At 42.9% G+C, this 70894-nt stretch overlaps 4 protein-coding genes across 4 annotated transcripts; all 4 read right to left on the reverse strand.

Annotated features, from left to right (window-relative positions):
• Positions 1-713: 713 nt before the first annotated feature.
• On the reverse strand, positions 714-5831 carry KGD4 (alpha-ketoglutarate dehydrogenase subunit 4). The gene is made up of 4 exons (XM_065661120.1): positions 5733-5831; positions 4875-4938; positions 2100-2287; positions 714-871 (listed from the first exon to the last, which is right to left on the reverse strand). The coding sequence occupies exons 1-4, from the start codon at positions 5769-5771 to the stop codon at positions 854-856; spliced, it is 309 nt and encodes a 102-aa protein (XP_065517192.1). The 5' UTR covers positions 5772-5831; the 3' UTR covers positions 714-853.
• Positions 5832-6268: 437 nt separating this feature from the next.
• Positions 6269-13183, reverse strand: CENPH (centromere protein H). Its single transcript, XM_065661119.1, has 9 exons — positions 13048-13183; positions 12891-12946; positions 12221-12269; positions 11649-11723; positions 10933-10989; positions 10017-10080; positions 9682-9733; positions 8377-8537; positions 6269-6789 (listed from the first exon to the last, which is right to left on the reverse strand). Exons 1-9 carry the CDS (start codon positions 13137-13139, stop codon positions 6706-6708), a joined length of 690 nt encoding a protein of 229 aa, XP_065517191.1. The 5' UTR covers positions 13140-13183; the 3' UTR covers positions 6269-6705.
• A 378-nt stretch (positions 13184-13561) lies between these two features.
• CCNB1 (cyclin B1) lies at positions 13562-18114 on the reverse strand. Its single transcript, XM_065663870.1, has 9 exons — positions 18101-18114; positions 17454-17877; positions 16465-16824; positions 16091-16273; positions 15553-15711; positions 14933-15169; positions 14371-14511; positions 14006-14116; positions 13562-13767 (listed from the first exon to the last, which is right to left on the reverse strand). Exons 1-9 carry the CDS (start codon positions 18112-18114, stop codon positions 13657-13659), a joined length of 1740 nt encoding a protein of 579 aa, XP_065519942.1. The 3' UTR covers positions 13562-13656.
• SLC30A5 (solute carrier family 30 member 5) lies at positions 17937-43912 on the reverse strand. The gene is made up of 16 exons (XM_065662171.1): positions 43660-43912; positions 43343-43465; positions 40527-40593; positions 39152-39237; positions 37639-37726; positions 35744-35831; positions 30925-31001; positions 29875-30045; positions 28960-29248; positions 28456-28664; positions 27206-27363; positions 26319-26448; positions 24622-24847; positions 23014-23240; positions 21200-21328; positions 17937-20626 (listed from the first exon to the last, which is right to left on the reverse strand). The coding sequence occupies exons 1-16, from the start codon at positions 43731-43733 to the stop codon at positions 20456-20458; spliced, it is 2313 nt and encodes a 770-aa protein (XP_065518243.1). The 5' UTR covers positions 43734-43912; the 3' UTR covers positions 17937-20455.
• Positions 43913-70894: the final 26982 nt, after the last annotated feature.

The following is a 70894-nucleotide window of genomic DNA, read 5'->3' on the forward strand; positions in this document are numbered from 1 at the left end:
ATGGGGCTACAGAATTGATGGACAAGGGTAAAGCAGTTGATGTCATCTACCTGGACTTGTGCAAAGCGTTTGACACTGTCCCACACCACATCCTTCTCTCTAAATTGGAGAGATATCAATTTGATGGATGGACCACTCGGTGGATAAAGAACTGGCTGGACGGCCACACACAAAGAGTTGTGGTCAATGGCTTGATGTCCAGCTGGAGACCGGTAATGAGTAGTGTCCCTCAGGGATCGGTGTTGGGACCGGTCTTGTTTAACATCTTCATCACTGACATGGACAGTGGGATTGAGTGCGCCCTCAGCAAGTTTGCCGATGACACCAAGCTGTGCGGTTCGGTTGATACGCTGGAGGGAAAGGATGCCATCCAGAGGGACCTCAACACGCTTGTAAGGTGGGCTGATACCAACCTTATGAAGTTCAACCACAACAAGTGGGTTGTGAGTGCTCCATCCCTGGCAGTGTTCAAGGCCAGGTTGGATGAAGCCTTGTGTGGGATGGTTTAGTGTGAGGTGTCCCTGCCCATGGCAGGGGGGTTGGAACCAGATGATCTTGAGGTCCTTTCCCACCCTAACTATTCTATGATTCTATGATTCTAAGTGTGCAAATGGCTGATTAGGAAACATTTTAACGGTGTGGACATCAAGTATACTCAAGGCTAGTTAGCCATCAACAGAAAGCCCTCCTCAATCACAGATTAATACCATGTATTGTGTCAGCCTTCTCGCCTGCCATATGAGAGTTTATTAAAGCTATTGGTATACAATCATTTTTAATCTTAAAGGAAATGTCTTTATTGTGAATATAACACTTCACTCTCCAACAGTGGCTTGTGAACTATCTTCCATACTTATTCTGGACCTCCACGCTGTAAAAGAAAAGCAAAAGCTCAATATATGCCACTAAAATAAAGGGAAATGGAGGTAAAATCTTTTACACTGTTACAGCTTAACACACAGTGTTCTAGTTTTAACTTCTGGTGTACACATCTCTATAAGAACACATGCAGAGTGTCAAATACCTGCGTCTACTGCTAACCGCTCATTTTTTCTCAGGGGAGGATACAAAAAGACCAGCACATGCAACCTACAGTTACAGCTGCATCCACTTCTCTGAAGAAACCTATCTTTGACTCGCTTTAGAAAGGCCTGGCTATCACAGCAGTAATAAACGTAACTTTTCAAACTATTTTACAAAGTAAAATTATTCCAAAGTAAAACCAAAGCCAAAGTCAGCCATTACAATCCTTATGAGAAATCAGAAAGGTATTCCATTCATATTTTCAAAAAGAAATTATTTTATGATCTATCTCACTGTTAGAAAATTTATGCTAGAGGTCAAGGAGTGTATTACTATGGGAAGCAACTAATTTCTAATTATCATACTCTACCCACAAACACATAGGAAAACTGATTTAACCTACTACCATGATTACACTGAAGGCGTCTTTACCATTTAACAAAGCTATGGCAAGCTGCTTCTCACATCAAACTCACAACCATCTCACAATTTTTTCATATTTTGTGCATGCTCCCTTTTTAAGCATCAATGTTTGCAGTTACAGAACTGTTACAGAGCAGGTTTTCTTGCCTTTCATGTACGATACCTTATTTGCAAATATTGCAGAAAATATCCACATCAAGTTTAATGAAATGCTTCCACTACTAGAAATACAAGAGTTAACTAACAAATAACTTATAAAAAATAGTTTGAGAAGTATTCTGGACTTAAAGCCTTCACTGGCTGAAGTATGGACTCCTGTCCTCCCATTCAGCACATTCAAATTACACACAAAACAGCTGCCACAAAAAAGCTGCAGTGAGGGTGATTAATGCAGGCTGCTACTATCACCAGGTATCTGCATGTCTGTTTTATATCTGTATTCCTCTACTCAGCAATATACAAGCTAGTGACTAGTGAAAATCGGGTACCTTCAGTACTAAGAATTTGCAGGTTGGGTATTGTGCATCAAAGCCATGAAACCTCAGAGCACACACACAAAGAATTATGAGGTAGTAAAATATCTGAAACTTTGAGAAAGGTGCAGAAGGAACCTACATACATACAGACAACACACACTAATAAATGAAACTTACTTGAATATAGCCAATCTCTTCATCTGTCATAAGTTTCCTTCTGTATTTCTGAGGTAAGGTTCTTACTAATTCATAAGTGTCTGGTGTACCTTGTACTCTACTAACAGACGGTGGTGCTCTGCCCCCTAGAGACTCCTGTGCTTTTGACGCATGAACAGATGGCACACTTGCTGGTGAGGATTCCTGTACTGAAACCCAGATTGCAAAACCATTTACAAAAATGTAACAACACTGTAAAATTAATTAATGGGCAGCAAATAACCAGTTATTAACAGTTACCTTCATTGTAACAAATACTTAAAAGATTTAGACATTCTGCTTCTCACAGCATGTTTTTATTTTTGTTATATGTATCAAGAGCATAGTGAAAAAATTCTGACAGTAGGAGAAAGCATATTCAAGTGGCAGAAATACTGATTCAGGAATAGAAGATAAATCAGCATATATCCTAACATGCTTCTTCACTGGGAAGCTGTACTTAGAAAAAAACCCAAAGTGTGTGGAGGCAATTAGGTAGAAAGATAACCAAGATCCACTGAGATGATGCTTTTTGTTTACTGCGACTGTAAAGTCAGATGACTGAAATAGAGAGTTATGAACTTTATCTTTCTGTAAAAAAGATGAAGCTCACAACTACAACATGCAATGCAGTGTTGTACCCATTTCTAACATTATAAAATGGCATCCTATCAAATTTTGTTAATGATGTGCAGAATGACCACCAAATACCAGGTATCGACAATCAGTGTTAATGAATGCAGAGACCAAGGAGTACATAAAGTACTGCACAGGTGAGGGCTAGGAGCCAGGCTTAGGGAATTCACATTAAAGTTGTCCTAATTTTGAGGATAGGAGAAGAGATAATAAAGGGGCAGCACTATCCAAGTCAGCACCAGAAACCTTACGTCTGTCCCACCATGGTTGATTGTAACACAGAAATATACCCCACCTCACAGGATGGAGTCTCACAGCAGTATGCTCACTTCGTAAACACCCAGAGCACTATATGTAAGGTTAAAAGACCCGATAAAGTAGAAAGCTTCCGTGGAAGTTCCTCTCAGTACTCCTGAAAAATGAGCCAGACAAATGCAACATCTAAACAGCTGGGAGGGTGGGCCTATATAACTATATGCAGCATCAAAACTAGGTGAGTCAGAGAATGCAAGGAGTTAAAATACCACAGTGCTGCCTGCCTCAGTCCTTCCTATCTCTAACAAGGCCAGTGAGGACACAAGAAAGAAGACAGTTTTAGCCATAGTGGGTTCGAGTCAAGGGCAGGACTGGGGCATCAAACACCTGTGGCTATGTGATTGAACCACTACTGGTTTAAAATAAAGATAAAAATAAAAAAAAGTCACCCCTGAGAGGCATATTCAGAAGTTCTCTGTCAGAGGACTGTATCTGAAAGTCCCAAGTTGATCAGGTGGCTGAGGAACAACGGAAGGTCCCAGAAAGCATGGCGGATGAGAGCCCATCAAGAGCATACTTTGAACAGGGGCAAAACATTTTTGTTTCAAGAAATAATACACCTTATATAAGAAAAAAACCCAAGAAACAGTTTCTCCAAATTTTTTCCACACACCACAAAAATGTCTAGAGATTTGCCAAGGATTTTCCTCTATTGTATGTTTCAGTGAAGTGCAGCTGGAGTACATGCATTAGCCAATTAAAAACAGAGGACAAGTCTCAAAAGTACCAGACATAACACTGCTGTTGTTTTAGCTCAGACACAGTCACTACTACATCTTCCCCTTCTCTGTTTGAGGTCATCTTGTTGCAGGAGTAACACAGTAACAATTTGGTTGGCCTTTCAAGCACCCAGGCCCTAAAAGTTCGTTCTCTATCTGCAAAGCTCTGTTTGGCTATGTAGAAGCAACAGCCTGGTACACTGAAATGCAGTTATCGTTACAGCATTCAAGCAAAATGAGGTAGACTGCAATTTACCAGTGAGATGACAGAACATGGTTAAGGTAGAAAAGTCTAACGTACTTAAAAGACATAGCCACAAAACTCTTCTGATGCAGACATAAACAGGAGGTAAGCAACGCATTGTCAAGCCCCTTGAGACAGCAGTTCATTGGCATGAAAGGTGATGTATTTGGCTGAACTGTACACAACATACAGAATTCTGACAAAGCTATTGCAGAAAACAGTTCCTGGAGCGTATTGATGCGCACTGTAGGTATTTTGGAATGTTAATGAATAAACTAAAGCTAAGTCACAAATGTGATAATGCTGTGGCAAGTATTGTGGTGTGGTACCATTTATACAGAAGTGAGAATATTGAAACAGAGCTCCTTCAGATGTCTCCTATTTTAGTTTAAAATGCTTTGCTGACTGAAAAGGAGTATTAAACCAAATTATCACTCATGTAACTTTGATGTTTAAATATAACAGTAATTAGAATCCTGTAAGTATCAACACACACGTAGGTATAAAAAATAATGTCAAAGATTGCAATTATTTTTTTTTTCCTCAGCATTAATTAATAGCACAAGGAAATACTTTTTAAAATGTATGGCTATAATCACAGTTTTAAATACTGCAGACAGCATGCACCCCAACTAGAAAAGATGAGGAAATGCAACATAATTTCTGCAAATACAAACTGACTTAGGCATAATCATTTCAGGCAAATACTAGTATTTGGAAAAATGGGATTCTTCCTGAATCTGCCTTAATCAATTGTTTGCCAATTCTTAAATAAAACAGTTAATGGGAAAAAAAAAGAAAAAAAAAAGTGGTGCAGATCAGATCTACAGTTGAAATACTTACTTTTAGGTCTGGGACCACTCAATCTGTCAGGGAACTTAATTAATGGAGTATGTGGCTTTACTACCTAGAACAAGGCAAGGTATGGGAGAAACAACAAGAGTAAAATATATTTCTAGACACACATTACCTCCACAATAGTAAACTGGCACATACAATGTATTAAACAACCCCTTCTATCCTGCTGCTTTCTGCACCACCACTGATACACTTACTACCTATTTAAATTCTGCATTTACCCCAGGAGAAGTGTCAATTTTAAAGGTATTCCTCCACCTTAATATCCAGAGCAGGAACAACCGTTCTCTTCCTTTTCCCACTGCAGCCTGTATGTGTGTGTGTGCGTGCAAAAACTGATACCGCGGCCACACAAATTCGAACTTTTAAGCACATGGTCTAACTAGCTGAGCTCTGCCTGTATGTTTGTTCAGATGGCTGGACGAAACTGTCTTATCTCCATAAAAAAAACACCAACCACCTATAAATTGTAAAGCTTGTAGCCGAAGCCACACTGCTCATTCTTAAAACGTCTTCTCAAGAACACTCTACGTCTCACCTTCACCTTGAAGAAGGATGGGTTAGAAAGGAGCTGCCGGCTAGCCCCCTCGCCTCCCGCACACCGCAGCAGGCGGGGCCGGCCGCTCCACAGCAGCCTTCGGTAACGCAACCCAGCACCCACAGCTAGCGGGCCCGGCCGCGCGTCTCTCCCGCCGCCCCAAGGACACCAGCCTCCCTGAGACTCCTCAGGCGCCGGCCGCCCCAGGCCTCGGGACAACACACGAAACGAGACCCGCCGCAGAGCGGAGCCGGGCTCCCGCTCCCAACCACCCCTGCACGGACCCCGTTAGCGAGCGCGGCTACCTGAACGACCCTGGCGGCGGCCGCCATCTTACTGCCCATGACGACCCCTCGCCACCGCGCCGCGCCCCGCCTCCGGCGTCTGAAGAGCAGAGCCGGGCCCCGCCCACAGCGGCTGAGGCTCCGCCCACAGTCGGCCTGTGCCCAGGCGTACGCGGGTGCGCGGGCGCAGGCCTGTGCCCGAGTATAAATCAAAACTGATTTCACAGCGTTGACAAAACCAGCATGTTTTCTGCGTTGGATGAGAACACGTTCCGCCCATCCTCCGAAAACTTAAAAATATACTTACAAAGTTAAAAGCGACAGTCTTTTAGCACTACATGCTATGATGTGCTCAGTTTGTCAAGCATAAAACAAAGATGTGGGTTATTCAGTGAAAAAGTCAATTTAAAATAGCGCTCAGCACGAAGTCATCCCTTTGCCTGCAGTTTGCCTAGCATTCACATGTTTTGCTGTGTGGGATGGCAGGCACGGATTGTGTCCAACGCTGGAAACTGGGCTGTAACTAAGCAGCACATAGCACAGTCACAAGTGGTTGCTGCGAGCAGAAAATGTTCATTGTAAAATTGAGCATACATAAAAATTTAAACACATACATTGAAACTTTAATAATGAAAAAAGGAAAATAAACCCCGAAGATCTGACTTCATCTTCCAGTTTGGACTTTACACAGGGCTTCTGTTAAGCTGAATTTTACCTAAAACCTTGAAACGTATCAATTCTTCTTTTTAACTTGGGAGAGTATAGCTATGAATGGTCTTTTCAGATAGTTTCCTCAGCCATGGTTCCTGGTCAAACATTTGCTGTATACCAGGAACTAAATTTCACTTCAAGGAGTTGTGTGACTACATTCTCAGTCCCTTCAGTGAACAGACAACTCCGGAAAGGCTAAATTGTGTTTTCATAATGTGTAATTATCAAATCTGGCAGATTGAGTATGAAATATATGAAAAAATTAAAGACCACCTCTCCCAACTCAGACTTTTTTTTCAAGCTGTAGAACAACTGCCTTTAAAGATGGATCTTCGGCCCAGTTAACTCTGCTTCCAATTATGATGCACTGTAAGAAAGGAAGATTGGTTAAAAAAAAAAAAAAAATAAAAGCCACGAAAAATGATTATTCCCACTATATTCTCTCAAAATCTATTTGGTTTATAATTTTTAATTTGGAAGCCCTTTAAGTTCACAATAGTATTTGAAGTAGGTGGGATGGGGCAAAGAGGACAAGTAATTTAGGTCCTATTGCCAATGCATAGGTAAAAAAATACGTGGTGCTTTGAACTCCCCAGAGGCGCTTGCGCACTAGCCCTAATTTAAACATAGGAATTTAGAGGATTTGTTTTTTAACACATAAAGTTTGCCTCAAACATAAGATACCACAGCTGACATTCTCGCCCTGCCATTCTGGACTGAAAAAGGGAATTATTAAAGTTAACCAATAAAAGATTTGCTCTACTTATGGTTCGGAAGACCTCAGGAATACAAAACCAGGAGATCTAATCTAAACCCCACTAAAATGTTTAATTTCTTGTTCTCAGTATGAGATGTAGCCTTGTTATCAATGCAAGCTAGTAGTAGACAGCATGCAACACAAAACCATGAGACTTGCTTTTCTGTCTTTGAAATTCTTCTGATCATCCAAGTTCACAGCATGATTACATCCTGTCTTTACCTGCAGCCCCCAACTATGTCCTCTCTCTTCCCCATTTTAAATTTTTTAAATAAACTTTGCGCATGCTTAACTGGGATTTCATAATCTGTTTGCAGATAAACTCAGTTGCATCGCAGTTACGATTTACTGTGTAAATTCAGTGTGCCTCCCATCTTTGTACTTAGGTCACTAATCCATGTGGCTAGGCAAAGGAAGTCAGGACAAGTCACACAGTGAGAGGCAGAGTTCCTGACTGCAGCACAGCATACGTGACCTTTAGTAAAGTGCCCCTCTGAGCACAGGATGCTCCAGGAGGCCCCTCCACCCTATACCAAACTATGAGCTTTTCTTCCTCACTTTGTATGTTTTCACAGTCCAGATGACCTGCCAGCCAGCTATATGGATTCAGGCTAGTCTGCAGCATCTGATACCAAAAGGGTAACCAAAAAACACCACAGAAAGCTATGGGAAATGGGCCATGGGTGCAGGCTAAGGCTTTCACAAGGCTGCAGTGGGCAACACAGAGAAAGCACATGTGGTCAGAAGGGCAGAGTGCGGAGCAGCAGCCTGTCTCAGTGGTATCATGGGATTAAGACCTACTACTTATTTTTCCTAACCATGAGATAGGGGAACTGATTTGGGGGGGGTGTAGGGGTAACTTTTGACTTTCAGTATAAGGAAATACAGCCACTGCTTTAACAGCCATTCTTTGAGAAAATGCATTGTTTTTATACCTTTAAGGGAATAAAAGAGTAAGACAGCCTGATAGCCTGTCTTGAAATTCCATAATTATAAAAAAAAAAAAAAATCTTGACAATTTCATGCTTGCAACCTTTAAAGCAATAAAGTTTTCCTTTCATATAGCAGTTTCTCCATTACTATTGTTAAAATCATTAGAAAACAGAATGTTGCCCAAAGTTACATTTACTGGACACTATATTATTGTAACTGTAATGCAAAACTGCACTCTGGCTTTTAAAAGCTGAAATACCTTACCTGCAATACATTTTGAATTACTGAAGTTATCTTTCTCTCTTTCTGGTAGGCAGTATGCATCTCCTCCAGCATTTTTACCTCCCCAGTTGTCTGTTTCTCCTTTAGTTTGTTCATCATGTCACGGATTTGCATTAGTTTCTGTGTTCCGACTTTTTTTAGAACTTTTTCCGTTATGAGGAAAATGAAGTGTTAAAGAGTAGTAAGGTGATCCGCAGAAGTACAGATCTACTTTTTATCTCACGAGACATCTAAGGCACTCCCACTGCAATAATACCCTTAACTTCATGCTCCATCCCTTCCCCCAGTATATATCAAGATATTCCTTTCACACAAGAGGCAACATGCCCTGTGGGTACCTGGTATCAAAGTAGATCAATTGTTTCCCTGGCTGCTAGCAAACCAGAAAGTACTTTGTACACTGTCTCTTATTTTCATCAGATGCGGACTGTAATTTGAATATCTGTTCTACATCTCACCTCCAGTTGTCACAATTTTCATAGTCAGATGTTTAAGATCTTTCCCCCTTTTTCATATTTGACTGAAAACAAATTCTAGAGTTGTACAAGAGGTACGTGTACCACATCAGTGAATATTACTAGTGTTCTGTAGGAAGCCAGGCTAAAACGTAAGACTGAATAAAGCTATTTAGAGGCAGTTCATACATTGAAAGAATGCTGACACAGCGTTCCTCCCCTTATTTCTGAAGATATTAGGCATGTTCACTTTTTCTAAGAAGACGGACACCTCCATTATTTTCATTACTGTCAACATACACACCACTTTGCATGCATGAAACACAATACCTGTTAAAACTGTTGGCAAACCTGGTCATATGACAGTAGGTATAGTCAAGAAAACAGATTCCAAAGATTGACTGCATCTAAATTTGACCCACTCTAACAAGCCTACTGAATACCAACTTATGTACAAAGGTTCTTTGCAAGTAAATCCCACATCCCCTATTCTGCAAACATTTCATAAAGGTGCAATCTGCCAAAAAAAGGTACTTTAGATACTGCTTTAAATTACTCAATGATGTGCAATTTTCTGGGGAGCTTACACTAATAATAAAACACCACCACATTCTTTGAGAATCTTTTTGTGTCTCCCATTCTAATGGTCAGTCTCATGCTCAAGTAGACAACACAGCAGCTCATTTTTGCAGTACTTCCTACTCTTTTCAGAAGTTTTATAACCGTGTTGAGAGTCTGGCAGTTACTTTAGATGTAAATTAATACTGATACAAGAACCTTAAAACATGAACTGTACATTCAAACATAAAGTCAGTATAGCTAACATGCTTACAAAGTCTTTGCTTTTGAATGTCAGCCACTTTCTGTTCCTTTTCACGTGCTTGCTGGAAAAAGAGGAAAAAAAAGTATTTCTTAGACTCCTGGTTCCAAAATATTTTGAAAAATGCTAACTCCAATTACAAAAGCAGTTAAGGGCAGCTCTAGAAACAGACTTTCTTACATACTCTCAAGTAATAATTTCAGTAATTTTAACACCAGTAGGCACTGCAACTTTTGGGCCACGCATTTAGCTTCAAAGGACTTGTGAAATCTTAATACTTTCAAATTGTGTTTGTGCCCATCATGTTCACCTGAACAACTGCAATAGCAGCTATGACTGCCACTTACCTGCTGATATGCAGCTACTGCCTGGCTGAGCCTTACTATGTCTTGCACAGTTTCCAGCATCAGTCTAAGGAAGGAACACAGTTGCATACATTAAGAGTATTAATGAGTCAACAGCATACATGTTTTAATCAAGGCTATTTGGATTAAACAAAAAAAATCCCCAACCTCTCCCTCCCCCAAACTGCATTTTTTTTAACAGTAATTATACTAAGTGTTGTTGTAAGAGCCAAACAGCCTCCTTATTTTCCCTCAGTTTCTCAGTTTCAGTTAAGTCTGTCTAACATTTCAAAACACAGAGCTTGAAAGGCATCACAGAAGCCTAGCCACTTGAGAATGGCTAATTGAAGCTCCTGAATTCTGGCATGGGGCAGGGACATCATGACAAGGCAATGTTTTCAGCTGCATTTCTGACAGAAGTTAAATTTCTCATATTACGCTTCAGATGTGTGCACCTGTTAATATTGGGCAGGAAATTAAAAGCTGATTCTAAACATGTTCAAAATTTTCTGCCCTTTTTCAAGGACATTAAACTTCTACACAACAAATGAATGAAGGCAGGAAAGCAGCACCAAGGCCCTGTTATGAGCTTGTAATATGTGCTCAGCTATTATAAATGCAGGTAACTCATGTATTAAAGGCAAAAAACTCTTAACTACAAACAGTTCTCACTAGTGAATAAAAAATTATGATCTCTGTAATCAAAGATTGGTTAGCTCAGATGTAAATCCACCCTGGGTATAACAGTTCTGATCATGCAGATTCCAGCCAGAAGGTGGACGGTATATCATTCAGTCAGAACTAGAAGAAAGAAGCTTGCTTTTTAAAAAAGGTACAATGCAGTAATGTAGAAATGTGTCAGAGAAAACTGTGTAAAGACCATTCCTTTCCAGCCATCCTTTTCCCAAGAACACCTTACTGTGAGTCATTATCATTTTGCTTCATTTTGTCTCTCAGGGCAGCCATAACCTGTATCCTGCACAGCATGGGGAAAAAACAAAGCTGATGAGAACTGACATGAAACTGGGAGAAACAGACTGAGACAAGTTACAAAATATATTTCCTAGGTTCCATTTATAGCTACTTTAATATTGGAATTACACATATAAAATTCTCAGTACCTTTTAAATATTATGCCTCTTAAATAAAGGGGCTTAACCCTCAGGACAAAAAAAGGTGAGTCTATGATTACTTGTGAGTGGCAACTCCCTTCTCTCTTGCAAACACACCAAGAAACCATTAATCCCAGAATCTGTGGAAGGTAAACTGGGCAAAGGTGGGAATTGAAATGAACAGCCATGCAACACAGGAGATACGTAACATTTATCCTATCAACTACCTTTTCATAAGCATTTGTAAAATGCAGCCAAGAAATATATTTACTGATTCATACAGTCAGACTTTCACAGTTTTGCAGAAACCTTTGAGTTTACACATTTCAACTTGATTCTTCCTTCCTCCCCTCTCCCCCCAGTATCTCCAATTGCATTCCTACTGGTTCAATGTTATTAAAATCACTCATGTTTGTACCACACCCTATATCACTTTGAAATCATTTTAATCAGAATTACATATATGTGCCTGTGGTGTATGCACAAACAGAAAACTTCCAAACAAACAGGAAGAAAATTCTACCTTTGCAAGGCTAATGTCTTGCTCCAGAAAGAGGCCTTTTCATTCTCAATGTCTTTTTTATAATCTTCTATAACACTGAAGGAGAAAAAAAAAAAAAAAACAACAAAACAAACCACAACCCAAAACTAAACACACACACACACACATCCCAAGAAAACAGAATCCTAAATACTGTGAAGATATAAAAAAAAAAAAAAAATTTAAAATCAGTGTCACAACTTTAACTTGCTCTCTAAGTGTCTAAGAATCTTTTTCCTGTAAACCACAAATTATTAAGGCTAGGAGTATTTTAGCATGCTCAACTTATATTAGTGAACTCTAGCCATCTGCAAACAGCACTGCAAATTTAGAAGCCACATCAGATGCAAAACTACATCAGCAGACTGAGCAAAACATTTCTTCCCCCATACTTTCCCATAATTTCCTTTATTTCCACCAGACTTCTGCAAAGTAATGATGGTTAATCCAGAGATTTACAATACAGCAGTAGCTAGCGAGAACCTCCAAACTCAGTCTTAGCCCTTCTCTTAATTTAAAATACATCAAAAGTTTTAAGTTATCCAATGACATACATCTGCACAGACTTTTCCTTGCCAGTGTGATGAGAGTCAGCTGCTTTACCTGTAAAGAAAGAATGTCATTAACAAAAAAGGCACAACAGAGACTTTTAAATGCAATCTACAGAGCATAAAGCAGCCTGATAACTGTATTAACAAAGTATTTCTTAAATCTCCCTCCACACCTTATCATCTCTTCCACTATTAGTGAGCTGTATGGCAGAAATTACTAGGCTTTACTATATTTCCATTAGGGCTTTTTAGACATGCCAAAGCTGGCTGGCAGCACTACTCTATCTATGCAGCCTGGCTGGTTCAGTGGAAGAAGATACAGGCAACGGAAACACGATGGGAACAAGAAAAACCGCCTTAAATCAATATTGCTGCCAAGCCCTTAGGCACACTTAAATAATCATCGCTTGTCTGAGTGTCAGAGGAGCCGAAAGTGAGTGGAAACCAAAGGGGAGAAAGAGTAGTGGGCAATAACCGGACGGCAGCTTTATAAGCATTCAAACATGTCCCCAGCAGCTGTCTAGAAATTGAAGTCAGATATTCCGCCAAGAAAAACATTTTATTGTTGTAACGAACACTTTTGATAACTTCGAAACATTTACGTCTATCACAACGTTACGTCCAGGGAGGGCAGAGGGTGTTGCTGGAGGGAGCCAGCGCAGGATAAACTCACCGGCGCCAGCTGCAGCACTGCACTCCAAGAGCTGCTGCTTCATCTGGCTCTTCAGGCTGCAGCAGAAGCACAATGGTCAGGCCCCGCGCCGCGGCCCCGAGCAGCAGGCACCAAAGGGGCCCCGCAGCAGCAGCAGCACCAGGCCCCCAGCACTGACCGAAGCAAGAAGAGCACGTCCACCGCGCCTATGGCCTGCTCCCCGTCCTCCGGCGGCTGCTGCTTCTCTGCCGCCAGCTGCACCGCCGCCATGACTGCCCAGCATAAACGGCCCGCGCTCCGTTCAAGATGCGCGGGCACCCAGCAGCCCGCGCGCGGCGGGGCGGGCCGAGGGAGGGAGCGTGCTGCCCCCTGGGGGCTGCTTCGGTAGAACTGGAGCCCCGCAGCGGAGCCGCACGCAAATGGCGTGGGCGCCGGCAAAGAGCAGGTTAACAGCCTCGGTCCCGTTTTCTCCCTCGGGAAGCTACACGCAGTGAACATAAGTATACTGCAGTAAGTAAGTACTGCGGGAACAGAGCTGCGCTGCCACTCCATTACTGCAGGCGCCACGCCAGGCATGCGCCTCTGCAGCCGCGGCAGGGCTCACCCACCCCAACGCTGTTCGCAGCCTCCTCCGCAAGGCCTCAGCGGTAGGCGCGAGTTACCTGTACGACGCAAAAAAAAAAAGACTCACAGAAGGAAATGAAATGCTTTATTAAACTTCCCAAAGGATAAAAACAATACATAACAAGGGTTCATAAAAACAATGGTGGCACTGACTTTGCACGAGTTAAAGCTTTTTATTCACAGACCGGGCTAGATGCAAGATGACAGGCGAGTTCAGCTGTTCGATGGTGCTTATCTTGGCGTTTTTAATGCCAGCATATTTTTTCTTGATTGCCTGCAGAGGTAAGTTTGATTCAGTTTACCCTGTTCATAAACTTACAGTATTCCAGCTTTCCCAAGCCCTTGATGGTCAAACCAAACCCATCCTGGCACGCACACCCAGTTCACGGCTGGCTCACACCACTTTGGCAAGAGCTTCAGCTGAAGCCTGACAGCAGTAGCACAGCTAAGCCAGCCTCAGAACACCAGATATTCCCCACACATACTTCCCACCTGCACCATGAGATTCTTACCTTCTCCTTGGTGGTAGCTTTGTTCACAAGAACTACATTCTTTGCTATGTGCTGCATAACTGGAAGGAGGTCACTCTCGGTGTAAGATGTGTGGCATTGTAGAGTTTGTGTCTGAAAGGAAGGGAAATCATTAGACAACCTTACCAGAACAACCCAAGTACACTGGTTTATTTATCTTCTCTTGGGCAGTTGTGGTCTCCTGCCTGCCAGAGAATGGTTAACAATTACTACCCCTTTTTAATAAGCCACTGAGACAAGCAAATGCCAAAATACCATAAGGAAGCAGAAGGTGGGTACTTGGCTTTTTAAGCTGGTGCAGAGGCACAGCAGGTCCCAAACTAGGTGGTCTGACAAGCATAACTTACCCACTCGCATCCCTTGAGAAGTTTCAGAGACAAACAGGAAGCAGCCGCTGCAGTCTTGGATGGAGGGAAATGAACCATATCATAGTCCACAATGCACAACTCCAACAGGTATTTGGCCAGAAGACTCTGTCTTGTGTTTACCTACAGAAAGAGAGTTGAGTATTGGCTATCTCCGAGGCAAGAGCATCCTGTCAAACCTTTGTTTAATCAAGCGGGAAGAAATACTTCCTTAGCAAGCGTTTTGAGAGCTAGAGGTCTGAGTCTCAAGTGGCTTAATAGCAGAGCAGTTCTGAGCTGTATTAGGCTGCTCAGTCTAAGACCACTCCTTTCAATAGTGGTTACCTGCAGTACCAGGCAGATTTTTTAACTCTGATTTTGGGTGGGTTAGGCTCATGTGACTGAAAGCAAGCAAGACCTGTTTCTACATGGGAGACAGGCCTTAACCAGGCTTAGCTGCTAAACTTTTGGAGTACTCAAGTTCTGAGCCTTTTAAACAACCTAGCACAGTTGAGAATGGCATTTTCCAGATGCTGCTTATATCAACATGTGTTCTCAGCTCTACCTTTGCAATGTGTAAATCCGTATTTAGGAACTGTGAAGCTAGGGGACGACTCAGACGAAAGTTCAGGGCTTGCAGGATCTGAGCCTCCATCTGGATGATTTGGTTGGTTGTGTAAGCGCCATCGGTTACATAGGCAAGGTCTGCAGCACACAAGGGACGCAGCTCTTCATGTTTGCTGGCAATGAACATAGCTGTGACACCAACCAGCTGCAGCATCTTCTTAGAAACAGCATTGTCCTGTAGGAAGAAGCAGTGGAGATATGAATCACAAGCCTGAGCTCAGAACACAGCTTTTCAATGTAGCCTGTGTAAGATTTGTTCAATGGTGGGATGTTCATACTTGCCCAGAGTAACTGTACATCATCTCTTGCAGTCATCTGCAAGGGTATTGGAAGGCTTTGAGATCAAATTGGGTAGAAGAGTAAGCAGTTTTGATACATCAAATCCCTCTTCATAGCTGAGGGGGTTATGTGGTGCATACAATTAAGCATCAAAGGCCCTTTGTTGGTCAGCTGTATTTTGTTAAGGGTTACAAGTCTATGATGGTATTACAGATCAGTGCTGTCTGTGCTTTTGCTTAGGGAGGAAGGAATTTCCTGACACATGGCAGAGACACTCACCTGCAGGAAAGCATCTATGATGGCAACTGACATGTACAAGGTGTCCTGCAGGAGATTGAACTTCATCTGTACTTGCACAAGCCAGTCTATTAGTATGGCACGCATTTTCCCATTGATTTCTTGGCCAGTCAGGTATTTGGGTCTGACAGGTAGATCTTCCTGTGTGGAAGGAATAGGGTTAATAAATCCCATCACTTAGCTATAGCATTGCAATGTCTAGCCTTTGTGGCATCTTATGGCTTATCAGAGCTCAGTATAGGCACAACCTACAGGTATAGGCCACAGGGCACAAGGTTTCCTTGTTTACTAGAGATGGGCTAGAAAGAACATGGTATTAGTACTACTAGATGATTCATCTAACAACCAGTATCTGTTTATGTAATCTGCTCAGTTTAATCTTGCATTTTAAGTTGGGGGATCCCTTACTAGTGCCTCAGGAAAATTCACAGGTGAAAGTGAATACCAGCTCCAAACCACACCTACGACAGGTTCAGTGTGTCAGGAGATGTCCCCTGAGCTCTGACCTACTCCTACTAACCTCAAGCTCTCTCAGATACTGGTAGATGTCCTTTGCATAGTCATAGAAGTACTCTGGGCAATTATCATCTTCAGCAACTACATCTTCCACATGAAGCAAGTCATGAAAATAAGTTTGACACGCCGCATCATCTGATGGTGCACATGCAGGTGTTTCCATGGGGACTTGGGAATGAGGCTCCAGCTGCAAGAAAATTCGTGATCAGCCCGGGCAGGACTTCCCCCTCAGCCCAGTGCGCGCCAAGCGAAGGAAGGCTCCTGCGGGCTGAGCTGCTCACGACCTCTACGAGAGGGCACGACTGAGAGCCTCAGCTCAGCACGGCACCACCCAGGTATACCCAGGCGCGGCAGAGGGCGCACGGCCCCGGGTCGTACCTGTTGCGGCTGGGGTTCTGGCTTTGGCTCCGGGGCTGGTGACGGTACCCCCTCCGTGGGAGCGGTTCTCTGCTTCGTCTCCGGGGCTGGCGGAGGCACCCCCTTCGGGAGAGAGGCTCTCCCCTTCCTCCTGGCAGGTTGGTTCGCCTTGGGGCTCGAGTGCACGGGTCTGCCGCCCGGCTCCCGCTCGCCGCCTCCACCCACCGCCGCATTTCTGGTGGCACCCTGTGCCTTTGGCTCGGTGACGCGGTTGCCGATGTCCACCAGCACCGTGCGGGAACTCGGCCTCATACTGTTGCCGGCCGCCGCGGGTCTCCTGAGGACTGGCAGCCTTCTGCCTCTGCCTGGCTGCTTAGGGGGCTGCGGGAAGAGAGGGGGTCGGGCGGTCAGCGGCACCGAGCAGCGCGCCTCCGGCGGAAACGGGGGAAGAGGGAAGAGGGACTGCACGGCTGCACCCCCGAAGCCGGAGAGTCGGGGGAGAGGGATCGGGGGAACGCTGTCCGCGCCGCGCGGTCCGCCTGCCCCCCCCCCGAAACCGGCGTTCGGGGGAGAGGGATCGGGGGAACGCTGTCCGCGCCGCGCGGTCCGCTTGCCCCCCCCCCCCCGAAACCGGCGTGTCCGGAGAGGAGCCGCGGGAGGGCTGCGGCGGTACACGAGCTCACACCCACGAAGCAGGAGGGCTACAGAGGTGACCCCGGGGACCAGTGCGACTGGGAGCTGAAGGGGAGCCCGGGAGGGCCGAGGGAGCGCCCAAGGAGAAGCGTGCGCCCCAAACCCCCCCCCCCCCCCCCCCCGCTCGCAGGGAACCAGGGCGCGCGGGGGAGCTCAGGAGAGCTGCCCCGCTATGCCGCACCCGCCCGCGAACCCGCGGAGCTTCGGGGCGCAGGGAGGGGAGGGCGGCGGCAAGGCGCGGAGGACCGCCACCCTCGCATGAGAGCGAGCAGGCAGCAGCCGCCCCACCGCGTACCGCCGGGCGCGCCCGTCCTCACCTGAGAAACCGTCTGCGACATGGTAGGGCGGTGACGCGAAGCGGAGAGCAGGGCGCGGAACCGTAACTCGGAGCACGAAGCAGAGCTCGGATCTCCCAGCGGAGCTCGGAGCGCGGAGTCAATTGGGGACCCCCGCCGCCGCTGCCTTTTTATAGAGCCCGTCCGCCGCCGCCGCTCATTGGCCGGCCTCTGCCTCCTATTGGCTGCCGGCGATCCCGCCTCAGGGCGTTCTTGAGGCGACCGGCGCCGGACACCGGTGTCCAGCGCGTCAACGCCTGGGCAGGTGGGGGCGTCCTTGTGCCGCGGTTGGGCCCCCTCCGGCCCGGGGAGCCGCGATGGGCGCCTGGAAGCGGCTCGGAACCGTGTCACGGTGTCCCGCACCCGAGCCAGAGCGTGGCATTCCTGCCCGCGGCTCGTTGCGGTGCTGTGCACGTCCCACCCCACGTTTTAACCAGACGAGCCAAGGTGCACTGCATACACCGGTACTGAAAACTCCATTTATTCTTTCCTCATTACATGTACATAGATCACCTACTGCCAGCTTGTTGTAAATCTTTATCTTTGAAAGTGTTCTGTTGCCACTGTCTGCACACAAACAAGTGACTACCTGGAATGCTCCCCCACCACAGCATTTATTAACCATGTACATCAGCTGGCCCATACCGGTGATTTGAAAAACCTGCCCTTACAGCACAGCTCCAATACATCTCACAGGGGAAAGCCTAAGCCCTTTTTTGGAGGTTACTGCCAGATATGGGCTCTTTTAAAACAAATTTAAGATAGACAGTGTTTGTTGCGGTTGTCTTTCTGTCAGGATAGCAGAAAAACCACTGTGCATGTGCTGGGGTCACATGGGAAGAGCTACCAAGTGCAAGTGAAGATGCAGGTTTTTGCTTGCCTCTGAAGCATCCAGGCATGAGCTGATCTTCACTGTTGTAATCATCCAGTGAGGTCCCAGCCACCTTCGTTTGTGGTCCTGTTGCTAGCAGCTGAAGTGTGCAATCAGCATTTGGTCAGAGAAGTTGTGTCAAGCATTAAGGCTTTCAGTGATGTTACATTTGAAAAAGGAAGAATTTGAAAAAGGTAGGAAGAAACCACCTACCTATCCCCACAAAGCTACTGCTGGGTTTGTTGAAATGCTGCCAGCTCCAGTCCAGCCATGGCAAACACCAGTGGCACATGTAAATAGTAACTGAAGCTTTTTGTTCGAGAATGGTTTTCAAAGCAAAGGGATCACCCTGCTTACAGGCTGAGTGTAATTGCAGCACTGTTATTCAAGTGACCTGGGCCTTCTGGAGGAGGTGATGTGACAAAACCACTGCCAAAGGCAGTAAGTGGAAGAAAACAGAGTTTTGGGCACTCTGCTGGTTCTGCAGCACAACCCTGAGAAATGAGGGACTGTGATCTGTGCAGTCAATGTTCATCACTACATGCAAAAGCAATGCAACTTCCAGAAATGTTCTGAACAGTTTTTCAAGTCAGTCCTGTAGTGCAGACAGTGTTTAACACAGCACCGGAGGAAAAGAATGGATTGTAAACTTGTTTGTGTAAGAGTCACGGAAGAAACTACACTGTCTGTGTAAACAAGAGCAGCCGAATTGCTCAAGGACATTGCGAACTGCGCTGCTGGTGGGTCTGATCATGTAATTCCTACATCAGTCTATCCTTAAATTCCACTAACATGAAGTCTGGCCTTTATAACGATACTCAGGTGCTGATCAGTATATCAGTAATACAAACTCATACCAGAACAAGAAAACAGTATGACAAAGTAAGGCTGCTGTGACACATGGGTGAAAGATGTACTCATTCTCACTAACCACTGAACTGACTTGGTGAATTCCATAGGAAATATTTAAGGGCTTCAGACAAGAAGGGGGCACAGGAAGACTGTAAACAGATGTAAGGGGAACTACCTCTGAAGACACGCTACCACCCTGTTGACAGGTTTTCACTAAAGACAGAGATTTGTTTCCTTCACAGTATGAAGACCCCAACACACACTTATTTTTTCTTAAACACACTCTTTTGAGGCAAGAAGTCTGAATTTACAGTTTGTTTCTGCAACTTGTCAAGCCCCAGACTACTGTCACAGTTCACCATTCCAAACCTGAACTGCTTCCTTTGGTAATACTCAAAGGTACACCTGGCTACAGGACACCTGCAGCTCTGCTATGGTATTATAAAAAAGTCAACAACACAGTAATGTATGTTGAAGAGGTGAAGTTCAGGTGAGTGCTAGGATGGTCACTGATTAATTACTTTAAGCTTTGAGCTGTTGCATTTGCAGTTTTTCGCAGAAAAAGTACAAAAAAATTGTTTTACAGGGTTTTTTTTTGATTCTGAGTCTTTTCAGGAAACAGAAAAGTGTCTGCAACTTTCTGCCTCCCAATTTCTCACTGTTACCCTGTGGATTTCTCTCCTTAAAAAACATAATTTGCTATAAGTTTTCAATGGTAACATCTATTTGCTCACTAAAACTAAGTCTGGAAATCACATCTGTTTGCCAAAATGCAAGATAAAAACTGTGTATTTATATTATGTAACAAAGACTGCAAAACATGACTTCACGTTGTTTTTTACTCTCCATAAAAAACATGCTGTTTTTCACCCAGAGTCTTCAAGCTACGTCTGCATTCTAATATAAATTACTTCCACTTTCCACTACTAATATGAAACGATAATGATGTTCCATACTTAAGACAAAGTATGGAATATATCCCTGCTCATCCACAAGTTGCAAGACTTCTGTTTAATAAACACAAAGTACAGTATTTAAGATCTGCATTAATTTTCACATATACAGCAAATATTCAAGTCCATCTAATTTCCTTTATAAAAGCATCTTGATGCAATTTTAGTAAAGACAGTATGCTTAAAAATCTCCAATATATAGTACATTTGTTCCTGTACATGTATGTACAAGATCCCCTGGCAGAAATACGAATACAGAATCCTATGGCTTCCCCATTTACACCTCCTTTGGCAAACACAACTTTGTATCACATGATATAAGTACCATCTTTGAAGTATTTCATGGATTCTAGTTGCTGAGTCATTGCAAGGACATCCTGAAACCCTGTACTGAGTCCAGACATGTGCTGAAAATAAGCTTCCTTCTCCACTTGGACAGTTAGGTTGTTTACACCAGCATCTTTCAGAATCGCTGTAACCTGAACAGAAAACAGTATTGTTAACATTAGTATTACACTTTATATGCATCTCACAGTAACTCGCAGCACTGTGGCTCTGAAGTACTGTAGATTAAAAAAACATCATCATAAAGAACTCAGTTTTCTGGGAAGAGAAGACTAGCTCCAGAGGGTATGGCTCTGCAGCTTCTGCATATTGGGTAGTTCTCAGGGTCTTGTATTGGAAGTAAGTATCCTTTTAAGGAAAAGAGAAACCCAACGCAGACAGATACTAGTAAGCTAGTTATAAACCCATGACTAGGATTCAGCTATCCCTACTGCTTACTGCCTGTTTTGCAGCATGAAATCCACCTCACCTACTTTTCTCAGAGCAGATGTAGTACCACTTTCAACAGTGAGGAAAAGAAAAAAAAGCAAACCACCTTTTCAAATAGCTCTTCATGCAATTCCAAACTAGCAGGCAAGGGGAGTACAGCACTAGAGACCAGCTCTGAGACATTAACTAATAGCTGCAAAAATAATCACAAGCAGCAGCTTCAAACTTCAGTTTACAACTGAAATTAAAACATCAGGGTCTAAAAACCTTGCACTCACCTGCTGTACAATTCTCTGTTCCATCACATCTGATATCACTTGCACATGTATTGTACCTGCCACAACACTTGCAGAGTGACACCAAAAATGAGGATCTCTGTATGATATGACTCCCTCTATTTTTTGAATCTGCAAAGAAATTACATTAGCAGCATTTAATTTAAGAGCACATTTTAAACTTGTGTATGTACATGGATATTGGTGACAAATACTTCACAGGGAAATAAAGCTGGACAGCAAAGCAGCTTTCCAGCTAAGATATATTCAGAAATATGTAGAACTGAAAAGTCACCTTGCTACTACTGTCAAAGACTAGAAGCTAAAAGTAAAATTAAATGAAAACCCCAGAAAAGTGCATTATTAAACAGGATGAGAAAAAAACCCAACAAATAAACCTACATTTAGTGTACAGATCCCAGCCACATCAATGGACAGACTAAAGAGAAAACTGGCTGGGTATTTACCTATTTCTAGGGCATTTGTTACCTCACTATCCAGGATAAGCAGCTATTTAGTTATTATAGCTGGACTTAAGTCAGAGATACAATATTTTCCCATAATCTGTCACTTTTTAAAAACTTATTTTTGTACTTGGTCTGTCTGGGATGCATTGAACTTTTTTTCACAACAGCCAGTAAGGTGCTGTGCTTTGAATCTGTGTTCTGGTAGCAGACCAGTGTTTGTCTATAGCTGAGCAGTGCTGAGTGCTGTCAGAGCTTTCTTGCTTTTCAGCAAGGAGGCTGGGGGTGGGTAAGAACTGGGGAGAGGACAGAGCTGGCATGGCTGACCCAAGCTGGGCAGAGGGATATTGCATGCCATGCAACACTGTGCTCAGCAATAAAGACTGGGCTAGAGGAAGAAGGGGGTGCTGGGGCTTCCATGGTGGCTGTTGTTTATAGACTGCCTGGGTACCGTCTGCTCTGCAACTTGGTGCACTGCTTTACCCACCTCCCCCCCCACCCCTCACCTATTAAACTGAGTTTAAATTGCTCCCCCCCCCCCCCTTCACCTATTAAACTGAGTTTAAATTGCTCCCCAATTTTTCTTGCTTTGACTCTTCTTGTTTTCTCCCATTCCACTGGCAGCAGTGGTGGTAAAGTGGGGAGCAAGCAAGCGACTGTGTGTATGGATGCCTGACTGCTGGCTGGGGTCAACCTACAGCAATCATACTGCTTTCCTGTGATGTATTTTTCTAAATGCTTTTCCTATTATATTTTAATGACCTGCCCTTTGATTGTTTTCAGTAAGTATTTTACTTTTCCTCAGTCTCCCAGAATTGCTGTTTTCCCTCATCATAAAGTGAAAGCCCACTCCGCATCTCAGTTTTCTTTCACTACACAGGCCTCTCACAGACAATTTCCATTTATTCTTTCTTGCCCTGCAAGACCATGGAGCAGATCCTCCTGGAAGTGTTCTCATGCAGACAAGTACACATGTCCGCCTCTACTAATTAAGAGGCAATTACAGGCTCAAGATACAATTCTGTAGCCTGAACTGTACACATCAAGTTTAAAAAGACTGCAGGCTTTTGCGAATTGCTATGTTTCTTTCTCAGTACTAAGCACCTTTCCCACGCTGTTACCGTACTTATCTGAAATCACTGTACTACACATAAAAGCAAAAAACTAGTTCAAGTTCTTTTAGTTGCAAAATAACTTTTATCAGTAGAACTCCCAATCCTGTCATATCTCTGTAGAATAGACTTAAAACAACTTGAGACACGAAGTTGTCTAAAACAACAAAGGCTGTCATACTGAACTGCTCAAGTTTACCAAGTATTTGCATCTGAAAACATTTAGAACTGTAGTTCTGACCTTTTCTAAAGCAGCATGCAGATCCTTCTCCTGATCTGGAGGTATCCTCAACAAAAGCACTTGACAGGCATCTTTCAATAGAGGGATAACACTAAGAAAAATCAATGTAGCAATAAAAAGAGAGCAGAGTGGATCAGCTATGAGCCATCCAAATTGCTGAATAAATATCGTGGATACGATAACACCAATACTGCCAAGAGTATCTGCTAACACATGCAGAAACACACCTGAAAACAAAATAAACTGATTAAGTTGAACAGTTCTGTTTAAAAGGTACCTATATGCTCAATAAAGGAAACACAGTATGGATTAATAAAGATAATAAACACCCCTCAAGGAACTATTAGAGGCAACTATCAGAGGCAACTATCTTCCCAACCTGGTGCAAAACCACCCCAAAGCATTTATCTTTTCTATATTTAATTAGAAATCAACAACATTCATAATATTTAATTGGAAATCAACAATATTCAACTAGAAATCAGTATTTCAATTAGAAAAAAAACCAACCCCACCCATTTTTACTCGACAGTGCAATGATCTAAGCAGGCATTTGCAGATTAAACTGAATGTGAATAGTACTGAAATTATTAGTGTGATTTACACTACATAGCATAATCATGTAACTCTATACAGAAGGACTCACTAATTCTCAGAAGAAGATAAAAATATCACTGTAAATACACTGGCTTGCTAATGTGGTCAGATATTAATGTATCATTTGTGTTTTGTATGCCAATTCTGCTCCAACTCTGTAAGAAGATTGTCTGTCTGTTACTGCTAGGAACTTTATACAGTATACTGCTTTAATGGTGGGTGACACTCAATGGGCATAGGAAAGTTACCTCTAACCATCTGTAAGGTCAGTGCTAGTTAAGCATCAGGATTTTAAAGAATAATGAAATGGCTAAGACTATGGGCAGACTTCACAAAAAAGCCAGACAACAGAATAGCCAATTTGAATTCGGATGTAAAAAAAACAATGGAATGTGAGACTATTCACTAAAATACTTATGCTCTGACAAGCTTACACAAAAAAATCATTCCTTTCTTGCTTTTATAAGCCAGGAATTTGGTAAATAACTACTTTCTAACTGCTAGGGCAAAAATTCCAAGAAGGAGCTCTGCTGTAGTTTTATATATATTACCCTTCTTGGTTAGCTTCTGATTTTAGAGTTGAAAAAAACCAGTTTCATATTTACCACCTTATCTTCCGAGTCACAGACAGAAGCATATTCTAGATTGCTGGTATACATTTGTTCTTTTACTTCTTATCCCTTATCCCAGTGTTTTTACAGCCAGAGGTCACATGCTACCTAGAAGCATGGTAATATCTTTATAGATAGAGACCTTGTACTTTATTTTTCAAATAGAACTTAGGAACAAGGACTTCAAGCAAAGAAACATTTCAAGCTATGTTCCTTCAGCTTAAACTCATTAATGAATCAACAGTTTGAGAAATTCATATATACTACACTAAATGGCTGTCAGATCACTTCTGGAGAGAGATTTCAGGAATGATGCATAGCAATGGGTCTCATTCTGAAAATCTTCAAAAGTCTGCTGGAAATCACATATACCATTTACAGTTCAACAGTCTGTACTTGCCTCTCATGTTAGTGTTCATGCCTCCTCCAGAAGACCCGTGGGAATGTCCATGGCCATGCCCATGGTCACTGTGTGAATGGCCGTGCCCATGGCTGTGGCTGTGCCCATGGTGAGAATGGCTGTGATCGTGTGAGTGACAGCCTCCCCGAGAAGCCCCATGGGAGTGCGCGTGGCTAAAGGCACAGATACCAACAAGGTTTACGATCAGCCCTCCAACGGAGACTGGCTGTGAGAGGGAGGAAAGTTATTAACTTCACTGCCTCTTCCCAGGTATTCAAGTTTGCTTTCCAGAACATGGTAATCAAGAGTCACTGCACCTAATTAAGGAAAACTGTGAAAGCATTAACATAAGCAGAAGGATTATTCTAATATGGATTCCTCATCATATTCCATGCAGTATACAAGCTAGTTTCAAAGGAGTCTTCTTCCCCTCTCAGAAAGATCCAGCTCTTCCTAACCCTCTCAAAAAACCTGCCCAATAACCACCACCAGAATGCAAAACCTAGTACCCACAAATCAGGGCAAGACAGCAAATTTAGTTTTAAGAAAGGGTGATTGATTTTATTTATTTTCAAGAAGAGATAAAGTGGTTTGAACACAAGCTTTGCTTTGCTTTCACTGCAAAAAAGAAAAAAAAATTGTATAGTGTATCTAGGACACGCACACCCATCTGAAATTGTACTTAGCTGAAGAGTAAACCAATTATTGCTTTACTGGTTAAGTTGTATGTTTTATCTCTCTGCCCATTTTTCTACTCTTCCCTTGAAAAACTAGCAAAGTGTAAGAGTAACACCAGCTAACAAAGGAGTTAAGCAAGTCCTGCTTGGGTATCATTAGGCCTCTCGTTGGCTTTGCAAGCCTGTACTTTTGTGGAGGGGGTAACCTCTCCCATTCCCAAGAAACAAAATCAGTGGTTAAAAAGTAGCAAGCATTAAAGATTAAAAAGAAAGAAAAATCAGGCCTTGATTCTAGCATTGCACGTTTCTTATTGTGTCTACATAAAAATCTTTGTTACTGAAGACAGCAGGAGAGCACAAGTTCTTGTGTGTGTGTGGGGAGACAAAACAAGTGAAGCTGGAGATGTGATAAATGAATGCTTGGATTTGCAGACACAATCAAAAAAAAATTGAAGAAAATAAGCCATTACATTTGCAAGAAACACATGGAAGCTTGCAAATTTAAGTGGGGAGCCCCCGAAAAGAGACTGTGAAGGAGACACAGGTGTAGTTAAATTAACTACACACAGCTTCATGATTGTTCATGCCACACTAACACACTCAGCATAACATTATGAATCCTGTCTGATTTTTCAGCTTTCTCAGAGACTAATACAAAATCTTTTCTGTAATAATTAGCATTGGTATCTGTAATAGCAGAACCAAATTTAGTCTTGTACAGATTATTTCTTTAGTATCTTTCATTATAGAAAGACCACCATCTAAAAAGATTAGAGCTGTAACATCTTAGGAAAAAAAATCAATTTAGCTGTCATAATTGAATTATATTCACCCCTATGTAGTTCTGTATTTTAAAACTAGATGCAGTTTGGATTTTAAAATTAGAATATGTCAAAAAGTCAAGGCACACTTTAGATCTCGAGTATGCAATTTTAGTCTGCCTTTTTCTTTCCAAATTAAGGTGAACATAAATGAACCACTAACTGCCAAAACACATTCAATCTGGATGATGAAACTTACAGTTAGCATATTTGTATCTATGTCTGGAGGATCTACCAGTCTGGCCACTGATTCCATGAAGACAAAGAAAGCAATTACCATCAGAAAGAGTCCATTAATAAAACCAGAGAGAATTTCTACACGTCCATACCTGAAAGCAAACACATGTACTTTTGAGAGTGAAGAATGGTTACTCAACAAATTTCAAAATTATAGTATTTAAAGGTACAATACATTTAATACAGCATTAAGATGGCTTTGATTTTTTTCCCTCAAAGCCACAGGGTCAGGTGTCCTCTCTGTACTCCCTCCTGGATTCTCATGCCCCTCCTCACTGGCAAAGCATGAGGCTGAAAAGTCCTTGATCGGACTAAGCGCTCCTGAGCAACAACTAAAACATTGGTGCATTATCAGCATTGTTCTCAGGCTAAAGCTGAAAATACAGCACTGCACTAGCTACTAGGAAGGAGAAAAATAACTGTTACAGCTGAACCCAGGGCAGTATATAAAATATATAAAACTGCCCATTCAGGAATTGAAACTGCTAAACTGCTTATGCAATTTAACCATACAGATTTTGATTATGTCAGCAAAATCGAAATCCTCATATGAATGCTGACTTTCAACATGTATTTTTGTCTGGCATACATACATACATGGAGCAAGTCAATACCTAAATAATATTAACAGTGCTGAAGTTTTATTTGTAGAGATAAATGAAGATGATATTTCAGACACACTTTCACAGAGGTAAGGGATGAACAGCATGAACACAAATGGAACAGAAGAAACACAGCAAAACACTGACACATGTACCATTAAAACATTTGAAACATTACAGCAGGGTGTTTTGAAAATGAGCAAGTAGAATAATTTTCAGAGAGTCCTTAAGAACCTAATATACATACCCATAGGAAAATATACGAGTTGCTTTCCATCTTGTCATCAGAGCTGCAAAAAGCCCCATCACTAATGCAGAACAATCAAAAAGCATGTGAAATCCATCAGAAATAAGACCAAGGCTATTGGTCCATACACCGTAAAAAAGCTCCACAAAAGTGAAAGCCTGAAATAAAAAGGGGAAAAAAAAAAGCTTTATTTTTTTCCCTGAAAAAATCAAACTTGTAGTTTGATATCTTGGTAGCTAGCAGGAAACTCTTTTCATAGGACACTCCACAGTTTTGAAGGGTATTGTTCGAAGTATTTCTAGAACATTTTCTCTTCCTCCAACAAAATATAAGTGATACATTCCAAGTCTATGAAGAAACATTTCTGAACCTACCCTCTCAAAAGCCTTAGACCTAAGGAAACAACCCTCTGCAGGAGGAAATTTAAGTTTTCATTTAGAATTTTAAACTAACATTGTGCACACAAAATTTTAAGCATTTTGTCATTAAACAGTGTTAACAACTCTGATCTGATCTATTATTAGTGCAAACACAGTGCTGTCTATACATCTGTTCTGTAACAATTTTCTTGACAGTTGACTGCTTAAATCTTAGGAATTAGTTTTGAGAAGGGTACACAAGCAAACATTTTTAATACATACATTTTCCCTAAATGGTTTGCTATTATTAACTGGTATGCCTATAAACTTTCCAATCTTTCATATTCCATAATGGAATTCCTTAAAGTTATCATGAGTACTTCCCCCTGTTTTCCTGGATAATTGCCAAGGGGGAAAGAGAGATCTTTGCAAATGAGGTCCTATCAATTTTGCTTACTGAATCATTTTTTCCTACTTGAGAGAGAACCTAGAAATAAAACCAGCCTCCTCCAAAATGACACTTATTAATCCCACACTTACTATTTTATTGTCCCCATCATTGATGACCCTATCAGTTTCAGCTTATCTGCTGGTAACACTGAGAAACATCAATCTTAAATGTACCACCATACAAGTATTTACTTACTGGTGTAAGAGTTACGCAGAGAACCAGACCCGCAGTGTGACAACAAATCAAAATGACCTTCAACTTACTTAAAGATTATCGTAAGAATATTCTGTTTTAACATTTCATCTGATGAAACTCTTCTATCAAGGGTCACTTTATAGACAATTAATAATGGGAATTAAAGAGTAACTCTTCTTACTGTACAATGCATGTACTACTGTGATTCGGTTTGAAAATCAGAAAACAAAACCCCATGCACTTACCAGGTTTAGGCACAAGAAATAGAAGATCTGCCTAGAGTCATACTCCTCAAGGATTTGTTTCAGTGACTCCTTAATAAACCGAGGTAATGACTGAGAGCTCTGCTGTAATGCATCACCCATGAAGTTATAGAGAGGAGTGCCTTCAGGGGAATAGCCAATAAGGGTACCCTTTTGCCCTTTCCTGGAGGGGGAGGACAGGATATTGGCAGCTGCAAGGAAAGTATTGAAGTTTTTGTTGCTGTTTCTAAGCTTCACAGCTACTTTATAACGTGTTTTACCAGCAATCAAAGCTTACAGGAAATAGGCAAGCAGCAAAGTGACTGTCAACTTCATCTTGAGGTTTATCATTAGATTTCACTGCTATGTAAGATTAGATCATTACTTCCTCAACAGAACAGGCCTATTAGTTCTTCATCCAAACGAATTCTGCACACATTCATTTTCTGACTGGCTCCCCAGTCACATGAAAAACAGATTTATTAAAATATAAGTAGGAATACGTACATAAAATGAAGAAGACAGCACTCACTACCACCCCTCCAGAGAGAACGTGCTCTGTGCTTTCATGGTGTGGTGGCTTGTTCATAGCTCGAAGCTGGTCTGTTATTGGATGTGTCCAAAAATTGCCAAAAAGCAGTGCACTAATGAAAGTAAGAAAGGATCCATATCGAGCACATGTGGAAGCTTCCATCTTGACAGAGCATATGGATTCCACATAGAAATCCAGGATCACAACAAAAAAGATGACTGTTACAAAAGGCATGATGAGAGAAGACCAAGACTCTACTTTACTCTGCAACAAAAAAATACATTTCAAACAGGGTTTTCGTCATTAGATGTGGTTATATGTACATTAACTAGCATTAAATATAGTTCACTTTCATTACAAATGTTTTCAGCAATCCATCACAACATAAATACTTTAATACTTTCAATTTATCATATAAACCCAGAATTCCAAATATAGAGAGACACATATAACTAGTACGCACCACGGTACCTTATTTTAAATACTTCCATGTCCTTACAAGAAATGCTACATGCAACACCATGTTTGCAAGTATGCTCTCCCCTAAGCATGCAGGCATAGCAAACGTATTTAAGTTACAACTACTCCTCAGGAATAAGAAAGCCCTATATTTATACAGTCATCAATACTTGTGCAATGACAGTATATGAATCCAGGATATAGTATCTGAGCGAGAAAGATGAAATAAAGTTATCACAGAAAAAAATAAAATTAAGATTCCACACAGATACACATCAAAAAATAGAGGGAAAATTTCAAACAGAGCTTACTACAAAAATAAAGATGGCAACTTTGGTAATTTTAAAGCTATTTTAAAGGAAAGATTTAAACTGCACTTCACAAGAAGAAGCATTATAAAAAATGATCAATTTTTGTGCTTGCTATCTTACCTCTGTTGTCAGAGAGAGGACAATGACCCAAGGGGACAAAAGAAGGACGGAAACAAGATGAGACAAAGCTTGAAGACGCTTGGCTCCACCTACATCTACAGACAGTTTTCTGGAAGCCATGTGAAAACCAGCCTTACAGCACAATGCCAGTACCAGAAGCAGTACTCCTCCCTGGAAACACAGAGGGATCCTGTCAGCATTTTTTAAGAGCCAAATACCTCCTCCAAAGTGACTGAAAAAAGATTAATATGCTTTCCTTAACTTATCAGTAGAAACCAAAGGCAGGCTATTTACTGTAATTGTTACTCTAGTTAAACAGTAGCACAGCGTATGTGGTTATACCTCAGCTGTACATAGGATATATACTATTATAGGATATAGGATGTATACTATTCACAACAGCCTGGTATGACTTGAAGTTTAAAACTCTCAATCATATTAATCTGTATACAACAGTGATTTGGTGTGAAGAGCACATGAGGAAAAAGAAAAATTACATGAAATGTGGCTTTCCATCTTCCATTATTAAAAAAGTGTTGGAAGCATACATAAACCCCAAAAGTGCCATGTCACCTTAGTCTCTAAGCTTCTCTTAACCTTTTCATTCACTTACCTTTAATTGCACCATACCACATTTCTTCACGATATTTCCTTTCAAAATTGTTCTATAAATGAATCACAAGATACACACACAGCATCTCATCTCCCTTAGGTCACAGTTGCTTTACACACAGTTAACCAGTCTCTCTTCACATTTGATTTATTTTTACGTAAGTACTTTCTCAGCTGCTCCATATATATTTTTTTCCCCTGGTTTAGTCCTCAGCGCAGCCACTTTATCAACAAGACTACGCTAGAGTTTGGCTTGTGGTACTGAAGCTGCTCAGAGTCAATCAGGATGTAAAAATTACAGTGCTAGTTCAGTTCCAACATGGGGTGGGATGATGAACGTTTTGGTTTTGATTTAGGTTTGGATTAGCTCTGAGTTGGTGAAACTGTTACCTACAAAACTTAGATAGCTATTAGCCTACTAAAATACAAGCTATTTACCTTGTGATCTGCAACACCCAGGAAAGCAATTATTGTATACAGAACATGGGTAAGAGCACTGTCATGATGCCCCTCAGCTAAACAAAAGAAAGTTAAGGCAGAATTTCATTTGATGATTTTTTTTCCCTTAATCCAAAGAACAGGTAAAGGTAATAGAAGACCACAGAAAGCAGAAGTAAGCAAATTGAGCTTTAGGGTTTGTCAGATCCTTAAAATTTAGAAAATATTAAAATATTTCCACAGAAAATAAGTAGTTAAATATACGTGTGTGTGTGTGTGTGTGTGTGTGTGTACATTTTAAAACATAAGACCATAGTCACTGCTGAATACTGCACAGCAGTATCATGGTACAAGATTTAAGTTAATTTTGGCAACCAGACTTTGAAAAATATACTCAACAGCATTAAAAATTAGATCAATTTTCATAAAAAGCAGTAAAACAGTGTTGTATCTAAAGTTTCATCATTCCAGTTTCTAAATATTTAAACTTTGAAAAAAAAAAAGAGTAATTGACAAGTACAATCCATCAAATATTAAAATCATAGTAACTTTTGGGAAAATTAGAGGGCACTTTAACAATTAATTTAATTACTGAAAACTCAAGTAATTAATCAATACTATCCCTGAATATACTATTTGCATGTTTAATTCCGTGTTTTCATCCTTTCTTGACTAAGTTTACTGTCACCTTGTTTGTTTTTACTGCCCATTGTTAGATGTACCACTTTCTGCCAGTATGCTTTACCATGCTGAACTTACTTCAGAATTACTTCCAATTTACTCAGTGGCTTTGAAAGCATGTTAGCCAGCTTCCATTTTGCAGCATAATGTCCATTGTTGTTGAAGATATTGCAGGCTACTTCACATCACTTTTCAGCCCAGCAGATGAACTGAGATTACCACATCTGCAAAAGCACAGCCATTCTTTAAGGTACTCTCTGCGATATCTGAGAACTCCTGGCAGACAGGAAAAGTCTGGAGACTGGAAAAAGGGAAACACTGCATGCATTTATAAGAAGGGTAGAAAGAAAGACCCTGGGAACTACCAATCTGTCAGCCTCACCTCTCTGTCTGGAAGACCATGAAACAGATCGTCCTAGAAGCTGTGCTAAGGCACACGGAGGACAGGAAGGTGATTCAAGCACTGCTTCATCAAGGGCAAGTCCTGCCTGACCAACCTAGTGGCCTTCTGTGACAGAGTGACTACATCACTGGAGAAGGGAAGAGCTAGAAACCTCATCTATGTGAACTTCTGCAAGTCTTTTGACCGAGTCCCCCACAACATCCTTCTCCCTGAATTTGAGAGATGGATTTGACTGATGGACTTCAGTGGATAATGAACTAGCTCGATGGCTGCATCCAGAGAGTAGTGGTCAATATCTCAAAGTCTGGATGGAGATCAGTGGAAAGTGGTGTCCCCCAGGGGTCTGTATTGGAACCAGTACTGTTTACTCTCTTCATCAATGACACAGACAGCAGGATTAAGTGCACTCTCAGCAAATCTGAAAACAACATTGAGCTGAATGGCGCAGTCAACATGCCTGAGGAACAGGAGCCATCCAGAGGGACCAGGACAGGCTTGAGGAGAGAACCCATGTGAACCTCAGAAGGTTCACCAAGGCCAAGTGCAAGGTCCTGCACCTGGGTCAGGGCAACCCCTGGTATCAGTACAGGCTGGGGGATAAAGAGATTGACAGCAGTCCTATGGAGAGGGACTTGAGAGTACTGGTGAACGAAAAGCTGAACATGAGCTGGCAGTGTACAATTACAGCCCAGAAAGCTAATAATGACATGGGCTGCATTAAAAGAAGCGTGACCAGCAGGTAGAGGGAGGTGGTCCTGCCCCTCTCCTCTGCTCTTATGAGACCCCAGCTGTAGTATTGTGTCCAGCTCTGGAGTCCTCAGTACAGGAAGGACATGGATCTGTTGGAGTAAGTCCAGAGGAGGGACACAAAAATGACGAGAGGGATGGAGTACCTGTCCATGGGAAGGCCTGAGAGGGTTCAGTATTTTTAGCCTGGAGAAGAGAAGGCTCTGGAGAGGCTTTCCCATAATGAAAGAGGGCTTCTAGGAAAGATGGCGACACTTTTTAGCAGGGCCTGTAGCAGTAAAACAAGGGGTAATGGCTTTAAACTAAAAGAGGGGAGATTCAGACTAGAGATAAGGCGGTAAATGACCCACGCCTGGAAACATTCACGGTCAGGTTGGATGGGACTCTAATCAACCTGATCTAGCTGAAGATGTCCTGCCATACTGCAGGGCGGTTGTATTAAACGACCTTCAAAGCTCCCTTCCAACCCAAACCATTCTGTGATTCTATGTATCTTTCTGGATATATAGAAAAGACTGCCAGCCAGCCTGTCAACCATTTACTGCACACACTTAGGCTACAGTCATTATGTCTAGAGTTTCTAATGAGAAAGGATAAAACTGGTTAAAGCTCTAGAGGGCAGGGGGCCCAAGAATGCTGGCTGTTATTTAAGGATCACATGCTGCAAGCTCAGGAGTGTTGCATCCCGACTAGAAGGAAATGGGGCAAGAAGACCAGGGGCCTCCATGGATGGGTAACAAGCTGCTGAGAAAACTCTGGGGGAAAAAAACTTAAAGAAGGTGAACCAGGGACAGGTGGCCTGGATGGAATACAGGACATTGTCCAGGAAGCTAGGGATCAGGTTGGGAAAGCTAAGGCCTTGTCAAGAGTTGAATCTGGCCTGGATGCCAGGGGTAACAGGAAAGGCTTCTATAGACATGTCGCAAACAGAAGACAGGTAGGGATAATGTGGGCTCTCTCTCTGGAAGGAAACGGGAGAACTGGCTACCCAGGATTTGGAGAAGGCTGAGGATCTCAATGACTTCTTTGCCTCAGTCTTCACTGGCAAATGCTCTGACCATGCTGTCAGTCTTGGAAGGCAGATGCAGGTGCTGGGAGAATGAAGATCCCACTACAGGAGAGGATCAGGTTCAAGATCATCTTAGGAACCTGAATGTGCACAAGTCCACGGGACCTGATGAAATCCATGAGTGGGTCCTGAAGGAGCTGGCGAATGAAGTTGCTAAGCCACTGGCCATCATATTTGAAAAGTCATGGCAGTCAGGTGCAAAAAGGGAAATATAACCCCCATTTTCAAGAAGGGGAAAATGGATGACCCGGGGAATTACAGACCAGTCAGTTTCACCTTTGTGCCTGGCAGGATCATGGAGCAGATCCTCCTAGAAACCATGCTAAGGCACATGAAAAAGAACAAGGCGCTTGGTGACGGCCAGCATGGCTTCACTAAGGGGTAAATCCTGCCTGACCAATTTGGCGGCCTTCTATGATGGGGCTACGGAACTGAGGGACAGGGTAGAGCAGCTGATATCATCTACCTGGACCTGTGCAAAGCGTTCAACACTGTCCTGCATGACATCCTTGTCTCTAAATTGGAGAGACATCAATTTGATAGGTGGACCACTCAGTGGATAAAGAACTGGCTGGATGGCCGCACACAAAGAGTTGTGGTCAATGCCTCAATGTCCAGCTGGAGACCAGTAATGAGTGGTGTCCCTCAGGGGTCGGTGTTGGGACCGGTCTTGTTCAACATCTTTGTCAGTGACATGGACAGTGGGATTGAGTGCACCCTCAGCAAGTCTGCCAATGACACCAAGCTGTGTGGCTCAGCTGACACACTGGAGGGAAGGAATGCCATCCAGAGGGACTCTGACATGCTTGAGAGGTGGGCCAATGCCAGCCTTATGACGTTCATCGCAAAGCGCAAGGTCCTACCTGTGGGTCAGAGCAATCCCAGGCACAGCTACAGGTTGGGCAGAGAAGTGATTCAAAGCAGCCCTGTGGAGAAGGACTTAGGGGTGCTGGTGGATGAAAAGCTGAACATGACCCTGCAATGTGCAGCTGCAGACCAGAAAGCCAACAGTGACATGGGCTGCATCAAAAGGAGTGTGACCAGCAGGTTGAAGGAGGTGATCCTGCCCCTCTCCTCTGCTCTCATGACACCTTCCTTGGGAGTATTGTGCACAGTTCTAGTGTCGTCAACAGGAGGACATGGAGCTGCTGGAACAAGTCGAGAGAAGGGCCATGAGGATGATCAGGGGACTGGAGCACCTCCTGTATGAAGACAGGCTGAGGAAGTTGGGGCTGTTCAGCCTGGAGAAGAGAAGGCTGCGTGGAAACCTCATAGCAGCCTTCCCGTATCTGAAGGGGGCCTAAAAGGGTGCTGGAGAGGGACTCTTCATCAGGGACCGTAGTGACAGAACAAGAGGTAAGGGGTTAAAACTTAAACAGGGGAAGTTCAGGTTAGATATAAGGAAGACATTCTTTACTGTGAGGCTGGCGAAGGCATTGGAATGGCTTGCCCAGAGAAGTGGTAAATGTTGCATCCCGGCTGTGTTCAAGGCCAGGCTGGAGAGAGCCTTGGGCGACATGATCTATTCTGAGGAGTCCCTGCCCATGGCAAGGGGCTGGAACTAGATGATCTTAAGGTCCTTTCCATCCCAAACCATTCTATGATTCTATGATTAACAGAGCTGATGAAAAACGTTTCTGGCAATCCTAAATGGGCTGGTATGTAAAAATGGGCAGGGAGACTTTACAATTTAAAATCTATAGCTGTGTTCTAAGTTATCAAACTAAGCAATGTTATTTATTTGGCTGTAAATACTAATATCTAGAGGTAAAAGAAAGATGTTATGCTAGAACACTATTAGTAAATAAGATTCCTATCAAGAAAAATGCAAGCATATTTAACTCAGTGTATTCAACTTTACGTTCTCTCTGCTCCAGTAATAATAGGCACTTGCTTTTACACATAGCAAGAAAGGATACGATGTTCTGCTATTTTAGCCATGAGGTCATCATTATCAAAAAGCAGTAAGCAGATTACAGCTATGATGAAAAATGCAGCACCTCTTGTCTGTAAAAAAAAATAAAAAAATCAAAATAAACCAAACACAAAAACCAAACAAAGACCACTCAGAATATTTTTATAATGTGCTGTAACAGTTTAAAAAAAACATAAAAAAATCCAGGAAATCAGTTCCTTCCTTCCTCCCCTCTCCCAATCAAGATAAATGTATTTTACTTCTGTAAGAAAACATGAGAAAAAAACCCTGCTACTTAAGCTTGATGATTTAATGTTTTGTAGCTGTGAAGAAGATCTAGTGAACAAACTGTAGGATTTTGTCTTAGGGGAATAAAGGCTAGAGCACTGTACAAAGGCTGTAAGTAAGCAGAGCTGTGCAGCAACTGCTTTTATGGGGAACGGACAGAAGCAAGTATGAAATCTCAGCTTGCAGAGCTTCCAGCAGACTTAAAACACTGCAATTTTGGTAGTCATCATCTTGGCAAGACACTGAGGTCTACACCTAAAAAATAATATTACAATTAATTTTCTGAAGCCAAATATAGCTATCACATTCTTGTTTCAGAAAGTCAGCTGTCTTCTCTTTGCCACAGTTCACTTCATAAAGCTGAAATATTCAGAGGACAGGGTTATCACTACTTTGTTTCTGCTGCCTCACATATGCAGCTTAACTGCCAAGTATGGTCCACTAAGGTACAGATTGACAGAAAAGCTCTCTACACCTTTGGGTGACTGGCTGGAGGTAAGATTTGTCTTCCAGGTTAAGAAATTCATGCTGATCGCTATAGTATCTCAGTTTGAGGGGGGGGCAGGAGTGTCGGAGCAGATGACTGTGCTATTCACTCTTAAGAGCATCCTAAAAGTCATTACAGGACTCCAGCAGCAGTTATGAGACAGAGATTTCAAAATTCCCAGCCTAAGGCAGCACCAAAGCCAGCCTTCCTCTTACACAACAAGTATTCTAGCCTCAGGTATATGATATTGTAAGGCACTTAAACAGGGGAAGTTTAAATTGGATATAAGGAGGAAATTCTTTCCTGTTAGGGTGGTGAGACACTGGAATCAGTTGCAAAGGGAGGTTGTGAGTGCTCCATCCCTGGCAGTGTTCAAGGCCAGGTTGGATGAAGCCTTGTGTGGGATGGTTTAGTGTGAGGTGTCCCTGCCCATGGCAGGGGGGTTGGAACTGGATGATCTTGAGGTCCTTTCCTATGATCCTTCTCCAACTACCACTATTTTTGTGTGAAAGCGGCCAAGATACCTAGGTGCTGGGATAACGTTATTCTATCTTGGGCTGATAAGGCACAGTTAGAGAACACCTTGTGAAATTGTATGTAATGGGACTCAGACAAAGGATGTCAGAAGTACAGACTTCTGATTACATGAAGGACTGTGCCCAAGTATTCAGCATGTACAGGCTCATGCAGACATTAAAATACTTAAGAGAACCTTCTGGCAGAAAAAAACAAAGAATGTGAAAAGCTACTGACACTGAAAGGACAGGCAAGGATATGGAGCCTGTACTGTGGGACTGCAGCACCTAAACAGCAAGACCACTACACACACACGTCCTCTCATCAGTTTGAACCCCAAATCACGTTACAAAGATTGCTGAAGTGCAAAAATAATTCTCCATATTCTTTTCCCCATACAAACAGAGAAACTTCTCAGGCATGTGCTACAGATTACCAACAGCCTCACCCACTGTTTCTCTCTTAATGCTGTTTATTATTTCACCAATTAAACTACACAAAGCACAGTTTCTATGAATACAGATCCCAAACACCATTCCAGATAAATAAGTACCTGAACTTTTAGCATTCAGTATTTCTTAAATTTGATAAAGTACATTTTTAAATACCTTTGCTGGTCCTCCACCTGAGCTTGTGAACAAGACACTAAGGAGTGACAGCACAACCACATCACTGTGCTCGAACAGCAACAATGTCCTATAAAAAAGTGAAATAAACACGTCCAGTCACAAGGAGTTTCCATCACAAGCTTGATATTTATGATTTCAGCTAAAATTCAGTGACAGAGCAGTCAAAGACTTAAGCCTGTGATTTCAACACTAAGTTTAAACAATTCAAAAGGATAAATGCAAGTCTATTTTCCTTCAGCAACAATAGCTCTGGCTGTGGAGAGCTAGACGTATCACAAAACAAGAACTTCCTAACTCAAGGAACAGATCAAAATTATTCATTTATAGGCTGCTTTAAACTGTACTTTCTTCTAATAACACAACAAGATATTAACTTAAGCAAGATGGAATTGTTATTCCTTTACAACACCTCCTCTAAAACAAAGTTTCTGGTTCCCAGAAAAAAGAGGTCTTGTTCTGTTGTATTACATGCTGTTTATTGAGGTGTTGATGATCTAGCAGTTTACGCAACCTCAGAACCTCTTAATTGCTGAAAATAAGAAATTCTAACTTTCACACCACCTCCTTCAGATTGCAAAGGCTGACTAACAAGCTATATTGACAGCTTTCCAGAGTGGAACATGAAAGTAATAATCGCTGTGAAGTTTACCAAGTGTTTCTGTCATTCTCTGCATAAAAATACAGCCTGATAGGGTCCACGTTACTGGTTCTGTTTGGGAAGACTGCCAGCACCCAGAAAGGCACCACAGTATTAAGAAATCCTGTTATTTTCTGGTATGCCTTTTCCTTTGTTGAGGCTAAAACCTCAACTTCCTAAAATGTACAATTTAAGGCTTTACCTGCCTCTCGCTAATGAAAGATGCTTTCTAATACATTAACCTTCAGGTTTGGAATTCTCATGTTATTCTTTAATAGTTACTCAATACTGCTAACAAACAGCACAAGTGATTTTAACAGGAGTATATATACGCACTAATGCTACCCAGTTCCACCACAGCATTGGCACATGACCAGATAAAGAAGTGCCCTGTAACAAATGCAGAAGCTGATTCTAGTCAACTGGTACAGGAATACAAGCTGCTACCACTAGCTGTCAAGCCATGGACTTCAAATAGTTAATTCAACAATTTGGGTTAAATTAATGAGACGATGGGAATTACAAAAACTACATCCAGTGTAACAGCCGGTTCTCTTGTTATATCATTCACATCAGTAGTTCAAGCACTATTAAGAATTTCACTGGCATCCTGTCAATAATGAATAAAGAAAACTGTAAGTTCTACAGAGAATTATACATAGTTTTTCCAAATGAAAGCACAACAGAGTTAACAGGAAAAAGCATAAAGATTTACTTAAAATCTCAAACACTAAAGCAAGAGGCTGGCGTTATGGGCTGATGGACAGAAAATGATAAACAATGCATCAAGACATAGGAAGATCACAAAATTAGCCTAAAAGGAGAAAACATTCTTCATTGTAAATATATAATTACCTCAGTGGTCCACAAAGAGTAAGGCCAAAAAACCACAAGAGCGAAATGATACATCCCACAATAGCATGCTTAAAAATTTTGATCCACTGCAAGAGAAAGGTATTTCATTATAAATTTCTCCACAGTTTCAAAATAAACACCCCATTATTAGTATTTTTTCAGCAGAGTAGCTGTGGAAATAGAGTGTAAAACATATGCTCTGCAAATTCTGCAGAATTTAGAGTATGATTATCTTCTTTCCTACCTTGCCATGCAACTAAAGTTTGTTTGGACATACTACGAACCAGAATTACTTATTTCTTTTTTACCACAGTAGTACATTTTCTAGCATAGTCTGAAGTCTCTTTAACAAAAAGCCTGGAAAAAAGGCTGAAAAAAAATCAAGTTCATTTATCTGTCAAAGATGCTGGTTATTTTGTAAATTATTGTCTATGTATCTGATAAACATGTACTGAACTAGATCAAACATCCAAGACGAAGAGACTAAGACCTTACATCTACAAATATTTAGGCATATATTAAATTCTTCTTTCAGGAAGCATGTGCTAATTCAGCTATTCAATACACTATTAAGTTTAAATGTAAGTTTTTGAATAAAAGTAATTCCTTTTGGAAATACAGGAGACAAGACAAAATGCCTATGGCAAACATCATCATCAAATCCAGGAATAAAAATGTTAGCAACAGTGAAACTATAAAGGGACAGATTTTTCTGAACACAAATCAAAGATGCAGTTTATACCTGTCTAATCATGAAAGCACCTGACATTTGGCAGTCCTTCAGATTCCTTCTACTTAGCATGTACCCCGATAACACTGTGCACAGATCAGGTTTTGTCCACACATAAACCAAAGAGGAGTGTGAGGCAGACGAAGAAAAATTGTTTCTTACAAAACAGCAGGTTCCAACCTCCCCTGCTGTAGCTTCTCAGGATACTAGGAACTGAGCACAGATCTGAAGAGCAGTTAGACTAGCCCCTCATCACAATGCACCACGCAGAAAGTACTCTTTTGGCATAGGGAACATGACTGGAGCACTCTGACATTCTGGCAGTCCAGAAACTGTCCTGCTAAACTGTCAAAGTCAGTGAAGTAGACTAAGCTCTTTTTGAAAATCCAGTCCTCAAAACAGATGCTTGCATGGAGCCAAGGACCAATCTTTAAACAACACTCTCAAAAGGAGCTGACAAAAGCTAAAATACTGACTTGCAAAATTTTATTGTGCACTAGGCACGAAGTTATTTACACCCCTTCTGGAAATTGCAACCGTATCTTCCAAGTGGAGTAATCTTTGTTCCACTTTCACTTTTGGCAAGAGCCAAGTTGTCAAGAATATCTACAGAGATGTGAATCTCTATTACATAGACCAACTCACCTGGCGCTTGGTTACCACTTTTCCAGAAGAGAATGGTTTTTGAAACAAAACCATAAAAAATGCAGACCTGTTAAAAGGAGAAGATTTTCTCTATCAGTATATTAGCTCACAGTTTTTTATTCAAAGCAGTTCAAAACAACCAGGCCTCTCACATCAGGCTCAGTTTACAAAACATCTTCCTCTACACTTTTCATGAGCAGGCCACACTGACTACAGTCACTGCTTTTATTTTCCCTGCTGCATTACATGTGTCAAATACCAGTACAAATGTGACGCCAAGTGAGCTTCAGTTCTGGTAAACTTTAAAGGCAAGTTCTTTAGTGAATGGCTAATGAGAAGTCTACCTATGCTTTACAGATCTGCTGATCTCAGAAGTTTTGAGGAGAAATAATGCTATGTTTTTTTATTAGCAAGATACACACACCCATTTATATGGAATGTGAACACACAGTCTTGTTGAAAATGGAAGAAACAGCATATGTGTTCCTCAAACAGGATCAAGAGTGAAGAGGAAAGACTATGATGCTTGGGAATATGCAGGCAAAGGGAGCATGAAAGCAAGAAGGCCAGAAATGTAAATAAATTTGAAATAAAAGATAAAACTGAAGTTCCAAATGTTTCAACCCTCATAAGTTTATTACAAAAATGCTCTTCCATATCTTATCAGTTAATCATGAAGCAGGACTGCATCTGCAAAGGTTGTTTCTGTATATTGGCTATCAGCTTCTACACTGTAGCTCTTTACCAGGGGAAAAAGAGCAGTTGGAAGCTCAAAAAAACTACAGGAATACAAATTACAAGGAAGAAAACGTGTCTTCACCCTTGAGAAAATTTGGACATGCCCAAGCCTCCTATAATCAGCACTGTCATAATGTGATCGATTTCGTAGTAGCAAAACCACTGAAGTTTCTTGAGGGTACTGAGGAATTACAGAGATTTCTGGATAAACCAGGAAAAGGGCAATCACCAAGTGTATGAAAATTAACAAAACCAAGTACCAGATTTTGTACCTGGGGTGGGGTAATCCTGGTTAATACTGTATTAATTGCAGGCCAAGAGGCTGGTGAGCAGTCTCATTGAAGAAGATCACAGAATCACAGAACTGTTGGGAATGGAAAGTACCCCTGAAATCATGCAGCCGAACCCCCATGCCAAGGCAGGGCCACCTAAAGCAGGTTACACAGGAACACATCCAGGTGGGTTTTGAATGTCTCCAGAGAGGGAGACTCCACAACCTCCCTGGGCAGCCTATTCCAGTGCTCTGCCACCCTCAATGTAAAGAAGTTCTTCCTTGTGTTGAGGTGAAACTTCTTGTGGTTTAGTTTATGGCCACTGCTCCTTGTCCTTTCACTGGGCACCACTGAAAACAGCCTGGCACCACCCTCCTGATACCCACCTTTGAGTATCTATATGCATTAACAAGATCCCCTCTGAGCTAAACAGGCCCAGCTCCTGCAGTCTCTCCTCATAAGGGAGATGCTCCAGAGCCTTGATCACCCCTGTGGCCCTTCGCCGGACTCTCTCCAGCAGCTCCTTGTCTGTTTTGTACTGAGGAGCCCAGAACTGGACACGGGACTCCAGATGTGGCCTCACTAGGGTCGAACAGAGGGGGAGGGTCACCTCCTTCAACCTGCTGGCCACACTCCTCCCCATGCACCCCACTGTTACACTTGGCCCTCCTGGCGGCAGGGGCACACTGGCGGCTCACAGTCAACTTGTCATGCACCAACACTCCCAGGTCCGTCTCAGCTGAACTGCTCTACAGCAGGTTAGCACCCATCTGTCCTGGTCCTTGGGGTTCTTCCTCCCCAGGTGCAGTGCCCTACACTTGCCCTTGTTGAACCTCATTAAGTTTCTCCCTGCTCAATCCTCTAGCCCATCGAGGTCCTGCTGAACGGCAGCACAGCCTCCAGGTGTATCAGCCACTGTTCCCAGCTTCATATCATCAGCAAACCAAATCTGGAGATCTGGGTTGATGGCAAGTTGAATGTGAGTCAACAGTGTGCCCTGGAAGCCAAAAGGACCAACCATGGCCTCGGGTGCATCAAGAACATCATAGCAAGGAGGTCAAGGGTAGTGATTATTCCACTTTAGACTGCACTGGCGTGGCCCCACATTGAGTACTGTGTGTGGTGCTAGGTGCCTCGATATAAGAAGGCCATCATGCTATTACAGAGTGTCTGGAGGAGGACAACTAAGATGTTGAAAGACCTTGAGGGAAAGACTTACAAAGAAGTAAGTCACCTGGTTTGCTAGTTTAGCAAAGACAAGGCTCATGGGGGGCCCTTACCACAGCCTACAACTGCTTCAAGGGGGGCAGCAGAGGAGGTGGTGCTGTTCTCCTCTCTATGGTGACTAGCGATGGAACATAAGGAGATGGAACTGAAACTGTTTCAGTGGAAGTTCAGGTTAGACATTAGGAAAAGGCTCTTCACTGAGTGGGTGGCTGGTCACTGGAACACGCTCCCAGGGAACTGATCACAGCACCAAGCCTGTCAGAGTTCAGGGAACATGTGGACAATGCTCTTAGTCATATGGATTAGTTTTAGGATAGTCCTGTGAGGAGCAGGTGGTTTTACTGATGTTCTTTATGGGTTGCTTTAAGCTGGATATGATTATGAAATTACGGTGAGCAGAGATACTAAGGAAAACCATTGATATGAACAGAGTATTTCCTGGATCCACTGCCATGCCTTCTCCTTTATTACTCTGTAACAACATAATTCAGGGTATAAGCCTGATGGTGACGAAGAACGCCGTGAACAAGGCATGCTGTTAGGGCAGTGGACAAGGCTTCACCCCCTGCCCCCACTCACCCCAGCTGCACTATAAAGATAAACTGCACGAGGTGCACCGCTTTCAGGAGATCGTAAGATTCAAACAGACCCACGGCTTTCAAACACTTGGTGAAGCACAGCAGCGCGATGTACCGGCTCAGCCTGCAAGAGGAGAGAAGGCAGCTAGGCCCCGCCGCCGTGCACTCGCCGCCGCTCCGGGCCCGGGCCCCGCGGCTGGGCAGCAGCAGGCCGCCGGCTACGCGAGGCGGAAGGGCGCGCCCGCTGCTGCCCAGAGAGACGCTGGGCGACTGGCAGCCCCCTCGCCGCTACCCCCCACCCGCCCCCGCCGCCATTACCGGGCGCCGGGCGCATCCACAGGCCCCAACACGCCGCCGCCGGCCAAGGCCTGCCCGCTGTACTTGTCCTCCATGGCGGGGCGGGCGGCGGGCGCGGGCACTCCTGCGCGGGAGGGGTGCGAGCGCTCAGGCGCCGCTCACCCTCCGCGGCCGCCGCTTCCGCACGGAACCGCGGTAGGCCAGCGGACCGCGCGAACTACGGCCACAGGGCAGGGAGCGGAGACGGGAAATCGTTTCCGGGGCACGGGAAGCGGGGAGAGCCTTTCCCTTCCCCCGTTGCCCTCTTCCCTCCGTTCCCCCCTTCTTCTCGTTCCCCCCTTTGCTTCTGCCTCTTCCCCCCTTGTGCCCGTCCCCCTGTACCCTGAGAACGGGGCTGTATGATACCGTCTGGTGTGAGCAGTATAGTGCAGCCGCTCTAACTAACGAAATGATGTACACCAGTAACCCGTTTTCACGGGACGCTTTTCTGTCAGGGAATAGCAGGAATTGGCTGCAGTGAATTATGTCACCCCTTCCCTTCCGTCTGAAGCAGTTGGTCAGTATGTACAGCCTTGCAATTTGTTTCATTAAAAGGGAAAGTGAATTGTAGAATTGCCTTTTCTTTTTATGCAAGCCTGTCTATTTTGTATTCTGTAGAAAGCCTTACTGTCCCGACCACCGTCGGGATCAAGCAGCAGGAGAGGATCTTCCTGCTCATGGCTCTGAGCTAGTAAGTGCTTCCACCAAAAATACATTCAGTTTTTCACTTTTTTGTCAGCACCATTCCTGCGTGTCATTCACCAAGTATCTCTTCTCTCCCTTGAACTTCGCCAGTCTGGTGTGGTCCTAGTTTCCTAGATGAATTTCTATTTACGCAGCTTGCTGGGATCGTATTTTTTGTTTAACACCTATCAAGTGAAATGGAGTCCACCCCCAGCAGCCTGGTGATTCTGTCAGTGAGCCAGGAACCTTGGCACGTGTGCCTTGTGGGTTGCAGAAGCACTATCATTGCTTTTTGAATAACCCATTATTGGTTCTCGCACCTGTGGCAGTGCTTATAGTCATCCTCCTTCCTTTGATGGCACCCTTGTCCACTCTTTGACAGGGCCTCAACATCACCATGCTTCTACCCAAGTCTGATCCTGCTCGCAAAGCCAATGTGTGTCTGTTTCTTCATGCATGCACTAGGTTGCTCAGGGTTTTGTGGTAACAGTCACAAATCTGGGAAGTCCTCCACAATGATGAGTTTTGGTGTTTATCATTGAAATGCCTGACACCCAGTTGGTGTCACCTCACCTCCAGCATGCCCTTAGGGTCTCTGCACAGGGATTACTTCATTCACAGATGAAGTGGAGCAACGTGTTGGGTGACACACCAAGTGTGTAGCAAGCAGTTTGCAGAGATGCTACAGAGGAGCACAGGGGACTAATATGTGCAGCTCAAACTTATGGGACAATTGAGGCAGGATGTTGCAGTTGTTTGTATGGTGAGCTAGCAGCTTTCTTCCTGGTTCGAGGACATACCAACACATAGTTTTGGTCCTTACATAAGCACTGAAGCAGATCAAAGAAATCAGAAATCAATGTGAGGGGAGGCGGTGTGGAGGAGGAATGGCAGAGGGAAAGGGGTATAGATAAGCGTCTCAGAGGGGAGAGACTGCAGAGATGAGAAGGAGGAGGATATAAATATTGCTTTGCCCATTTCAAGACCGATTCTGTGTCAAGTGAATCTGAGCAATGGCCAGCTGCATTCTTTTTAATTTCTCTGGAGTAATGAACTTGGGTAACTTTAAATTTAGGGATGGGAACCTAGAGGAGTATGGCTGCTAGCAAAAAAAAATTTCAGAATCTCACAGGTCAAAAATCAAAGTGGTGTGGGTTTTTTTTTTTGTGTGTGTGTGTTTTTTTATTATTTTATTTTATTTTATTTTATTTGCAGACTTGCAAATTGTTCCCATTGCAGGTGGAGTCCTCTTGCATGGCAAACATAAGACATGAAACATGCTGGCTCTGCTATTTCAGCCGCCTTGTGAAGACCCAATAAACCTTTAATCCACAGGTCCAAAAGCCTTCATTTCACAGCTTGAAGTTCCCTGAAGCCCACAGATCAACCAGAAGGTGACAATAATATTAGAAGTGAGAGAAATAAATAAATAAATATAATAATAAGAAAAAATTTAGTTACATGCCATATGCGGTGTGTCCGGGAGATGGAGATGTTGGCAAACAGCAGAAACGAGAGCACTGCGAACTAGAGACAGGAGCGAGTGGGCTGCCGGGGAGCCGAGTAGGGAGGCCGTGTGCAATGGGAGCGGACTAAGGGTAAGAGTCAACCCCCTGGGTCAGAGCCGTGCACAGAGGGAAAAAGGGAAAGGCTAGAGAGAAGCAGAGGAGGGATTTCTGGGGCCAAAACTGGGAGAAACACGACAAAATAGAGGTGTGAGTTAATTGACAAGGTTGCACAGACCAGGGGATGCAGGCATGGATCCTGACCACTTGTTAAGCCACAATGGCTGTCCTGTCTCACCTGTACATACAGAAGCATACCTAGGATATGAGCTTACATGTATAGATCTGCCTGTGGTCATACTGGAAATCTACCCCTGGCTTGTTAGTCTTGTGCAGTGAGTGGTGGTTTTGTTTGGCCAAGAGGTGTCTTGGTGTCAGCGTTTGAACTCTATTATGTGTGAAAACATAAGGTGTCTCCACTAGTTGTGAAAATACACATTACTGGACCCTGCCAGGGGTCAGTGTGAGAGTGATTAGAAGTGGATATTCATATATTAAAGTGGAGGACCACTGGGGGTGTTATCTGGGGGCAGGTAACTGAAAAACAATTGCAGAAGAAAAAACACCTCGTGAAACTGGTTAGGATTGTTCAAGGGAATGGTGAAAACAAACGACTGTTAACTATAGCAAAGCTGGAGTCTGCAAGGACAGCTGAAGGAGAGAGAAACTAAAGTCTCAGAAAGAGCAGACCCAAACCCATAGACTTTCTGATTAAAGAAACACCATATATAAAAAGGATATGGGGCTCATGGATAAGGTTTGAAAAGCCTTTTATTCAAAGCCTGCAAAATACACAGAAATGGTGAGAAAATTAAGATGTAAAATCAGGTATAAACATTTATTGTGGAATAATAAACCTGATTGTTTCTGCAACCTAGTGAGACCCAGGGAAACTTGGAAGAGAAAGGCTGAGAGAAATTTGGGAGGATAATTGTTTTCATTTTTTCCACTAAATGAGAACTTCGGGGAGTTGAAGCAAAAAAGCAAAACAAAAAACAAACACCTGTGCCACTTTCTAAGTGACATGTTTCTTTTTGCTGGTTCAAGATTACACTTAACTATGGTAGATTAAAAAAAACCCAAAAAACCAAAAACCAATCCCCAAAATACCCTCTCCCTAAAAGCAGAAAAATTTGTGCTTAAATTTGTGCGCAGTGAAGAGCTGCAGTAATTTCAAGATTGGACTTTTGGTCTGTCAAAAGAGATTAAGCATTTTCCTTCCGGGTGGAAGGAAATTATGTGTGTGTGCTACCACACTGGACTCAAAGTGCTTATCTGGAGACCACTCTGGACTCGGGTCTGAGCGGGAGACCACTCTGGACTCGGGTCTGAGGGGGAGCACACTCAGAACAGTGCCAGATGTCCTGGTGGGGGAGCTCTGGCAGAGCTGTGGTGCCGATGGGCATTTATTCCACGTTGTTCTTTTATTAAGAGTTTTGTTTAGAAAATATCTTAATAGCTTTGTATTCATTGAGTAATGGTGACACAAATACTGTTCCGGGAAAAGCTCACTGGGATTAACTAAATAATTGGAGTGGCAGAACAAGTCTTCTCTTTCTGATTTGGCATCAGAGGACAATGACTTTGCTGGGACTTGGCTTCTGCATTTCTTCCTTCTGATTCTAATGCTAGCTTTGCTCTTTCATTTTTCAGCTAGCAGAGAACAACTGAGCAAAGAGCATCATGGGGAAGTGCACAAACATCAGTGTTTCACAGATTTCAGTTCAGTCATGACTGACCCACAGTAATTTGCAGAAATTTGTCAGGGCTGGTGTCTGAGGATGCGTGGAAAGGAGAGCAGCTGTCTCTGAAATAACAGCATGACTTAGATTGCTGTGAATCTCCATCTCTTCTTGTGCTGCTGTTGTATATTCATGCACATCACTATGTAAACGAGTGGAATTACAGTGGAAAAAAAAGCTTCTGTTGTAGTTAATTTTTATAAGATAAATGACATAGCAAGAAAGCTTTATTTTGACCTAAAAAGGGACATTTTTCTGTTACAAAGCTGCAGTATTAACTATGGAGCAGGCATGATAAGGGAGAAAAGAACTGACAGAAAATCAGAAAAGCGCCTGAAAATCAGGGTCACTTTAGAGGCTTTACTGATTTCCTGTAATGTGATATAAGCCATCTATTGTGTTTTGCTGGGAAATTTGTAGCTGAGGTCAATGTAGCAGAAAACAAAAGTTGAGAAAACATGCACAGGGTGCCTATGCTGGAATGAGTGCTGTGTTTCTTATTGAACTGGTCACAGAGGATGGTGCCTGTTCAAATTTACATAAAACAAATGGTAGAGTGTCTGCTAGACTATATTCTAACATGTGTGTTGCTTCCTGTCAGCTTAATTTTGCATTATCAGAAAGCTTTTGTTTAGCTATAAGCAGCTTTTGTTACTCAGACTCGTTAACACAGGTCCCTGGCAATTGCTTTCCCTTCTCTCCCCACTGTGGGCTGTCAGCAACGAGCAGTGGTGCTCGCTGCAGCACCTTTGCCATCTTTCTGTTGCGGTTTTAGCTATGCCATGCTCAGCACAGATGGATGGGGCCACTGGTGGGGATGTGGCCAGCTCTGGCGCTTCTGGTCTAGGGAACAGTCAACCTCTTCTATCTAGCTCCGCACTCGGGTGCATGTCCCTGCTGAGAATTAGTCTGCAGTCTGATCTGGGTTTTCCCCAAGAAAACCAAGAGACCCCAGAGATTGGTTCTCCATGCCATGTCCCCACCTCTGGGTTTGGCCCTTTGCTGGTGGAGGTGCATGCAGAGAGGTAACCATCTCCCAGGGTCGTGCGTGTGGTTTGCTAAAGACTTTAGTGGAGGGAACACATACAGCAAGGGCCAGCAAAGTGAGGTGGCTTCCCAGATAGCCAGTTGTGCACTGAACCTCGGTCCTAGACCAGTGATTTAGCTGCAAGGTCAATACCTCATTCATTATGACTTACCTAATAATAAAGCTGAAATAAACACTAGAAATTGTCTCAGAGAATTTTTTGCAACTTCCCTGTCAGGATTAATTAGGTGCTATGAGCAGAGCACCTGAAACATTAGAAATGATTCACTGCTTTCCTTCCTAAGGATGTAAATTAACACATGTTCTGTTTTGCTGACAGTGAATTTTGCTTGAGGAAACTCAGAAAGCTTGGCTAAGTGTGAGTAGACAGATGCATGATGCTAGCTTTCCATCTGAAAACAGCAACTTCAGTTAGCTCTTACTTTGTATTGTCTTCCCTCCCCTGTGACAGTCCTGACTAACAAGGAACACACGCTGCTCAGAAGCTGAAGCATGCAAACCTCTTTCAACAGCATTTTGCCTCAGATTTCCCCCTTCCCCAGCATAGCTGAAGGCAGCAATTACAGAATCACAGTCATGTGAACATTAGCAATAAAAACATTGTTCTCTTCAACCTCCTGGATAATATGGAGATAAAAGCATTAATGGTCGGTTTACACCAGCCCACCTACGTTTTCTAGCACTAGTAAAAATTAAAGAGAGCTGGTAATGTGGCAGGGGAGATGATGGAGACATGGTGAATTCAAGGCAATAGATGGTATAAATGCTGTTAACTGCTTCTCTACCCTCCTGCCTCCCCTCAGATAATGCCCAGGGGCTTGAAAAAAAAAAAAAAAAAGCCCCATGGCATGTGTTAAAAAAGTATAATGAAATATGCTTTAAAACCCCTACATCTGGGCAATGTTCTGGTAGGCTGTGCCTCACTGTATATGGCTTTGTGCTGTTGTAAGCTATGTACAGCTCATAAGTATGTGCTTGGACCTCCTGGCTGTGGAGGACTGCAAATATATGGCATGGATGGAGGGCAAGCCCAGCCTTGGGAACAAACCTGGCCCAATTAATAACTCATAGTACTCACAGGCATATTCAGAAAGCTCTCAGTGCTGACAGAGATAAATAGAAGCTGTAGGAAAGTGATAGAAAGCAGAGTTCAGACTACTCTCTGTGGGTGATATTCCTCTTCATGTTTTATTTCCAGTTATTTTAAAATTAAGCCATAAATTGAAGGCAGAATTCACATTACACATTCATCTTCTCTCCTGCAGATCCCTGGAGGACAGCTGGTCTACTTTATCAGGATGCAGAGCGGAGGGTTTCTGACCATTGTTGAGGTCTTGTGTCTGTGTATATGTATTGCTTGGATAGGCAGGTGTTTTCTTTTATGTTGTCCTGGGATATATCATGCTTTTTTCCCATATTGTTACTTGTTAACATCCATACTGGTATCCCTCAGGTCTTGTTTTGGTCAGATGTGATATAGGACCCGGTCCCTGGAGAACCAGGCCTTATCCTGGGGATACTTTTTTGCCCCTATTGGAACATAGGGTTAAAATGCAAGTGTTATTTGGATTTAAAAAATATCATTATGAAAGCAGGTAAGCTGAGGAGAAGCGGGAAGAAAAATGAAAAAGAGGCACTATGAACAAAGGAATATTTTTATTGCCAAAACCATAGCTATTAATAACAAGTAGATTGTCTAGAATGACTTTCTAACCACTGAATCATTCACTAAACCTGAATGAAACTTTTGGTGCTATTGAGGCATTTAGGATGGTCTTAATCTATGTGGATTCTCTGTTGTCTGGTAGGTGGGTCAAACTCATATTGATGACTCTTCCCTAGTGGGACACCAGTGTAGGTCTCCCTTCTTCACCTGGCTGCATATTTTCACAAACCTCTGGGAACTGAATGTTCCTAAGGCCTCTACTGCTCCATCAATAGCTAAGGCTGGCCAGCAAGTAAAAGTGTCTTCGGAGGAGATGAAAGCAAAGCCCCTGAAATTACCTGTAGGCAATGCCTAGGAAAGCAGGCTGGTAGAAAAGCACACATCCGGCAGCAGTGAACCTCGCTAGGAGATTAAGTGGTGAACATGCCTGGGCACTGGACTGAAGTTGTGGAATGGTTTGTTTGGTTTCTGGCACATGTGGCTGGGCTGTCTTGTGGTGTGGGCTTGGTTCTTGCCCCAGGGAAACTCATCATCATGACTGCTCGAAGATAGTATACCCTGTGAGAGCTTGTGGGCTGGAGGCAATGTGCTATGGTGGGTGGCTGGCTGGCCTCCCAAGAAGGGAGGTTTGTGGAGTTGCTGGGAGCCAAATGAAATAGCTTGTCCTTGTGTTGTGGAAGGAAGGGAGCCTGAGGGGTAAGTCCTATAAGTTCTTGTTGGAGAAGCAACGGAAATGGAAACCAAAGCTAAAAATGCAGTAGGGGGGATTGCAAAGAAAGGATCAGTTGGATTAAGATGGAGGTGGTCTGATGAACTTCTTGCTTCTTTTTCTTTTGTAATCTGGTCCTGCCTACAGCTCTGAGCTCATGTTTTTGTACTCCTCAGCTTGCTCCATCTGCTTCCACTTGCTCTTTGGCAAGTCTGAGTGTTTTTGTGGCTGGGCTACAGAGTACCAAGCTCTTTGGCAGAGCTGGTGGCTGGGATCAAGGCTTGTGTTGCATTGCGTGGCTTGGCAGGCCCTGCTTCCTCTCACTGCAGACCCTTTTGGCTTTTGCCACCCAGGCTTGTTCTTTCCTGACTGAGTGTAGCCTTCCTCCACCGATCTAATGGTGCAGCGTTACTCTCCCAGCAGCGAGAATTATCCCTTGTAAGCAGTACTAGCTTCCCTCTCAAACGGAACAAGAAGAGCCTGTGGTGCAGAGGCTACAAACATGTTCCTTCTTACCTGACAAGCAAAAACCCTCTTCTAACACAGCTTCCTTGCCTTTTTTGGGGGTCTAAAGCACTGCAACTGTATTTCACACAGATCTCTAAGGTTCTCTGTTCCAGGCAGTAAAAAATAGCAAGAAATGACATGGTCAGCAAGACAATACCCCAGATAACTGTGGAAACATGTTTAATCTTATGTTGCTGTGAGCCTATTGTTTGTTTCTTTATGCCAGTAGTCAGAACATTTATCATGGCTGCTCTGAATTATCTCAACATGTCATGGTGTCATGCAGGGCAAGAGTCTCCCTTTGAAGTGGCCTTTCTTTCAGTAGCTGGAGTTAGCAAAGGAGAAAGGATTTAGTCAAGGTTATTGGAACAGCCTGAGATTGCTGAGCTCACTCGTAGCCATTGCTCCTGCATGAATGGTTGTTTTGTTTGCACTAGGAGAGCAGCAGACGATGGGTAGCCCTGTAGGATCATGGGTGATGAAGGGCAAGATCTGACACTGGCATCCACGAGTGCACATCCACTGAAACCAGCGGAGTGGCCTATTGTGCCAAGTCTAACTGTATAGACAGATGGGGTGTGGAAGAAGGAGATTACCAGAATTCAGGAGAAAGCACTTGTCTAAGTAGTTACTTCATACTGGAGATGATCAAGCTGCTTTCTGTCTCCTGATAAACAATTACTGGGGCTATGAGCTGAGCGAGATGTCATGTCTGAGTCCTTATAGTGCAGCCGATTACCAAGGCTCATTTTTGTCCTGTCTGGAGCAGCTGGAAGCACTTGAAATGTGCCATGACATGGAGAGCTTGAGACTTACAGCCTTGGGGCAGGCTGGAGGGGTGGTGCTAGCTCTGTTGCACTCAGAGCTGGTCAGACACCAAGAAGCTCAGCCTGGGCCTGGTGTGCTGAGGGGCTCAGCCAGAGCGAGTGCATGCTACATGCATGTAGTATTACTAGTCAGCTCAGCATCAGGCTAATGTGGCCACACGATTCCAAGATGGGCAAAGCAAGCTGGTTCCTTCCTTTGATCTGCCCCATAGACGTGTCTAATGTGTCTGGTGTGGTGCTGGTGCAAAACTGGCTTCAGCCTGGCAGCTGCTGCGGGTTCCCTCATGCAGGTTGGGATGTCAGAGGAGTGATGTACCCTCACTGAGGTGGTATATTGACCCTATAACCTCTGGAGATGCAGCTCTGGAGAACCCTGAAGCTGCAGAGGGGATGGAGGAAGGAGGGACGGCAGGGCTTACATCTGAGCTGCCAGGAGAGAGAGATTTTGGCTCTGCTGGCAGCCACATTGCACAAGAGGATCTGTGAAGAAGCCTAGGGATTTAATGGGGACAACTGATGCATCTTGCAGCTTGATATCTTCTGCAGCACCAACAGAGCAATACCTGTATGTGTTCCTGTTAGGAAGTTTGGTGTCAGTACCAATAATATCCAAGACCCATCCTTTTTGCCCCTTTTCTCCACAAAAAAGGGCTGTTTTAGCCATATGGAAGGCATCTCTGTGTGCTTGCACCTATCACATGGACCTATTGGCTGATTTCAGCTAGAGATGCAGAATCATTCATTACAAATAAATTTCATGAAAAGGACAGCCTGGATAAAGAGCAGAGATGCCCTGGAGGGCTCCTTTGAGGGGCTGGCACCAGTCTGTGTTCACCCTTTATTGAACCCCGTAGAAAGTCTACACAGGAAAGGGATATTTAGATGTTCCTCATTAAAGAAGGCTTCACCCAAAGTTTGTTCTTGATTAGAAAGCCTAAGCCTGAGAGGCAGTGTCAGGAAACCAGGCTCCAGCAGCTCAGTGGCTTCTGGTGCTACTTCTTCCCTCACTCTCTTTAATGGATGTGCGCACCTGAGGGCGGGTTTGGCTGGGGGCACACAGGCATCCTGGCACTCAAGGAGCTGAACTACATGGAGAAGCTCACCTCATTTACAGCATGCTGCTGTACTGGGGGCATGCTGTGAGCTGAGCTTTGTGGGAGAGGAGAACTGTGAGTGAACCAGGGAATGGAGCAGGTTTTGATGCTGAAATCGTGGAAGAGGCAACTCCATCCTACACACTTGTTTTCTTCTCCAGGAGCACTCCTATAAAGTGTAGTTCACTGAAGGGCACTGTCCCATTTACCTAAATGTTTTGACACTGTTAGTTATCATCTGGTTTTATTGGTACTCTGGGGTTTTGTTGGTTCAGAGACCAAGCCCGCAGGGCATATGACAAGTGGTATGAGCTAGAAAGACAAGGAGCCTCATACTGCAAGGAGTCACTTTTCTTTACTGTAAACATGTAGAAATTCTTTGCGAACAACACAATATGGGAAAAGCAAACTTTGATGAAAACTAGATCAAAGAATGACTGAGCCAGTACAGTTCATATGAAAATAAAAAACAATACTCAAACTAACAAAAAGCCAGGCGCTTTCTTGGCTGTCTTGCAAGAAGTTGAAGCATTTTAATTGTGAATGCCATTACATCTTGTGTTTTTCTTGAGGTTTGCAAAATCACAGCTAGCCCTTTTGTTCTCCTTTTTGCATCTCTACACTTCTTATTTTTAGACATTACCACGGAAGAACCCATGTGTTATGATAAAGATTGGTGTTACTATATTTCTGGCCAGCTTCAAATGAGGAATCTTCAGAATCTTTCCTGGAAGAAAAGTCATGTGATGTCATTTTTCTAAATCAGGTAGTTTTGGACTCTGGAAAGCTATGCCTCAGGCTACTGGTTGCTCTGCAAATAAACGCCTATAACTCCGTACACGAATATTGAGTTGCCTGTTTTGCTGAACCCTGCATTGTACATGTAACTATTTAACAGGGACAAAATTCACAGAACCAGCTTCCCATTTATGTTACAGTTTCATTGCCGCCTTGCCAGTACTGTTGAATACTGATGCTCACATATGTGCATATACACATCTGCACCGACAACTACACATAAACGTATGCACGTGCTTATCCTAAAGTGCATACACATTACATCTGTATCTGGACACATTTTAAACAAGTGAATCAAGACAGCACATACGAAACTTTTGTTTTATGTGTGATGAGGCCCTCAGTGACATGGTTTAGTAGTGGATTTGGCAGTCCTGGGGTAAAGGCTAGACTTGATGATCTTAAAGGTCTTTTCCAACTGAGCTGATTCTATGATTCTATGACAGTAGTGTTCTCCTCTTGACACCAGTGGAAGATTGGTCATGTGAAAGGTCGTGGGTCATCCCCTTTTGGCGTATCTGTACTGCTAATACCAACACCCCATCTAAATCCTGATCATGTGGAGATCAATGGCAGTTCTCTCATTGATTCCAGAGCAATGAGGAGTTGGCCCAAAATTTCAATTGGCATTACCTTCTTAATGGATTTGTCTATTAAATTTAAATTGCCAGAGACTATAAGATAAACACTGGGAGTAAAAAAATGTAATAAAATGGTTTAATTTATTTCTGGGTCTATCAAACATTTGTGATGATCGTGTTTTTATGTCCTTAGTTTTCATTTTGAAATAAACAATAACACTGTGATGGGAGATCTCCTAATTTCCTGTTAATAGAGTTTAAATTGAAAAGCATTTTTCAATGGGAAAGCTGCCCATTTAAATTATGGATGGAAATTTTGTTCCATTTTTAAGCTCTTTTCTTCTGGCTGGAGATCCTTGAGTCATAAGGCTTTTATAGGTTCTTTAACAATACATAACAACAGCAGAATTGACACTTCCATAAAGATGTTGAAGGCGTATTATGGTTATAAAAGAGAAGGGCAAAATCAACGAATTACGAGAGAGTCCTATTTACCTGCAGCCCCTCCCCAGCCCTGAAACCTGCATCTCTCCTCCCGTGGTGGTGACTTGCCTGTGTCACCCCAAGACCAGACAAACAGAGGACTACTTGAAGTGAGAACCCCAGGAGAGCTGTGACCCTCAGTGAAGGGAGAACAGGAATGTCCCCATGGCCCTGACCTCTTATCAGACCTGCAGGAGCCACGGTCCCACGTAATTTAGAGCAGAGGGAAGGCAAAACTTGTGGACCAGGATATAACTCATTTCCAGTTTCCTGATGCTCTGAGGTGGCCTGGGCTGTGCAGCTGTATCCCTGGGCAGGATAACTGTGTGAGCTCACACAGCAGTGAGACCTGCAGATGTTCAGAATCTCTAATTTAGGTGTATATACTTTATCTTTCCCTTCTTGGAATCATATGCATAACCATATCTGTATCTGTATCCATACACATTGACATATATGCACCATGTTCTCAATAAGAGGTAGGAATTTCTTGCTTCTGGTGAAGCTGTGGGCATACCTGGTGGGCAAATGGTGGGAAGGGCAGGTAGTCGCAGAGGTGCAGGCCAGAAGGGGCATCTCAAGGTTATACCAAGCCACAGGCACAATGAAATCTGAATGTGAAGTCCTGGTCCTGCTGAAGTAAATGGAAAATCTCAGACTGCCTGTAGAGGCAATATTTCATCCAGTATGAGCAAGATATTAAAAAGGAACTGATTAGAAAGTAGAAACCCTGGTAACCAGTGACCATGGAAAGGAAAACAGGAAAAGTACATGACATCTTAATGAGGCTTTAGTTTAGCAACACACTTTATTCTCTTAGGGACTGATGCAGTGTAAGAGTGATTCCTTGACTCCAGATTTATCTGCTTTATTGGTTTTGTGTCACTGCCATAATTTTATCCACTTCTTTTTTCCTTTAAAAGTGATACTGTAAGAGGCCTCTAAAGCTGAAACATACAGGGAGTACACTTTTTTACATTCATTTTACTTTGCAAGTCAGGGTCCTATGTTTAAATTTGGTGTCTCAAGGTGCACTTTGAGGCTTGTCGTAGCTTTATAAATGGCCACTATGTCGGAATAGGAAAAGGAGAATTCCGTCCTCGAGGCTCATTTTTGATGTCCCTCTGATTTGAGATTATTACCACAGTGTGTTGCATCTGTCATGTTGGATATGCAGTAAATGACCTCGACTGGAGCCATTAATCAACAAATCATCAACAAGATAAAAACTGATTGTCTTTTCTTGTGCTTTTGGATATGAAGGACAGTGTCTGATTATTCCCAAGCCCCTGTAATCAGAAGAAAAATGCTGCTGGCTTCCTTGTGAGTTAGTGTGGTTTTGTTTTTTGTGGTACCAGGTTTTCCTGGTGAAGACATGAAGTCCTGTTGGCTGATACCAGAGGATGTTTTGCTGGCTGCTCACCTGTTGCCAAGGAAATTCGGAGGCTGGAATTTCTTGATTTTAAGGATGTGAACAAGTTATTTAGGAGACCTTCCTGGGGGACTCAAACTGAAAGCAAGTGCACAGGCAGTTTTGCTTGGACTAGTGATTTTTTAAGACCAAATAAGCATAAAAAAAATATCTGTATATCATGTGCTTCTGCTAAGCATTTGAAGGTTGTTGCATCTCTCATTCTGAAGAGGTGGAGGGGGACAAGGGAAGAATGTTTTATCATCTTGGAGTAAGAGAAGATTAATATTTACAATCCATTGTTTTTTGGTGTTGCTTGTCCAGAACACTGGCTGGTTCTGTGATTCCCAGTGTTTTTTGGTGTTGCTTGTCCAGAACACTGGCTGCTTCTGTGATTTCACTTCATTATGGCTCCAAGCTCAGTTCAATTTTCCTGACATATGTATTTGTATTCTACCCTTAGCAGAGTTAGATCTTAAAATAAGTATGTGATTTTGCTGTATTTCTGCTGCTTACAGGAATGCCTTTGTTAACCTCGCAGATAAGTCTGATAGAAGTGGGAGAATATCAATAAAACTTGAACAGCCTTGAAATGTGGTACCCATGTGTAACGTGACTCAGTGACATGCACTTACACCTGATTGATAGATTTTTAAAACATTTCAGAGTCAGCTCTGAGCTGATGCAGCTTTGTGCAGCTCTTTCTTACATTTCCAGTTCACATCTGTAAATATCTACTCATCCATGCCAAAGTCTAAAGATGTCACCTCTGTCCCTCCTGATAGCTTTGGATTACATTCAGTACTGTACAATGTTGAAGTGAACCTCAAACCCTGGCTTGCCTCTGCTCACAGCACAAATCTTGGAGGACCCAGATTCACTGAGTAACTGATAATCTCTACAACAGAGGAAATGCAGGGAAATTGTCCTTTGTTTTCAGCAAGAATATACCAAGAAACACTCCACATTCTGTTTTCTAAGTACTTGTATCTCACTTTCTTTGTGTAGTTAAATGATTTGCAGTGAATGATATATATAATCCACTTTGCTATTGTGTGATGCATTGCAAATGTGGTAGCAATTTTTTTAGGGCAGGGACTGTTGAATGCTCATGTGTGTGCATACACTGTATGTAACAGGATGGGGCATGGTTTCTACCGGTTACCACAGTAGGTATACATTCTCTATGCCTGGTAAAGCTGGGTCTTAAGTCTTAATTTTTACCAAAGAAAGAGATGGAATTATACATTCATACTTCTGTACAGGAGACTTCTGAAACAAAACCCACAGCACCACTAGAACAAACACATCCAATTTAAGGGCGCTAATAAATGTACTGTTTTGCATTACACACATTAAAACCATGACATATAGTACTCCTACCCACCCATATTTACTTTTGGTGATGATGATAAGAGGGACAATTAAGATTTCTTGTGGGAATCACAGAGATCAGCTGTTAATTCAGCTAACTTAGAGTTCTGCTAATGTGCTCAGAGCCTGGCGAAATTCTGCTAGAAGTGAATAGTGTATATCTGTGAGTGCATGCATTAAAACAGTAAAGGCTTGAGACGATATTATTGGGTTACCATACGGGATGGTAAGCCTACTTATTCCACTGGGTGACATGGGAGCTCAAGGAGATCAGTTGTAGGAAATAAAACTAATCTTGGTCTTGCAAACACTTCTGCGTGTGCTCAATTTTAAAGCTACCTCTACCTATCCTCAAGGGCTTAGAGATGAGTTGATTTTTAAGAGCTAGCAGGTCTGTAGGCTAATAGCATCCCAGTATTGGACCACAGGAGAATAAGGAAGAAAATGTATCACAAGATGTGTCTATTAATTCAAAAAATGTATTTAAGTTTTAATTATTTATAGCATTTCAGAATATATTAGTAAATGTTCTGTAATGTATTGATAATAGTAATGAAGTCTGAGTAATTCAAGATATAATTACATCATCTTGCTATTAAATCATGCTTAGAAGTAGAAGAGAAAGCACCAGTATGAGTTCAAACAACAAAATACGACTCAGAAAAAAAAAAAAAAAAGTGTTGGTTGCACAATACTTCAAAAACTTTCAGGAATATTGAGTAGGATCTCTACTTATCTTAATAGACGGGAGTATTTAGGTCAGTTGGATAACTTGTGTATTGGTTTGCTCACAGTATGTGTGGTAAGACAAACAGACTGCCCTATAATTTATATTTAAAAGGTATCCAGAAACCACAAAGAACCTCCCAAACATGCTCCCCATCACTTTATTCATGGAAGAAGCATTGCTGCCTTGCATATAAAAGGCTGGCACAGCAGGAATGAGACCTGACGTATGCATGGTGTTGTGGAGTTGACCAGTGCAGGTGTAAAAGCTACTGCTGGCCCCCACTGCTGGGGGTCCAGAGGGCTTGTCCTTGCTGGCCTGGATGATGAGTGCCATGAGGAAAATGTCTCCCACACAGCAAGCTAAGGCTAGATCCCTGAAGAGGCACCCCAGCTTTCAGCCAAGACACTGGGCTGTGAAAAGGGCTGTCATGGCTGGTGGGCAGCTGTGTCTGAGATCCCTGCTCATCTTGTGTTGCTTGAGATCCCTGCTCGTCTTGTGTTGCTTGAGATCCCTGCTTGTCTTGTGTTGCTTGAGATCCGTGATTGTCTTGTGTTGCTTGAGATCCCTACTCGTCTTGTGTTGCTTGAGATCCCTACTCGTCTTGTGTTGCTTGAGATCCCTGCTCATCTTGTGTTGCTTGAGATCCCTGCTCATCTTGTGTTGCTTGAGATCCCTGCTCGTCTTGTGTCATCACTTTGTGCTGCTCTCCTTTACCTCCTCTGTAGGGCTCTCATGGAGATACCACCAACACGTACCCCTTATAAACAGATCGATAGACTGTAAAAGATGATCATTAGGAAGATAAGACCTCCCTAACTCACTGGCAATTATTTTATGATATTTCTGATTAATGGTTCCATTTTAGTCATTTCAGTGCTCAGCAGTCTTCATTTGTTAGTGTTGATTATGGAAGTCTGTGCCTTGCCTGAATCTGAGTTATTTTGACCAACAAATGTGAATTAAAATCAATAGAAATGTCATTAGCATCCCAGTGCTGTGAAAGATAATACGACCGTTTCTCATGCATTCAGTTTATTAAAATTTGCTAAAGTGTGAAATATGTATGACAAGTAATGATGTTTTAATCTTTCGCCAAGGTAACAATTGAAAGCTGATTGATTCCATTCAGTAATTATAAAATCAAAATGATGGAAGATTGTAATCAAGAAGGATTCTGTCTCATACTTTGTCACGCCTCCATGAAAGATAAAATTCTCATTTATAACATCTTTTTTATCTGAAAAGAAATCAAACTCCTATGTGCCCCAGTTTAAATCTCATGGCTAGTTGGATAATAAACTTTTTTTTTCTCTGATGAGAAGATAAAAGCAGCCTTCAACCACTGAGGGGTCATATCCTCATGTCTGCTACAGAACCTTAAAAGCTCTCAGTTTCCAGGTATCCTTACACAGAACAAGGCTGAGAGGATGACTGTGTTGCACTGCTGGAATGCTGGCAGTTATTGTGGTCTTTGTGAGACAGCTGAACACCCAGTCCTTCCTCCTCCCCCTCCAAGAAAAGGCAATGTCTGTTTCTTAAACCATGGAAATGTCCTCAGAGCCTGACAGGTTCTATGAGTGATGCATGGAACCAGGCTGGGTGTGCTGCTCTGCCAAAAACATGCAGAAACAGTCCCGTGGGCTGCTCAGCATCTCACTTGCTGCTGAGGCACCCCTGAGCCAAAAGGTTGATCCTCCAAAACTGCTTGTGAATGTTTTGCTTGAAGTTACCCAAAAGAGGTGCCACTCTGCTCTTGGTTGGCATTTCACTGTAATAGCGAGATCCAGTGATAGGACAGACCCGGCTTTGTTTCCGACTGTGCAGTTCATCTTCTACATGGCCTTGGGAAAGTCCTTCTCTTCTCCCCACCTCCCCTTGCCCACTCAACCTCTTCTGAACTGCACAATGGCAGCAGACATGACTTACTGCAGTGCCGTGACTGGCTGGGTCTGCATAACTAAATAAACAAGAAAGGCAGAACGGTGTAATTTTTTTAAAAGGATTCAGCCTGGCAAAGTCTTGTATTAACTAGAGATGAAAAACATTGTGGTGTGTTGAAGTTTATCCACTTCTGCTCTCTGCTTACCGTTGGAAGAAAGGGGAAGCTCACAGCTGGGGAACACAAACAATCGTAGGTGGCAAGTTCCAACCTACCAATGCAACTAAAAGATTAATTACAAATGGTCTGAAACCTAAACAGTGAGTCAAAAGAAACCCAGCTTATCTCTTCACTTGCTTTAGAGTGAAGTAAGTAAGAGTAGTCCGCGGACCAGATATCTGCTCAGAGATGTCTTGGGTCAGAAAGCAGTTTCCTTTCTGGACTGCTTGTTTTTGATATCCAAATTGGGGAAGCATTCCGCTATTTTCAAGTATAGAAACATGTCTCTCTGAAACACTGACATTTTAGGGTAGGCTGAGTGCTCTGCAATGAAACCCCAGATGCAATGTAGTTGGTGGGTGGCCTCAGACAAATTTTAATGGGTTTTGGAACAGGGCCCAAGCATATCCCAGAGAACAGGAGAAGGAAGCTTTGGTTTAGCCAAATCTCTAAGTATGTGCTTAACCATTGAAATTAATGAGAATTAAGCATATACTTTAGTCTTCTGCTGACTTGTACCTCAACAGCTGACTTCACAAATACTGACCTGCTGAGACACTGCATAAAACAGGGATATGCACAATGGGGACACACCATTTGAAATAGCAGATTTCTTTGGTTTTCTAGTGGCATGGCAGAAGCAGAATTTGGCCCTGTGCTCTGTGGAAGAAGAAAATTTTAAATCATTATTAGCTGCAGCTTCTCACTGCAACATTTTACATGATGCAGCTCAATGGCTGTCTGCTAGAAAAGAGGACTTCTCTGTTTCAGTCTTCTAACAGGATTTTTGGCATCCTGCTCATTAGAAGGGTTATTTTTTTTAACCATGTTGCTGCAGGAATGCATCTTTTAAGTATCCTGCTGCATTATTTTGACACAACCTTCATTGCTTTTCAGCTTACAGTTCCTGGAATTTTTTTTTCTCCCAATAAGAAGTGATGTTGCTGTGTGTGGTTTTTCTGAAGAGCCTTGATGGATGATCAGGGAAAAACCCTAATATATGCTTTGGCTTGATAATTCCAGGGTCAAACTGATTTTAAGAATTGGTCTTCTTGCACTTGCTGATGAATCGGACCAAGCAGCTAGTGTATGAGATGTAGCCAGCAGCACACAGAGCACATTAGGAAAACAAAGAGAATGTGAGATTAAATTGAGGCAAGAACAGCATTTTCTCACCATTCTGCATGAAGGCAGAAGATGCTCTGAATGGATACAAACTCAATTTTCTTATTGGATCAATGGCCTCTTCCCCCATCAGATTATTCAAAGGTAAATTTGCTTTTCGCTTTCTCACACAGACCATTTTTCCCTCGCTTGTTTATTAATAACATTATTTGTAAAATGCTAACTTCATTGTCTGCACTGTTATGGTGTTATCTCTATGTGCTTCTGTGAGAATGTAACAATGTCATGAAAAAAATTGTGTAAAAATGAGGTGGGTACATAAAATGGGATTGACAAAATGTAATAAATCACTGCTGGGCTGAAGAACAGAGCTGCATGTGTAATGAAATATTTCAGCATTACATCATCGTTTATGTAACATCTGGCAGAGCCTTGTATTTCAGTGCTGCTTTGAATCAGGATCATTTTTTCTCTCTAAGAAAAGGGAAAAACAAGCCATTAGGCTTTGCACACAGAAAAGAGAAAAAAAAAAGGAAAAAGAAATCCTTGAAACATCCATGTGAGGTTACCCTGAGAAGTTCTGCCATCCCCAGCTTGATGCAGATAATACAATATCTGAGATGCCTGACATCCAAGGAGGATTTTTTCAGCTTTATAGGAGAAACACATCTTTAATGTGAAGGGATTTTTTGAGGATGCACAGTTAATTTCCCCCAAAAAGAGTTTTTCTAATTTGCATCATTATACCTAACCTGGGGCCAGACTTCTAGCAAAATCCCCAGGAGTGATTTACATGTACTTGAGTGTTTTCCAAAAGGACCTTTTTTTTACCCAGAGGAGAATTTAATTATCTTACTGCCATTGTGCACTCCTGGTCCTGTCTCACACAGACATTAGCGTTCTTTCAGTATGGACTCCTCCACCACAGGCTGCCAGCACAGGCTTTCTTGTGCCTGGGGTTAATCACTGTGCCTAGGCTCACCTGGAGTGCCAGGCAGAGCAACGTGTATGTGCCACTGGTGTGAATGTTCGTTGAAATTAGCTGTTGCAGTAAATGAAGTCAGAAATGGAAGTGTCTGCTACAGAGTCTCTGGACCTGACCTGGCCAAATTCAGCAGAAGTTTTGCTATTAATTTTGAGGGGACTTGGCTTTTCCCTTGTGCCTTTTGCCCCAGAAGCCCCCCTGGGAGGTCCTGGTGTGGTGGCCACAGCGCTGTGCATTCTGATGCAGGGACGCAGCCTACTGTCCCTCCCGGCAGTGGTGACACTCTCCTCCATGCTCTCAGTGGGTGGCAGCTGCCCAGGATGCAGGTATGGGGCATTGGCAAGAACCCACTGTATCTAAAAATGGACTTTTTGCTTTCTTTTGTCAATACTTTACAGTTCGAGGAGGAAATAGGACAGGTTGCCAGAGAGAAACCACTCTTGGATTAACTCCTTTTCAGTTAATCAAATATCATGCAGATATGCCACTGTTACCATAAGCACTCCAGGGATTTTAATACAATACATTTATCCAGCAGCATAGGTTTGGCTATACATACATACATAGAACTAATTGTTACAGCTATTAAACTCCCCCTTCAAGTTTTCCCAAGGTTGGTACAGAATGGTAGATCTTGGTATGCTCTTGAGTGAAGTGCAGTATATGAGTTTGGTTTTTCGTGGTTGAAATGGCAAGGTGAAGTTTGGAGCAGTCTGGATACAACAGCTAGTTTCAGTGGAAACAGAGTTAGTTTCTGTAGAAGCCCAGTGTGGCGCAGGCAACTGTAGTGCTTTTGTTCTTTCTGAGCAACTGTTGGAGTTCCTGAGAAATTTGTTGGCTTAATTTTTTAAACCAGCAGTGGCTTCTGTTGATGTTCGTTTGGAGGAGAAGTACTGTACAGCATGAATGTTGCAAACAGGACAGAATAAAACCGACAAAGGTAAAAGCAGGAGGCAATGGGCATATGACTGAAGTATAAGATTTGGAGTCAGGATGTCTTATTCCTATTTCTGATTCTCCTGCAGGTAAGCTGGGGAAAAGAAATCACTATCAAGGGTGAAAGCTGGCCAGGCACAGGGCCACAATGACTCTTACTAGCAGCAGAGGCAGCAGTGGGATGTTTCAGGATGAAACCCCTTCTTTCCAGCACCTGAGGTGTTTGGATGAGCATATTTTCCCTTTCTTCTAGGAGTGTCAATGTACAGGTGACCTAGGGATTTCCAGGGAGAAGAAGAAACATTTTTACAACGCAGAGGCATGTCCATTATATTTTTGACTGTGGGCATGGCAGGAGTAGAAGCAGACTGCTGCATCAGCATGGTACTGATCAGGAGCAGGGTAAGCTTTGAGAACAAGTGCTGGTACAGGCTAAGCTCACCTTGGGCTGAAAATGGAGTAGTGATGATGCCATCTCAACCAACTTCTTCTCCCATGACAAAAAATGAATTGCCGTGGCTTCAGTGGTGGGCCTTTGCAGTAAGGTAGCAGTAGATGATGCCTCTCCACTGGGATTTCTGCAAGACACCAAGTGAGACCTCCAGTGATCTTAGCTCTTTCTTTGCATTTACAGTTTGTATCTGTGCTTTTCATACTGTCATAGCCACAATTTAAACAGAATAATAGAAGACTAAATTATCTAATGCTAATAAGGTTCTTTCAGTCCCCTGGGAAGGATCACAAAAATATAAGCTGACAATGCAAGAGCATCAGTGGGGACTCAAGGAGAAAAGAAGAGTTCTTATTTGATAAAATACTGGCTGAATGGCGGGGGAGATAATTTTTGATCTCTGGTTTCTTCACTTTCCACAGCCTGTCTGTGAGGAAATCTGGGCCCTCTCCTGGGCTGAGGTGCTGTTGTCATACAGCAGTTCAGGATCTCCTGGTTTTGTCCAGTGAAGTCAGAGGAAAGACATACAGCTTGCTTCCTTTCCCATGCATGAGCCCCTTCCTCCAGCGGTTCAGTAACCAGGAGCTCTGGCCCTTAGCTTCATGGGTCACAGCTCTGCTATTAGGGTGTGCCTCCCTGTTGAAGACTGAGCTGTATTTCAGTAAAATAGAATGAAAAGACCCTCTCTCTTGATGTTCCTTATTTTGCCCATGTCAAAGTTGTGAGCTGGTGAGGAGCTGTTGCTGTTTTCTTCATTTTCAGAATAATTGTTCCTGCCTTCATCAAAACCCACTTGGGATCTTGGTGAAAGAGGTGATGCTGCTTGGCATCACCGATCTTACTTAAACGCTTGAACAATATGCGGAGACTAGCCTACATGGTCACAGGCCACATCTAATTACATTAAGGCTGTCAGACAGTCCACTACTGTGCCAAGCGGGAAAGAACATCTTACTCTTTAAGAGAGCAGTATCATGCTGAAGATTTATTCAAGTGCTAGGTCAGGTGCTAGTATGTACCATTGGGACAAGAAATGAGTATGCGCAGTCTGCCAAGAAGACTATAGCGTTTCTGGAGAAGTGAGAGGGGTCACCCGCTGGGGGAGAGGTCTCAAATGGTCCAAGGAGCAGTGGAGCATGGGAGGGCGGAGGTGCTGGAGCGGGCTTGCTCCTGCCACTGGCCCCATGACTAGTCCCTGTTCACACAGTCACCAAGGTCCTGTGGCTTTGCAGCAATGGCCGTTGTGATTTCACTCTGCGCAGGAGGAGGTAAAGCATGGGTTTTTCCATTTCTGTCAGCCTCTGTCTGTAATAAGCTTTGCAGCCATGCTGCCTGTTGGGATTTATGGATATGTTACTCACATCTGTTTGCGTGATGACTTGGCTCAAATTAAGGGCAAGTTGAGGCTAGGATCCAGGCACCTCCATGCTGGCAACCGTTAAAATGGTTCTCTTTCCTGGAAGCTTGTGCCCAGTGCTTGTGCCCAGTGCTTGAGATCCCCCTCACTTCACCAACACTTACACTGAGCATGGGCAGTTGTCACCATCACTACCACCACTGTCCACCTGGACTAAGGGCTGTGAGTAACCAGCATGGCACACCAGCCTGCTGGCAGAAGGACAGTAATCGACCAGCCTCTGGACATCACTCAGCAATTAAAGTGTTGAATAGTCTGAATGAGTTAATTCACTACCTAGCAACTGTTTCCCTTCTGGCATAACAGATAGAGGAGCAGTAATGGTCACAGGGAAAGAATTTTGTATGGGGATTCAGAACAGTGTTATTTCAGATTTGTTTCTTTTCACTTTTTGACAGCTGTTTAGCATTGCACAGATGTATGTATCAATAATTTTTCCCATCATTTCTACAGCATGAAGCTGCACTTATTTCCCAGATCTTCTATTTAATTCAGCCAAGCAATATTCAATTATGTATTTAAGCAGGAGGTTGGGAACAAGCAAGGCTGGGCTCGAAGAAGAATCGATTGGTAAAATTACAGTTTTTGGAAAGGTGCCTCCAGCAGGCTCTGCTCCCTGCGTCTCTTGATTCTGGGGAGTTGCAGGGACAGGGGAAAGCAGAAGGGAGGCAAATCCTTCGTCACCTACCAAGGCTCCCTGATCTCACTAGGCAAATACTGTCTGGCAGAATTCTTCTGTCAGGAGAAGTACTAAAGTGAATAGCTACCAGTGTCAGTTGGTAGGCTGGACTGCCGTCAGGACACAACATTTCAGACCCATGCAAAATATTCAAAGAGTTATGGCTGCCTGAAGTTGTTCCTGCCTTGTTTCTTCTCTATGATTATTATTTATGGTGACTGTTACTAAAAATATTGGCCTATTCATGCTTGCTCTTCCATTGTGTTTTGTTTGCTTTGAGCTGGTGATGTTTGGCTGGCACATGACAAGTTGGTCCTGATTTATTGCCAGTAAGGTCAGAATCGAAATCGTTGTTTGAATACAGCAAGTTTGGGATATAGAGTTTGTTTTATTTTTGGTTTTGTTGTTGTTTTTTTTTTTCCACCCTTTGTTCTCTGCTGTTTGATGGTTTGCTTCCAATGTTCCTTCCCACTGACTTCCAGTAGAGGCTTCTTGCTTTATAAACAAATAGATTGATTTCCAATATGGACTTTTACTTCCTCGAAAAAAGATCTCTTCAGGGGAAATTGGCAGTTCTCTCTGTATGTATTTTCTTATTTGCATTAACTTGGAGGGGTTTGGAACCCAGAGGCAAGATTTAAGTCAACAAATCCCTCTCCCTCTTATCCAATTTAGTTGTTTTAACATAATACAACCATTTTCTAAATCAAACTGATGGAGCGCTTCCTAAAGGCATTACACCAACTGTATATCTGGAATCATATTTGCCTTGTTTTATTGCATTAGCACCAGGCTTGAACTTTTCAAATTTGCATTGTGCTTTGCAGAAGTTCTCAGGATATTTGAAGCAGTTTATAGCTGGAATCTGGTGTGTTTTAAACAGAGACTGGAGAGTGAATTATAGAGCAAAGCTTGTGTAGAGATGAGATTTTAATTTCATAGAATAAGTAGAAACTGGAATGTGAAAGCAAGAGGAATATTGCACTCGTTGGGTGGTTTTCGAGGCACCACAAAGTGGGTGCTGTGGTGCAACAATGATTCTGGGTGTCTCACCAGACTCTTTAAAATGTTTTATTTCTTCCCCTTGAAAAAGGTGCTGCATAAAGGTCTGACATACAGCAAAGGTATAGAAGTGGAGAGTGCCAAGGGGATTGTACTGAACACCTGGGATGTGATTCGGCGATGCTTCTGCACTGGCTTTGGCAAGTTTATCTTTTGGTATTTGAACCATATGGTATTTTGCCATATGGGCTGCTATATTGGGCATCCTTCTTAAGATACGCTTGTAATACTAAAGAGGAGAATTTTCAGACACAAATGAGACTCTTATGCTTATCTGTGCTTTTGAATATCTCCTCCCTTGCTCTTGAGTGGTTATTTCAGTGATATTTCTTTGCCACCCAGAGCAGTGAGTAGTTAGGAATGAGCTGACTAAAGCAAGCTGTACGGAAAATAAGCCCAAGAATATACATTGGAGGTGTGAGAGGAAAAAGAAAGCTCAGATGGCATCAGTTCAGGCAAAGAACTGGGGTCCCCAACCTATGGAGTGGAGAGATACGTTGATGTCCTCTGTATTAACAGGACCTCAGTGCTCTGGCCCCAGGGGAGTTTGCTTGAAACCCTTCCAGTTTCTCAGTGGTAGGAGCATAGTTGAACCACAGCCCAGATGACTCCTCACATGTTTGTGAGATCTGGCTGGCGCTTAGATGATTAAAATCCCAACGTGCTCACAACTGGATGCCTCAGGGCACTATTAAAAGGTTATGGAAGTACCTGATTGCAGCCTGGTGTCATTTAGTACCTCTTTCTACCTTCCACAGAAGAAACCAACTAATCCTTTTGTTAAGTTGTGGCTCCTTCACACATGCTGGCAGACAAATGGGTGCGAGGGAGGTTGCTGGTGTGCAGTGCTGGGTCCAAGAAATCACCTTTCAGAAGAAGAGTAAATTAGCAGTAGAACACTGAAGGGTACTTGCAATTGCAATTCCTGTACGATGAGGCTGGCCCACTTCAGAAGCACTCATTACCACTCCCTGCCCTCCTCCGAAGTGTCACAACCAGCTAATGGACAATAGCTTAACATCTAAAAAAATAGTATCAGGTTTATGAATAATGAACTGGCATAAGATGCCAGCTGGAGAGTATTCTTTGTTTTAAGTGGAAACCTTACATTTCAATAAATAAATAATAATAGTAAAATCCATTTTGAGGTCTGTACAGCAATTCTTTGAACAAGGTTACTTAAAAAAATCCAGTGAAGCCCACTACTTGCAAATGGCACTTAAACAAATGCCTGGGCTTCCAGTATAGACATGTAAAAAGATTCTCTTGGTATTTTTCCTGTGGAGCATATCCTGCCAGGTGTGGCAGGCATTCCTGGGGGATAGAAAATAGCCTCATGCCTACTTGAAGGATCAAAGAAACCTGTGCGATGGCCCGTGGCCAGGATTTTTGTTGGTCAGGGGATAATTTCTGATGGTTTGGTGACCTCTTCGCAAATCCATGGAAGGAGAAGGTGTGCTCAGCGAACCGTGATATAAGGAAGAAGTTCTTTATTGTGAGGGTGGTGAGGCACTGGAATGGGGTAGAGAAGTGGTAAGTGCTCCATCCCTGGCTGTGTTCAAGGCCAGACTGGACAGAGCCTTTGGTGACATGGTCTAGTGTGAGGTGTCCCTGTCCATGGCAGGGGGGTTGGAACTAGGTGATCTTAAGGTCCCTTCCAACCCAAACCATTCTGTGATCCTATGATTCTATGGTCAGGAAAAGTATTTAGCCTGGGTCCTTTTGGCAATAGGTGTTCATGACATGGGTCATTTGGGGTCTACTGATAGTTCTGCTTTTGCCCTGCCCTCCCTACAGCAGGGATTAGCTTCTCCCTCTGCAGTAAGGATAGGGCATTCTGTACTCTCCCTGCAAAAAGAAGTTCACCATTGCTAAATTTGTACCCAGTGCACTTTTCCACATAAAAAAAAAGGGGAGTCTGTGGTATGGGAGAGCTGTGTGGTCTGACAGAAGTAGCTCCTGCTGACAGCGCACTAACCCCACCCCCACTGGTGGCTGCAGCACCCTCTCCGAGATGTTAAATAGAGTGTTTAAAGCATCTCAGTGCTTACCAGTGACTGGCCACATGAGCAATTCTCCTTATAGCCCAATTTTTCCTTTACTATTGATTATATTAGGAAAGAGATGAAAAATACAAAAGCAGCATTGCAGAGAATAGGTCAGTTTATTAAGGCTCTCTCTCCAAATTGGCTGTTTTAAAATCCAATAGATGAACATAAAAAGCTGATCTTTGTGAGAAAAAACACCACATCACGCAGTTCAGTCCCTCTGTTTTTTATTGCTGGGCTTTGCAGGAGAACCATGAAGCTGAAGTATGCTTGACCTCTTGCCAAATGATTAGTAGCATGTTTTTACCTCAGATAATCACATTTTGTCACCGTTTCAAACTGCACCAAGTTGTCATTATCTACCAGATGTATTTTCACTTGCCATATGTCATTAATGCAATTTTTCTCTGTGTGTTATCAAGCAGCTTTTAGATCAATACCCCAACACATGGTGCTCAGGGTTTATGTAACTTATAAATATTGAAGGGGCTCCTGATGTTGTGGTTTTGAGGGATCTCCCTCCTCAGTCTAGTCCTGTACAGACATGCTCCTCTCTCCTGCATGTGGCTTGTGACCAAACCCAAGGGGACATCACCATGGTGCTCACGGTTATTGACAATGCTTGGGAAAGGCTTAGTATGAATATCTCAGTGGGGAAAGATAATAGAAACACCCAAAGCATAATATCCCTCTCTTATGCTTTTCCTTTTCTATGTTGTACATAATGGATATCCAAGTGGTCAAAACTGATGGCGAAATCCCAGGGAGGGTTATGATAAAGCTGTGTAAAAAAAGGGAAGGATTGTCTCCCTGCCCTGGCTATGATCCTCCTTGCTCAAAGACAGACACTGCACTGATTGACTTCCAGCCACACACCACTGCCAGCCTACACCTAATGGGCTGTCTGCTCTCCTCTAGGTTTATTTCAACCCTGTATGTTTAAAGGTGAGAGTGTTGCCCTAGCAGAATTGGTACACCAGGACATTTCCTGTAGTAGGACTGAAATGCAGAGAATGGGGAGAGCCTTGCTCATACCCAGCACTTGGATGACAGCCCTTGTGGCACAAATGGCAGGACAGGTTTGTGCCTCGGACGAGAACTTGGTATTCATTGCATATGCAACGGGTGGGAATATTCAGTGTGTAGGCAGGTAATGGGGAGCACATCCTCTCCTTCTCAGCTCCCCAGCCCACCTCT

The sequence above is a fragment of the Lathamus discolor genome, chromosome Z, assembly GCF_037157495.1.
Source record: "Lathamus discolor isolate bLatDis1 chromosome Z, bLatDis1.hap1, whole genome shotgun sequence".
Taxonomy (NCBI): Eukaryota; Metazoa; Chordata; class Aves; order Psittaciformes; family Psittacidae; genus Lathamus; species Lathamus discolor.

Bases quoted from the DNA above. Each gene is read 5' to 3' on its own strand.
- KGD4 (XM_065661120.1), bottom strand. From the start codon at position 5,771: ATGGGCAGTAAGATGGCGGCCGCCGCCAGGGTCGTTCAG. The intron at 4,939-5,732 runs GTAGCCGCGCTC...GCCTTGTTCTAG, and splicing joins CCGCCGCCAGGGTCGTTCAG to GTAGTAAAGCCACATACTCC. The intron at 2,288-4,874 runs GTAAGTATTTCA...TCTGGGTTTCAG, and splicing joins GAGTGGTCCCAGACCTAAAA to TACAGGAATCCTCACCAGCA.
- CENPH (XM_065661119.1), bottom strand. From the start codon at position 13,139: ATGGCGGCGGTGCAGCTGGCGGCAGAGAAGCAGCAGCCGCCGGAGGAC. The intron at 9,734-10,016 runs GTAAGTGGCAGT...CTCTTTTTCCAG, and splicing joins CAGTAGCTGCATATCAGCAG to CAAGCACGTGAAAAGGAACA. The intron at 6,790-8,376 runs GTAAGGTATTTC...CCTTTCTTACAG, and splicing joins TAATTCAAAATGTATTGCAG to TGCATCATAATTGGAAGCAG.
- CCNB1 (XM_065663870.1), bottom strand. The intron at 16,825-17,453 runs GTGAGGACGGGC...CTCTTCCCGCAG, and splicing joins TGTCGCAGACGGTTTCTCAG to CCCCCTAAGCAGCCAGGCAG. The intron at 16,274-16,464 runs GTACGACCCGGG...ATTTTCTTGCAG, and splicing joins CAGAACCCCAGCCGCAACAG to CTGGAGCCTCATTCCCAAGT.
- SLC30A5 (XM_065662171.1), bottom strand. From the start codon at position 43,733: ATGGAGGACAAGTACAGCGGGCAGGCCTTGGCCGGCGGCGGCGTGTTG. The intron at 39,238-40,526 runs GTGAGTTGGTCT...TTTCTCTTGCAG, and splicing joins AAGTGGTAACCAAGCGCCAG to TGGATCAAAATTTTTAAGCA. The intron at 31,002-35,743 runs GTATCCTTTCTT...TCTTTTGTTTAG, and splicing joins GGCTAAAATAGCAGAACATC to CTGAGGGGCATCATGACAGT.